A 66,028-nucleotide genomic window follows, 5' to 3' on the forward strand; every position below is an offset into this window, starting at 1 on the left:
AAGGAAATTGTCTTCATGTTTTTGTAGGTTCAGATTTAGTGCAGCACAATATTTAGTACTGAGTCTCCAGTGCTGGAAGCCCCCTAAATGTTTCAGTGGAGCATGGGCAATTTGGTCAAGGGTTGATTTTTTTACCTAAGATTAAAAAAACTTGCTTTAAATTAGGGGGTAGACTATAAAGGCACAGTTAAGACTAGAAAAATTAAGTAGTTGTTACATGAAGTTAAAATGGCTTCTGGAGTAGGAACAAAGCACAGTGTCCTTGAGCAGAAGGCTGCCTGTTCAACTGTTCTGTCCCTGATGCAGGAAAACTCAGAACTGCCCAGAAGGGTTCTCTGCTATACATTTTTCAAATGGGGGGCTTGTTACTACTGGTGTCATAAGAAAGGTTTCTTCATTTTGGTATTTGCAAATTAGCAGTGACTGAGCTGATGCAGAAGAAACTGGTGACATCTGTGCTATTCCCTCCAACGGGTGAATAATTCATAATTCCATATGCCATGCATTTGAGCAGGCATCAGAGCACCTTATGGGGTAGTTCTCAGTACAGACAAGAAATCGTTAAATTGGAGCTAACAGAAATTAATGTTCTTTGGCTGTAAGAAGAAAAAACTGTATTTTTCCTGCTTTCATATGAATTTACACAAAGATAAAGCATAAGCTTACTCCTTAGTCACAGACTGAGCATTTCATCGCATCTACTCCAGAACTAACTAAGGACTTCTGAATTAGTTTTCTCTCATATGTCTTGTTTTCAATTATAGTTTCACTTATCAGTGTCAAATGAGTTGGTTGTAGACATTGCACTGATAAGACACTGATAAGGAGCAAAATAAGTCAGGAAAATTGAAGAAAGTTTAAGACATTTTACTTTTTTTAAAAATAAAACCAAGAACAATTATTGTAAAATAATACAGTTTATATTATGATTTTTATTTCTGAAGCTTGTAGCGATATGATAGTTCAACACACATGAAAGAAACAGAAAAGCAAACACAGATAAGCTGACATTTAGCAAATGATGACCATATTGATTATCATGACTGAAGTGCCATAAAATTTAGGAAACCTGATGCACTGCAGCCACTTGACGTGCAAAGCCTTTGCCCTGAGCTCTGCACATTCAGGTCGTGCTGCACTAAATATGCCCCAGAAAAGCTGCAGACTCCAAAGATGCATTATACCTCAGTGACACATTCTGACCTGGTGTTGCACATGTTGTCAAACAAATCTACTGTACAGTTAGAAAATGGGACAGGCATAAAGAAAAAAATGGTGTATGCTAATTAAAAAGCTTCTACACATCAGCTCTAAAGTGACCCATCAAAACTGGGTATTTTCCAAGCACCCCTTAATTCAGGATGTGTATTTCAATTCCTGCGTGTCTCCACAACAAGGGAAGGCAGGAAATTCCTGATGCCATAGTCAGACGAGCAAGCTTTCGCTTGGTAGGTCAGTTCCAGCCAGACCTACCATATTTTGCCACAAAATAACATTAAGTATCAAGAGCAGAAAATCTGTATCAGTAGTGGAAAGATTTTAGCTTAGAATACCCAGTATTTTCCTAATTTGTAAATAACTGGTTCTCTCTGAAGCTAATTCCTCCATTTTGATACATCATGTGGTAGATGAACATGCCAGAAGCACTTAACCAGTCAAAAACACGGGGGTTTTTTTGTTTTAAAAGAATACATATCAAGTAATGTGAAATAGTCTTTGGTAGCATTTAAAACCCAAGCATATAATACCTGCAAAATCACATTTCAGATGTACATCTCTTTGCTGCAGGGTTTTTTCTTACTGCAAAATCTTTTTCTTCTAGTAAACTTCTGGTTAGTAAAAAATCCTATGAAATGTTCCATACTCTGGGGGGGGGGTGGGGGGGGTGGGGGGGTGAGGGTGATCCTTAGAGTTGTGTGGTATCCCCATAGATCTGAAATTCTTTGACTATATTTTCCATGGATCATCTTCTCACACAAATATAGGAATAGTCTTTAGTTTGTGTAAAATAAGAAGCACTTGATTTTCTGGCATAGAATGGCATGGTTGCTTGTTTCAACTGTCTTTAGGGCCTAGAAAACAAAAAGTAGATATTCTATTGTTCATCATTACTTAAATGTAATGTTCTTTTTTCCTCCCTCTCTTTGTCTTTCCTAACACCTCTTTATTTCTTTTCTTAGTACCTATTTTGGTTTCTCCTAGTGCACAGTATCTGTTCAATTTTCTGGGGCTTTCTTATTCCTTCAGAGTTTGTAAAATCTGTTTAGATGTGCGTGGCACCAAAAAATACGGTAGAGATCACTTCCCAATGTTCACATGTTATCCACTACTTCTGGAACTTAGTCCTGTAGTGCTTCCTAGTGAATTTTACCTCTGTGCACCAGAGTAATCCCAGCCCCAAGCACCTGATATTATAACAGCACATGCACACTATCTGGGAAATTCTTCTGAAGCACATGAGAGCATGCAGGCCCCACACCACACAGGCAGCTCTTGCTGGGTCTGTCTGAGGCCCTGTGTAACAGGAAAATAGCTTGTTTTATCAAAATAGAAACCTTAGAAATTTCCCGAGCGATTCCTGTGACCCTGCTCAGAAGAAGATGCTTGTCAAAAAAGCCTGATGAGCAGTTTACTTACGAGTACCTGCCTGACATCTTCCTTGCAACAGCAATTATTATTCCTGCAAGGATTCCAACTGCAACAATGATTCCAATAATTATTCCAACCAGTGCAGTTGTTCCCAGACCACCTGAAAGAAGAAATTTGGAATGTTAGCATGTATCTCATGGAGACCATTGATAAGAGGCTACTGATAGACCTGATGCTGTTCTGCTGCATCCCACTCCTTGGGGAAATTTCTTACTATCTTGTGAATTCTGAAGTAGGTTTGGATGTTCAGCAGCCTGCAAACATGCCTTTGGCTGAAGGGCTCCGTATGGATGTTGGTATGGAGACAGCAATCAGGTGAACCAGGGAAGGCAGTTCAGGGAGCAGGCTGTGCCTCCTCCTGAACTTTTACTTAATGGCATGGGTACAGGAAGGGCTGCTGGAAGGGGAGTTGCCTGGCAGTTATGTTCCCCCTTGTCATGATAAGCAAATCTTCTGTTTAATACCTTCATCAGTTTTCTCTGGTTCCCCACTCCGTTCACCTGTAAAGCCAGAGAGACAATAATTACTCGCTCTGCTTTGTAACAGTGTTACATTCCAATTTGTAAGGCTATATCCAAGGAAAACTTTTATTGACTCTGTCACAATGGTTTGAAGTTGTTCTTTTGATAGGAAGTGAGCAAATGAAGTTTGAGAGAGTATTTGAGATTTCCAGATATTGTTTAGTAGATGGCAGTAGAACTTTGATATATGAAAACAGAAATGAAAGGGTTTTTTACCATTGACACTTTCTGTGTTAACTTCATAAGCAGTAGAATTTTCACTTTCCCCCTCCAGGACAAAGGCACTTTCCGTGGTCTTCAGGTGTCCAATCTGCAAGAGATTTGTTACATTGTGTAGTCTTGTGGGCAGTTACAAGAAGTGGGGGGAAAAGAGGGAAAAGAAAACCTGAGTACATTCAGTCTTCATGTATAAAGTAGCATTTAAATTTCTTAGTCTGTCAGGTGTGGATGCTTTTTTAGCTGTCACTGCTCAAGTTTGACATGTGTACAGCAACCAAAACAAACCAAGATAAGCTGATTTGTCTTCCCAGCTAGAGGCTTTCTACATCAGATCTCTTGGTAGGACTGCAAAAGGTGTAGGAGGCCGCAGAATTTTGCAGACCTGCCTTTTTTCATCGGTTTTTTAAAAGTAGTTTGTGAGTTTAGTTTCAGTGAAACTGCTTGGGAGATACTGAATTGGAAGAGGTGGGAGGTGGCAGGGAATAAGCAGGTAGCATAAAGGATCTTTTATTTAGCATATATACTCACCACTGTTGGAAATTCTTCAAATTCTGTGTCATTTCTGTCTCTGAAATCAATTGTTGCACTTTCTTCTCCTTCTAGAACTGAGCTTGCTAAATAAAATTTTAGAAAATGAGTCAGGATTTTACTTGGTAGTCACATGTTCTGGCTCCTCTGACAAATAAACTTTGTTAAACATGACCTCTGTGTAGTGTTCTCTCTCTCTGTCCCTGCCCACCTGGGAATGGGACATTTTTTTTTAATAAGTCTGAATTTTGTTATACTCTTGTCCAAAGCAGTAGGACAAAAAGCTTAAATACCCATCACTTAACTCTGGCACAACCTTGAAACATACTGGTTATTAACATTTTGTCCAAGAAATTATTTCCTTTTTTATTAAGAAAAGATTCCCCAAAGTGGATGTGATTATTCCAGATTTCAAGCTAAACATTAGCTTAAGTATTGGGATAGATTACTTCAAGCATCTTCCATTTTCTAAAATAATAAAAGCTTTCTCACATCTTTCAGCTCAGCCCCAGCTGCAACCTTTATTTCTAGAGCTGCCACCAATGCTTATGGGTGCAGCTATAGTTTGGAAATATTCCTACACAAAGTAGTCCTGAGGCTTTCCTAAAGTTGCAAACCTTAGTTGCCATCATTTGAATTTTTAGATAACAATGTAAGGCTTTTTTTTTTTTTTTTTTTTCTTTAATTCTAGACTCCTAGTTCATCTGTGCTCTTTGATAAAGTGGATCTTTAGATTTTTGCCCACACAGTGCTGTTAATTTACAAATACAGCAAGAATTCCTCAGTAGGGAAATGAGCTGGAACAAGGCAGAACAGGAGATATATGGCTGTGTGGAGATAACTGGCAGTACCAAGAATGTGCTGAAAACGTAAGTATTATTTAATTCAATTTCTTACTGATTCATAAACCTGTGACAGGCAGAGTGTGATGTTAATGTGGTGTGAGATCTCCTGGGAGTTTGTAATTCCTGGTGATTACAAAGCCAGGTGAGGCTGCTTGTCCTGCTGCTGCCTGGGGCATAAAGGTTCCGCTAATTCCAGAGACTAGTGCTGAAACTGAAGCAAAGAGCTGATAGTAGGTGTTGTTCTGAGCAAGTACTTAAGGCAAAAAAAGCACTAAAAACTTCTGAAAAAATCTTTCCTGGATTCAAGTTTTGCATGTAACTTCTATTTGTCAAAGCTATTTGCAGGAGTTCTTTTAAAAAATGAAAATTACTGTACCATTTGAATATCTTATGTATGAGAAATATTCACAACCTCTTTGTTTTATTAAATTGTAACACTGTTTCTACTAATTACACTTTTTATTTAGTGACCTAAAAACATTCTCATCTCCTCTGCATATGAAGTTAGGCAATTTCTAAATTGTTAGTTTGGTTCCAAATACTTTTTATGAAAAACTTTACTGCTCCTAAATGCACCCCACTTGTTTTATATATGATATAGAGACAAGTAAACAGCTTTTGTTCTGTGACTGAAATCAGAAAGGATGGGCATTTTGCTTGATATCAGTCAAAAATGAAAAAAAAGGATAGAATCTCTTTAGATCAGCTGTGCAGATATCATTTGGAAATTGTTTTTCTTTAGTCAGGAGTTCCATTTAACTTTTGTTCATTTTTACCTGCTCCTTTTAATACAAAAATGTTATTTAAAATAAAAATGCCAATATTTAATTTTAAAATTGGTAAAAATATGTACTGGCAGCTTAAAGGAAATTTTTCATACAGAAGATGAATGATTTGGCATTGAGAAAAAAAATCTGGTTTTGCTCTAAACTCTCATTTGAATTCTACTGGAAACTTGCAAATATTTTTCCTTTGTTCCCAAAACTGTTTTCTGAACCAAAATAGAAAATTTTTATCCATCCCCACCAATGTAAGACTGAGAGCTTTGTCCCTTTGCCAAGAGACCAAACACTGAACTAAACTTAGATTTCTAATTCCATGTTTACTGAAGTAAATAGAATTTTGTATTTCTGTATCCTTCTAAGCCTGAATACAGATACAGTTTCTATTTAGGAGCCAAAATGATCTACTCGTAGTACTTTAGGCAGTAGCAGATGAAGAAACTATATTCATGTTGTGCCAACACGAGGCCAAATATAGTGGCTAATTAAGCCAGTCAGTCTCCCAGAAATCACCTTATAATCCATGGAAAGACTAGAACAGGGTAAATCAGAGTTCCAAGTTAGATGGTAAAAGTAATGGTTTGGTCATTTTCGATTGAAATACTCCAGGTATTGTTGAAGTAGCATAAAGGGGCTGACTTTTTTGTTGTATATTTAGACACTTTCTAAATGTTAGTGTGATTTAAGATATAGCACTACTTTATAATCCTTTTTTTTGCTTATAAAATAATATCTTAAAAATACAATATTGTGGTGTACAATCATGGCTATGTAAATGTTAAGGGTGAACAAAGAAATAGCAATAGAACTCAGCAGCGCAAATGTGTATGAATCAGTTTACCTTGTAATCCCAGTCAGAACCGAAGAAACATCCCTTATTCACTAGTTGAAAATAAACACAGATGGAGAAAACCAATTACTAGAGGAAAATCCACCAGTAGAAGGTGAAATAAATTTTGTATGTTAACAACAAGCAGCTTATTGGGAGAAGCTGCTTATACTCCTGGCATGGCAGTGGCTTTTAGCCCTGAAAAGTTGCCTGATAGTGAAGGCAGGAAAGGAAAGTGTGTCACACAGCAAAGGTGTAAAGAATTAGTGAATGTCACAAAGAAAAATAAAATAAATATTCTTCTGTGTGTGATACTTGTTGCAGATCCTTAGCCATGAGTGGCATGTAGAAAACCTATTTCAGTGCCTTTGCCCTCACAGTACCGTGATTGACAAAAGGAGGTGGCCCAGATTAATCTTGCCTAATTTTAGGTTCTTAATAAAGGCGCCTAAATAAAGTGTCTGCTTGCTCTTATCTTCTTTTATAGTCTGTAGGGAAAAATAAATACCTCTAGAAGATAATTCAGCACACCTGAGATTTGGGTCATCCTTGGTAGCACTGCCTTTCCTTAACTGCAAAGGGAAACTGGAATACATAGGCTCCCCTATGAACTGCCCAAAGCTCAGACTGACCTGATTTCTGTCAGTCTGAAGGTCTTGCCCGAGCCCTGTTCAAGCTGAGGTTCTGTATCTGATGCAGAATACTCCCTGGACTCTGTTTCCAGGTTCACTTTGGACAGACAGTGGAGGTGGCTGGGTGGCGGTTAAACAGACACTACTAAATTATTACCCAGAGAAAGACTGGGAGGCAATTTATTATCAGTGTTTCACATTTGTAGGAAGGAATACTGGATATTAGACAGCTCTTCATCAGAGAAAGTCATAATGAAGTTAAATATTGAAATTAAATTGGGAGACATTATTGGACTTTAAGCTTCTTTCGCTGTACCCAGTACAAGGCTCTGCACGACTGACATCAAAGGGAATATAAATGGGATTTAAGGGGTGTGTGCTTGTGTCATTTCTTGGTTTCATCTGATGTGGGCCAAATGTAGCAAAAGTCAGGGTTAAGTGGTGCTTCTGCATGTGTTCTTAATCTTATCTTAGAGGAGGCTGTAAATAAAAACATTGCCTCACTGTGCTGGGGCTGTCTCCAAGGAGCTTCCTCTGTTTGCAGCTATACGTTGCTGCAGATGTGAATTAATCATTGCATCCCGTCCTGCCAACGTTCCAGCTGGGAGCCTTTCAGTTCAAAGTCCCAGCTGCTCTCAGGCTGCAGCTTCTCACACCAGGACAAAATTCGATGTCTTTAAAAGTTTAATACCACTTTGAAAACCTCCCATGCTTAAGCATCCCATGACCCCCTTAGGGGAAGCTGAGCTCACTACTTCCATGCACAGAGTGACAGTTTACTAGAGAAACCTCTTAGGGCTGCTTTCAAAGCACAGTGGTTGTATTGGAAAGGAGAGGGAGTTGTAAAACTGTTGTTCATTAGCATTCTTTCAGGTATCTCCAAAACCAACAAAGATACTTCTGAAGATGAAAAATGTTGTAGGATGTTGTTTCTTTCCTCGCATAAACCTGAATAAACCCAAACACTAGTGGGTAAAGGGAGTTGTAAGCCTGTATTTTAGCTTAGTCCTTGAAATAGGAAGCCTGCAAAATAGAATGTTTCCATTTCTGATAAGAGACCAGGAGATAAAAATGGCAAACCTTACAGGATTCCCTCTAGCAAGAACTGCAATAATCCTTTGCTCATTGCCCTCTGCTTCTACTTGGGGGAAAAAAAAAAGAAAAAAGAAAAAAAAAAAAAGAAAACCAGCTTCAGTTATTTATAACAGCTAAATATATTAGCTAGCAGAGAGTTTAGCAGGATGGGTCACTTGGGACATATCACTTTTCTGTTGGAGATGTAACTGAGCAAACATCTGGAGCTGACTGATGGTTTTCAGTATCTGCTTCCGGAATTGTTACAGACCAAGTGGTGTTGTTTGAAGGATTGTGTATGGATGTGTGTGTTGGCCATCCTGTTTTGACTGCATTTTATTCAGCATTTATGTCCTGATACAGGAATTCCCTTTCTGAGGAAGTATTCTTCACTCAGAGACCTTAATTTGATTGTGAGCAAACTTAGCCTTAGTCAGTATCTCATTATTGGAATTAGTTCGGTTGTAGTTCAGTGAAAACTTCTATTCATGGTGGCGGAGGTTTAACAAAAATGTGTGGTTTGCAAGGGATCTTCCTTTTAAATACAGCAGCTCTGTAAATTTCAGAAGCAATTTTGTCTGTTTTTTGGCTTCACCCTCAATTAAAGTGTATTCCAGAGTCATGTCCAAAACCTACAACATTAGCTTAATTTTGTCGGAAAATAGTTTTCCATTATTTTTACACTTTTGGATATTTTTTTAAAAGTATACAGGTGTCTCTTTTGTTGTGAAATTTTCAACACTGCCAAATCCAGTCCACAAATTTTTTTGTACTTTGAAAATGCAAGGGTTTGAAGAAAATAATACAGTGGATTCTGGGGTCTGAATTTTGCAATTTGAATCTTTGTACAGTTAAAATTTTCAGACTTTAGAAAAGCAGGGAAGTTTGTTAATGAGAACTGAAATTCTCATTTGTACCTCGGGCTCCTGCAAAATCATATCTGCAGTATCCAGAGAGCTCTGTGCCCTTGGCCTGTTTTGGGCCACAACACTGGCATTTTCTTTCTCTGCTAATTCTTTCTGGAAGCTGGAGTAATCTGTCATGCCATTAAAAATCCCCTGGTGTGTATTTAAGGGCCTAGACTGTTGTTCAGGAGAAAGTATGTACTGTCTAAATCCTGAAGTGCTTTCTGCAGTTCCTTTAGACAAAGAGTGACAGCTTTGCTTTATACAACGAAGGAAGCTGGATGACAGAATACCAGAAATTTTGGAAAGTATCTGCCAGTTGGAAAATGGTCGTGAAGCACAAGGAAGGATTTAGCTCAGCCTTATTTAGAGTATGACTGACATTGTTCAGGTATTCCATGTAGCTTGTGATGACAGTGCTTTGCTGATTTGTCAAAAACATTTCCTTTAGTCACCACACCCTGCTACAGATGGGTTTTATTGCTGGGCTGGCTTAGCCAAAGGAACAAAGCCAGAGTTTAAATCGACAGTGCCAAGTGGCAAAGAACCACTCGGCTGCTCCTCAAGTAAATCACATGTCTTCTGAACGTTACGATATTCTACTGACAGAAAATGTACTTTAACTGGGCAGCAACTGCTCTTAAGTGCTTGGTGTGTGTCATGACCCCCAGCCAGAGTCACGAAACAAAGCCAGGAGAGGAAAAGCTGGAAACTTCCTAAGCTTTGTCTTATGCACGGTAAAATCAGCCACAGAGCTGTGGGCATTAAGAAGGAAATTACAAACTCCATTACAAGATATTCCTTTAAAATATTCCTTGCAGAACTAGAGATGAGTATTCCGAATGTATGCTTTTAATAATGTTGCTGTGTCAACCTCTGCTTTCTTGTCTACTAAGTACACTTACCCCAGACTTGCTATCCCATGCATGTGGGATAAAATGACTTTTTAACTGAGATTTGCTGCCCCGTGACCCTGTTTCCCTGTTTGCAGTTTTACTAACAGTCTAATTGTTTCCTCTGAGCAGTGAGGGCTGGAACAAAAAGGTTGGACTTGTGATCAAGGTGTAAATGTCTCTTGTATCTTGCTGTAAGTGGCAGAATCACAGAACCATCTTTCACTGCATGGCTGACTAGGAAGGAGAGTTGCAGCCAAGACAAGGAGAAAAGTACAAAACTTGGTGTAAGGGATCAGTAAATTGGACAGATGTGCAGTAGAAAGCAGACATCTGCATACAAGTACTGGGATAGGTAAATGCAACCGAAAGGAATTAAGAAACAACCTCTAATACAGTAATAAACTAGTCTTTTCCCTAAATGACTTCCTTCCCTGAACTCTGAGACTACAGCCATGTGCCCTTTCACAGTTGCCTTGTTGTAGATTACTAACCCTTTGTATCTGCCAGCAGAACCCTTTGCAGGTTCCTCAACTCATTTGTTTGAAATACTCATGTCAGACACTGAGCTGGAAATTCTTAGGTGTTAATTCTGTTCACACAGTGATTTTTGGCTGCCTACTTTATGTTGCCATGCAGCAGGCAAGTTCCCTTCAAATGTGTTTAGTCTGACTTTTATATTCCACTGACAATAGGCTAGCTAATGTTTGGATGGGCTTCATAGTCATAAAACCATTGAAATATGGGTTTGGAGTTAAGTGTGTCCCCATTACAGATTTAGTAGTGTCTCAAGCTCTCCTAACAGAGTACATGCCTGGAAATGGTGATGGTGTCACAGCTGAATTGCGCCTTCACAAAGGATTATTCTGATGCAGTTTGTACTGGATGTTGTAGTGTTTGTAATCAACAACTACAAGGATGGAAAAAACATTAGGAAGTCATAAAGCAACATGAGAATGTGCTCAGCATCAGCTTCTATGTCCTTTGAGAGTTTTTGGACAAGCTTCTGAGATGGAGAGTTGGAAATCAATAGTACATTTGTCCCTTATTTTTCCTCATTTGTTTCTCTTTAGCACATCCTAGCATACCTATACTCCCAATCCCACATCTTTTTCTGAAATGCTGTTTAAAAAAATTGTACACTGCAGAGCTCTGAGCTTTGCTGTGAGATTAATCCCCATGGAGGGGATGGGCTGTGCACACACAAATCAGAGAGGCCCTTTGAGAAGATCTGGGAGGCTGCGAGTGGTAGGATCTGGCAGCGTTTGGGTTCCATCCTGTAGTCCCTGACCACATCCAGACAAAAAGCAAACAAACCAACAAAATAAACGTGCCACTGAGCCAGCCCATGTGCCCAAGCCGGGCCAGCAGCAGCAGCGGGCATTTCTGTGGTCCACGTGTGACTCACCTCAAGTGACACATGGAGAAACACCTCACGGTCCTGTCAGAGCCTCACAGCCTGAAAACCTTCCTGCACTGCCTCATTATCTACCAAAATGCTCTCCAGGTTCTTTGCTGCTTTCTTTTTTTTGTTGTTGTTGCTTTTTTTTTTCAGATGATTTACAAGTCCGCAATCTGAGGTAAATGCATGAATTGAGTGGAAACTGATGAATTGCAGGAGCTGAGAATCTGGCCTCTCTGTTTCCAGTTTTAGTGTGCAGCCTGAGTTAATGAAAGGTCCTCTTGTAAGCCCTTAAATATCCCTATTTTCTTTGTTTATGAAGTTACAGATTCAAAAACTAACTGTTGGGATACAGGTGTGCAAACCTCTCTGCTTGCCCAGCCAAGAAGAAAGTGAATTTTATTTGTTCTCTGCTGGTCTTCTGCACAGACACTGCCAAACACAGTTACACTAACTTGCAGACCTACTAACTGAGATTCAGCAAGATGATTTTCTCCTTTCTGTGATAATTGTTTTGGGTATTGGACATGTAGAGTTATATTCATACCATGAAGAGGCATATATGGGACATGTGTAAGAGTACTCATCATTCTTCATGCAGGATGAAAGGTTGTGTGGTGTTTATTTAGTAGAAAACTGGTTCCCTTTTGAGTCAAATGTGACTGTTCCATCTGCTTGTAGATTTTTTTTACAACCAGCAGTTACAGAATCTGATTTTCAAAAGACTTTAGAGTTGTCTGATTTTATTGTTTAGTTTTGCCACTGAAATAGTGACAGAGTTTGGGTAAATCAGGACTCTTTTGAAACAATCTTTTCTCGTGATTTTGTCAATTCTCTTTATTATGGTTTTGAAAAACAGAAAACTTTTTTCTTTCATAGCTGACTGTAAACATCAACTTCCTTTCTTAACATATAGACACTTTTTATCTGAATTATCCTGTCCGGTTTTTTACTTTCAGTCCAAACCGAATGTAATGTGACCTAGTATAAACCTGACTTGCATAAGGAGATATAATCTAATATTTGCCTCTAGGTAAGATCAGGCACATGGACAGTTGATACAGCTCAAGTGGCATGTGGTATCTTGTTAAACAATCATGTTAATTTTTGTTCATGTTATGTGACAGCCAACAAAGTAATCTCCTTCCATTCAATGATACAGCACCATGGGAAAGGTTTGGAATCAGGAAATGCATTGCCTCTGCAAAGCACTGGTTTGTATGCTTGTTCAGGCCAACTTCCATCTCAACTCTTTTGGTCTGATTCTGTGTGTGAAGATTTGCCTAAGTTTTGACATGCTGAACAAGATCAGCAGGGCAAAAATGTATCTGCTAATCATACAAAAATAAAAATAAAACCAATAATAATAATAATAGTAGTAGTAATAATAATAATAATCCTTTCAAAAATTGGAAGTATGCTTCCTGATGGAAACAAAGCTGCTTTTCTTGATTTGGTCTCAATCCATAAACTGGAGTGCCCAACCATAAGAAAAGGGTAGCTGCAGGTTTCTTTATGGACTTTTCCAGGTTAAGAGGTATCAGAAGGAGACCTTTTTCCTCTAAAACCTTCAGGCCACACTGTGTTCCCCAGAGGTTTGGGTATCTGGATAAACCCACTCCACCAAGTGCTGTACAAGTCAAGCCTTCTCCCATCTCCCTGTCAGCCAGCAGAGATTGCTGAAGGTGGCATTGTCATTTCATGTCTGTTCTAACTTGTAATTGCTGATGGTTATCAGTAAACAGCAGCGATACACACTAAATACTCCAGACTGACTTATTTTATATCTGGAGTCCGTTTTCCTGATGTATCCTTTGGAAGTTGTCCTAAATGACTGGCTCCGTGTGAAGAAAAAGTCATAAACCCTAAACAGACACAGAAAGCCTTAATATTGTAAACCACATTCTTGATGCAGCTCTGGAGTTCAGTGCAAACTGTACAGGTAATAAAGCAGAGGTAGGATTTTGCAAGCAGGAAATCTATTTTTTATGGCTAGTAGGGTTTCAGCCTGATCATTGCTGGACTCCTCTCAGAGTTGAGAGCATATACACTTAAGAACTCCCCAAAAGCCTGAAGATGAAGTCTTTCTACCTGTAATTCTGGTATCTTAGATTGCTTAAGGTAATTCTATAAAATAATGATGGTTTTGCCTCATTTCTGATGTCTTTAAACTTTGGTACATTTAATATTGATGCTTTTTAAGAATAAGGTGGCTGGGTGAGCCTAGAAAACAACTTTTGTGATTTGCCTAGTATCTGTTGATTTTAGTTTTTCTGTGAAATTTTGAAGCATAACTCCAAACTTTCAGCCTCATATTCTGACATACAGAACACTGTTAGAAGTTTCAAGTCAATGTCCACGCATAGTGTATATCCACATAGCTGCATTCTTTCCAGCAGGATGATACTGATTGTTATCAGGCCAAAATCAGGTAGGTTTTTTTTTGTTTGGGTCCCCATATCTAAGCCTGATGAGTAGATCTATGCTTTGGAAGACCAGTGGGCTGAGTTTTAAGTCACTGTATTCAGAGCACTGGTACTTGAAACTGCTACGCTGCTACTTGGAACACATTCCATGGCAATGGCAGCTGTAAACCACATTGCCTCATGGCCAATTCATTCACCATGAGTCAAATACTGCTCAGAAAGACTGAGTTTCAAAGTGGCATTCCTGGAATCAAGTAATGGCCAGGGTAATTCTGATTTACTGTTAACAAATCAGACTCTCCTCCTTTAGCTGTAAAAGGACTTAAACTTCTATTTTACCTAAAAGTGTATATTGGATCTTTCTTATAAAATTAAAAATAAATAACTTTCCAGATTAAACTTTTTGGTACATAACACTTCTCAAATCTGTCTTTGGCAATAATTGCCCCTGGTTTAGTTTCCCTCATTGTCTATATTGCTTATGGCTAAGTTAGGCTTAGCAAAGCCTGGCATAAGGCTCAAATTGGGAGCGTCTGTAATGCCTCTAAGCACAGAAGTTAAACTCCTGACTGAAAAGATTTCCAAGTTACTTTCATAGAGTTATACCCCTAAGTGTCAGTTAAACTAAATTATTGCTTGCAGAGTCCGCTGTGTGTGTTCCAGTGAGACTGAAGCCATTTCCAAGGGCTGTGGAGGGAGTGCCTTCCCTGCCTGCCCATATCCCTCTCCCTCCCTTACAGACACACAGAAAATTCTTTCCTAATACAGTCTAACTCAGCCCATCAAAAACTTTTACTGTGTTTCTTTCCAGATCACAGCTGTAGTCAATGCCCAGTTGCAGCTTAAGAATTTCAAAAGAAGTTTTACAAACAGGACAGAGTAGCTATGTAGCCTATGAGAGAGCACAGAAACTGTTAAATTACAGGAAATGACTGGAAATAATTGTAACCAAACTTTCTCCTTACCTTCTTGAGCAAGTGCTACAAAAGACACGCTCCCGAGGACGAAGATGAAGAATGGAACTTTAACAAACATCTTTGATCTGCTTACAGAGTCACTTTCCAATCCTGAAACCAGACGGATCCAAATTCTGATTAATTTTTTTAGAGGTAGTGGAGAATTGAGATGATAAAAAGAAATCACTGCAAAAAATACTTTGGTATTCCAAATATTCCTTTAGCTGCTCTAGTGAAAAGAGCAAAGTTTTCTCAGATGATAACTGAACAGTTAAAGAAAACTGAGTGGAGTCAGAATTATTTTCTTTAGCCAAGGGGTGGGAGCAGCCTAAGGTGGTCCTCAACGAGCAGCCAGGCCCGCCCTCCCCACGCTGTTTGGTCAGGACCAAAATTATGATCTCAGCTCAGGTTTAAAGTTACAGGAGCTGTTGTAGCTTTCAGAAGACTTTTATTTAGCAAAGGGGGAAAAGGAATTTAGGCAAAGCGAGTTGTTCCCTCCCTTCTGCAAACTGCCTTTAAAAAATCGTTAAGAAACAACACTAAGGACAGTTTTCTTGTTATTTCCAGCAGTGAACTGAAGGCTTTTTTATTTCAAAGTGAGCCCCCATTTTTACCTAAGCAAGTATGGTACTGAATGTGCATTTAGGGATACTGAAATAGTTCTAAGGACAGGCTATTTAATTCTTCAGTAAATACTGTCTGAATTTTCCTGTGTCTCTCAGCTTGTGTCCTCAAGTGACATCCTGGCTGTGCTCAACTGCTTCTCTCTGCCTACAGGCTCACTGGCCTTGGAGAGCTGATACCACCCTTCAGAGAGAGGATTTTTCCTTTTCAAGTGCAATATTAGGAGTGCAGCCCCTATGATGTTCAAGACTCAATACTTTTTCCTTGTCTGTTTCTGGGCACCAGCTTTGCAGAGCAGGAGTGTGAGGTTGGATACCACCATGTGTAAGAGACACTTCTGCTCACCAAGAATGGTTGTGAGACACGAACTGGGGCTGAGCAGGACTTGGGGAGCAATGGCTTATATCAATCCTTTTCTGAATCTTGCCTCATCTTGGGCAAGCGATAATCTACTGATTTACATCTATTTAAGAGTGTAGTGAGTTTTAACCAGGGCTCATGTATGAACTAAGTGTCCCAGTGACAGAGCTGAGTGAGGGAATGTGGAACCTTCTCCCTCAGCTTCTGCAGTGCCAGGACATCAGGCTCCAGCACAGCAGCAGCATAGATTTACTTCCTTTCTGCCCACAGTTGTAGAATAACCTCTGCCAGAGGAGCGGAGCAGACTTGTGGCAGAGGTTTTGTCTTTTTCTAAATATACACACACACACAACCCCCCCCACAACCAAACAAAAAAAGAAACCCCTAAACCAGGGCTGGATTGTTTTGCTCAGGGAATGTGAGTCAGAGCGGTCATTAAAGACCCCACAACACTTGGTGGTACAAAGGCCCAAAGCAAGTCTAAACATAAGCAGTGATGTAAAAAGGGCTGCAGGTGGGTAATGCAGCACCTCCACAGGGATTTTCTTTCCTTCTGGAAGTGATAGGTGCCAAAGGAATTTGTTAGCTATCAATTATGGTGCTATAATTGTGTCCTTTGTGATGAAAAGGAATGTAGGATGAGAACAGTTGGTGCCAATGCAAAGAAACAACAGGCAGTGTTGGCTGATGGTCTTCAGGGAAACAGCAAAATAAATATTGCCATGTACTAACTTTCAGCATCTTAAAATCTGGGATTAATTATTTCTTCATAACTCTGCTTGAAATTTATTTAAAAGAATGTTTGTTTATTGGGGAAACGTTCCTCATAGGAAACTGAAGCTTGCTAGGGGTGTATGGCAGTTTTAATGGAACTTATTTTGAAAGATTGAAACAAATACTTTTTTACCTTATCAGGATGGAATGTTTGGAATTCCGTATGTATCTTCAGAACAAAAAATTAATGCAGTACAGTATGAAAGACAAACCGGAACAGACAGTGACTTTTAAATGTTAACAAATTCTCAACAGGAGCAAAAAGGGGTTTTTAGAATTTCATTCAATTTTCAAAAGTATTCAGAAGACCTTTTACTTCTATGATTATTCATATAAACAAATTTGTGTCATGTTTAGGAATAAGTCTTTCTAAAGGAGAAGCTTTTTGCTGAACTAAATAAATTCTCCCTTTAAACTGTGCTATATTCTGGGTATAGTGTTGAGGCACTTGAGCTTCCAGGAACTGGAGATATCCAGGTTCCAGTGGCTACTCCAACACTTTTTAACACTTTTATTATTCTTCCCAATATGGAATAGTTTCTTCTATACCAGCATATTTCTCCTGCTCAAGCCTGTTCCTGAAAGGAAAACTCCTTAGAGAAATTTTTTGAACTATGAAGAACTTAATAAAATCAGCTTCTGTCACGGTATCATGGTGTAACAAAGGGCAAGAAATGTGCCCACAGATGCAAAATAAGTTAGAGCAAAAGCTAGAAATGTTTTAGTAATTGTCATCTTGGGATGGAATTGTTCCTGAAGGACAGCAGGGGCAGGAACTTGCCTTCATGGGGACACCATGTTGCTGCGTAAGGAGATTAAGGCTGGGAGATACTGCTGAGCCCTCTGATTGAAAACATCAACAAAATTCTTTCAGAGGAGCCAATATACCCTTGGGAGAGGGGCTGGATCCAGGGAGATGAGGGAGCAGTTTTCCCTGAACTGTATCAAATTAGGGGGGTTTAATGAAACGGTGGTTCACTGGTTTGTAATTCTGTTAAGCCAATAGGTTCTGCGACCACAAAGGAGTTATTCACAGGTTCTGATTTAACAATTCATCTGCATTTAAAGTGGCACTTAGTCCTGTGCCTGTGTCAGAACAGGAGTGAGCACATAGCTGTGTGTCTGTGCTGCCTGACAGTGGATCTGCACACGTGCTCGAATGCTGTCATGAAATGTGTGTTAGGTCTACGCAGGGATGTTGTAACTTGGTCTGGGTGTGTTATGGCAATTCCCACAAATTGCCAGGATATGAGTGCATGGGTCACTCTTTCTTTTTTTTTTCCAGGCAGGTCTGTGTTTTTAATCCCCGTGGTTTAGGGGAGGAGGTGGAAAGGGTCTTGAGTACACACAGCACTAATGTTTTCATTTCATAATCCGTTCTTTCCGTCTCATTGTATCAGTGGTTTGCAGAGTCTTGTGAGAGGCTTAGACTGCCTCTGGTTCAGTGAGAGCAAGGAATGAACCAGAGCTGGGGGAGTAGAGAAGTGGTGACTGTATCCTGCAACGCGTTCTGCCTCACGGGCAAAGCTGTGTGGGAGGATGTTTTCCCCTGACTCAGTCAGTGTTGCTGTATGAACCCAGAGGTTGAACTCAATCAGAGATTTCCCCCATCATAAAAGGGCTTTGACTTCATGTAAATAACCCGTAAGATGGGAACATGATCATCCACACTCGGTTTAATGTCCACCATGTAGACCAAAGTTACACACAAGGATGAATTCTCTCTAAACACACACTAGGAAGGGCACACAAATGTCTCGTCTCTCTACAGAGGAATATCCCAGTTACCCCTCTACAGTCCCACAAATCTCACAAGCAGGCAGGGGTTGTAGCATGGGGACACATTTGAATGTCCTGGCTTCTGCATGACTTATTACAGAATTTTTCATGAATGTGCAGCTCCATGTGCTGCTAAAATTCTATTTCCGTGGAACCATCTCATCCATCATCACCAGACAAGTGAAATCCTAGCTTACAACATCTCCAATCCATAGAAAGTAAACTCATATTTTCCATTCCTACTCTTTCAGTAAAAACACTTGAAAAGTGTAAATTAAGCATTCCATTTGATGACATCCTTTACAAATGTGCTCTGTAACTCAAAAAAATACTGTCTCTTTCTGTAGCCAAATTTCCTGTTTCTGTACCCTGGGGGCAGCTGTGGGCCCTGCAATATTTGGTCAGAAGCATAAAAGCTGTTTTCTGCAATCTTTATTAATTTTCAAGCCATTTCCTGTTTTCCTTTTGCAGCCAAACCCACCCCTTTTGGCAGGTACTGAAATACAGAAACACCCAATTCAGTCTGAAGAAAAGCTCAATTACTTGAAAGAGGAGGACTCCCCAGATGATAGCTCCAATTATTGTTATCTGCTTTCCATAAGGCAACTTTGCTTTCCTGTGAGGTGATCTTCCAGCAGGTTGTGCTGTGTGGGATTGCAGACGGCTTTTGCAGAACTACAGATCCTTGCCTTCAGGAATGGCTTTTACCTTCTCTTGTTCCCAAATTGTTAGACATCAAATCCTGTCACTGATTTGTGCAGTTCTTAAAGCTGTGTCACTTGGTCGTAGCTTTTGGGTTTGAGTCACTGTGGGTTTAGTTTCTGATTTCTGGAATGCAAGAGATGAGAACACCTAGTAGCCTCTAGCTGCTAAAATGGCAATCCTGACATTTTTCATTGGGCAGGTGTCAGGGAATGGGAGAACTGGAAGGTGCTGCTTTCACCCTGTCTGTGTTTCAGGCAGCCTTTCCTGACTGACAGGGAGACCACTTGTGAAGTCAGACTTGTTAATAAAAGAACAAAATGTAAAATGTGTCCTATAGGAAGGGATTGGCCTCAGTATTGACAAACTCAAATATGCGTATTGTGCAGCTTTTTTAAGATAAGCAGCTGTAAATCAAAGCCTGTTCCTTGACCATCTGTGCTCCTGACAGTATAATAAATGCACAGAGCTGTGAGCAGCCCAAGCTGTCAGATGTGGAGAAGAGAGATTGTGAATGAGAAAATTGCAACAATGCTTGAGGTTGGAGTCCTTAAGCTAGAATAGTAATGATATTTGTCAGTCAGTTTTAGAGATGGGGCTGCATTTTCAGCTGATATAAATAAGTTTCACCAAAATCAATATATACCAGTGTTCACAAACCAGCCCTCCAATCTATGGGGCATAAAGGCAACCAGAAATATTTTAGGATCTGAGAAATGGGCAACACTGAGTCTGTGCCTCCAGGCTGTACAGGAGGCTGATGGAAAGAGAGAAATTCTGAGGCAGCTAGGTGCCATCCTAGCCAGGAAATATAGATGTATTTAATTGACTCTCAGAATAAATGTCTTTGAAGAGAAAGAAGCAAGTCTCCACACTTTAAATAGCTTCATTTGAGATTTATGGGCAGATGTTCTTCGTACAAGTTGCTGTTCTCCATGATGGCATTTTAGTCAGTCCTGAAAAGAACCAATTATGATGTGCTGGGAGAGGGAAAGGGCACAGAGGGCTGCACAGTAGTTTTATGTAGAGCAAGTTGATCTATGTAAAACGTCAAGATTTCTGTATGATATTTCAAAGTCTGTCATCTGATGTTGACGTTTCGAAGTTGAAAGCGGATTTTGCTCATATTTTAAGGTTTTTCATTAGAAGCAGATGAATTTGGGCTGTTTAACACAAAAACCTGAATTATATTTTTTATTTAAGGTAACACCATTGCCCACCTGAAGCAAAACACAGGTGTCAGGGGAGTAGGAGGCATTAGGTAGATAGTCTGCAGTGCCTTTCTTGAGAGGGTATGAGTGCTGGTTGTTTATAAGGACCGTGGAGCAGAGCTTTCAGCTGCTTCCTCAATGAGGCTCTCTCCAGGTACAGAGAAATTCTCAGGGGACACAGTTCTGGAAACATGAGTTTCATGGAGCTCAACAGGTTAAGAGCTGATTGTAGGGAGTGGACATGTTCCTCAGGACACCCTGGAGCTGGGATTTCTGTCAGTGAGTACTTTACCCAGAAAAAGTCTTCTCAAAGTCTGCCAGCAGCTGTCTCTACGTGACATACAATGGAGTGACTCAGAGTTAAATATGGAATGCCCACTCTTTACTACTTTTAAACCTGTCACTGACCACCATGTATTTAACAAAAAATTATAAGGTTGATGCAGGTTTTCTTAGGTCAGGAGTGTTTTTTAACTAGAACAGTTATATAAGGAAAGCAACACAGCAATGGAGCCAGAAGGGAGAAAAACACACAGACTGTGTACTCCGTCTCATTTATTGCAGAATGGTCCTATGAGTTTGCTAATATTTTCAGAGGCTTTCACTGCTTTGATAGTGAGCTTATACAGATAAAGCAAATGCCTGTCAGTATGAATTTACATGCCCTAATTTCTTTAAATACACATTGTGATAGTGTGCTGGAAATTCAGCAAGAGATGTTGAAATCCTGACAAGGGGACTGAGATCACACCTGCTGGGAATTTCAGCAGAACCTGGGACGGTCCCTGGACTATTTGAAGCCATGCCGTGTCCTAACAGCCAGCCAGGAGCTGTCTGGGCACCTTCAAGGTGTGGCAGGACTTGCCTGGCTTTACAGGGAGAGGGCCTAAGGCACACACTGCATAAGGGCACAGCTAGTTCTTCATTAAATGACTAATTGTCTCTTTGAATGAACTCGTGAGTCCTTGAGAAGAAATGAAATGCACATGGATGAATAAATGACAAATACTACCGGCATGAAGTTCCATGAAAAAACTCCCATTTCAACTCTGATTTTAGGGAGGAATCACGTATAAAACAATGTGATTTCTTTCCATTTCTGTGTACAAAGCATGTTCTCAAGAATAAGCAGCTTCCTGGAGGAAGTGCACAAATGAACAAAGGCCGGTGGAAAGAATAGTTGTGTTTCAAATGGCGGAGGGAAGGGAGAGACAGAAAAGCAGGTCCATGTGGGGATGGAGACGCAGGAATGTGGGGAAGGAGCAAATGCAGAGTGGTGTTTTCCAGTGGCCCTTCCTGACTGTAACTAGGATTTATCTGCAAACTGTAAGTGAATAAACAAAATTCCACAGTACCTGCGGCCACGAGAGGGAGTAAGATGTTCACAGGTCCTGGCTGGGATGAAATTCCCTCAGTGCAGGGCTGGATTCCACCGCTTCCCTAATCCCAGTGAGGAATTTGAGCCGAGAAATATGCTCCAGACAAGTAAGGTTTGAGCTGCAATTTTTTTGCCACATCTTCAAGCAGCAGCATTGTTTTCCACCCCAGCTACGTGTCCAGATGGGGATGGAAATGCATGGTTTGGTAAGAGAAACAAGGCAGAGTGATCTCAGCAGAGAAACCAGGAGCTGTCTCAAGCGACATTGTGACCCCAACTCACCTTCTGACTGGCAACCACATCAACAGGGAGCAGCAATCCGGGGAATTTTATTAAGGAGCAAAGCACACCACTGAAAATGAATCCGAGCATTGAAATCAGGGCAGAGATCATGGATGTTTCAGCAATTTTGCAAAGTCTGGATTCATTCACATATTATTGCACTGACGTGTCGCTGAATCATGTACTGCAATCTCTTAAAATGAAATTCTATACCAGTGAGTTTTACAAAGGGTCTCAGCTGCCACTGCAAATGCTTTGTCTAGGAGAAATACTAGACTAAGAGCATGGCTTTACAAACATTTCTGCCAAATGTTTATAATATTGCACTGTTTTCCTGAAAAATAAAGTGAATAAGTGTCATAGCAAGGGGAACAAGAATAACAGAGGACACCAAAAAATTTAATGAATTTTCATCATGGTTAAAACAATGACCAGATTCAGAGTTTGATTTTTCTCTGGACTGCACTATAAGTCATTTATGTCTGGATAAAATGAAATGATGACTTGAGAATGGGTAGTGCCAGTCTGTGAGCAGAAAGTGGACCTCGAGGAATACGATTAAAAGGAGTTCACAAAGACAGACTTTATCTTTGCATCACTCAAACCACTGCCTGGGATCACTTTGTGTGACAGCAGCTTGTCAGTCCGGGGAGACAAGGCAAGGCAGTTTAAATGCAGGATTTTCCTATCTAAGGGGTAAATTAATTCATGCTTTAAATTAGGGAATGAACGTTTTATGCTTTGCTCTGTATTTGCAAGATCTGTCTTGCATAAACTAATCCTGGGACACAAAGGAGAAGGAGATAGCTTCACTCTTGGAGGCCTGCTCAGCACTTTAATAGCCCCAAGCCATCTACACACGTCTTCAGATCAAGGCACTATTGTGTTGTTAAAAAATAAATATTTAAAAGCCAGGGCCTTTTAACATGGAAATGCTGAAAGCTTTTGCAGTGAATATCATTTAACTTTAAAGCTCCACCCTGTTGCTGCTTCGAGTTATTTCCATATGAAATGGTGGGGAAACTGAGGTGCTGAGCACTCTGGTGACTTTCCCAACCTTATACAGTAGATAGGAGTGGAAATAAGTATTGCAGATTCTCTCTTCAGTGCCAACACTGTCTCTATTCTGTAAATCAATTCATTAAATATAAGCAGTGAATTAAGAGGGTTTTTCTTTATTGGAATGTTAATAATATCTTGCTTTCACTGCAGGAAACTGAATTAGAGGACCGTGATTCATGGATTTGTAGGCGTAGGCAGCTGTACACCAAGTACAAAGGGTATTAACAATTTTAATCGCCTGCGAGCACTACAGATAATTCAGCATCTTTCATAGCAAACAAGATCACTCCTAAAATGAGGGACTTAGATCTAAATATCTTGTATAATGGCCCATAAGTCTGAGAGCAGTTTTACTCCTTCCCCTGTTTAACAAAGGGGAAACCGAGTCCCCCAGGTATTACACTCTAAGTGTAAGTTAAACTCTGGCTTTGAGTGGATTTTTTTAACCTCAGAATGTGTATCCACGGAGTTTGATTTGTACTTCATTAATGTATAGAACATTTATGTTGCATAAAGCTATGTGCACATAAGTCTTCCCAAGAGCTCACCAGAAATTCTTAGCTCACTGGTGCCCCTGCCTCCTCCTGCATTGGCCCCTGTCACTGCAGGGAATAATGATGTGCCACAGGACCAGAGAGGGCTTTGAAAAGGAACAATAAGATGTCTGGTCTGAGTGATACCCGGTGCCACCTTATCGGTGACAATATTGCAGTAAACTGGATTTTCTGAAAAGTGACAAGTCTAAAACTAAAAATCATTAGGGCTTTCTTGAATATTTGCATTAACTAATCCTTTATTGGACGAATTTTTTTTAGCATCACAAGTGACTGATTCATCTTACTCAAAAACCGGACATTAAACACTTCTTATTGGGACAATTTTTAACTCTGTTCCTCTGACCATCCCATGGAATAGCATGTAATACCTGATGGGGATAGTAGCCAGAGGAAAGTTGCTCTTCTGGATAATAGGTGACTTCTTATGTCATTTTGGTGAAAGGAAAGGTCCTACCTTTAGGGACCCAAGAATAACAGTACAACTAAAAGTAATTTTTAATTTTATTTTTTTACTGAATGTATTTGTTAGACATTTTTGGTTTTTCTATTTTTAGTCTGCAGCCATTCCACAATCCCTAAAAACATCTTTTTGCTTGTAGCACTGCCTGAGAAAATGGAGAGTGCATTCCACATGTTACCACGTGGACGATATTTTTACCATATTCCTTTTTTGTGCCATTAACTTCCTGAAAAATTTACAAGAGCCTGAAGCAAACTTACTTTTTCTTCTATGTTCCCTTCAAATTTGAGATTTAAGAGACTTCACTTATTCCTTTCTTGTGAGATGGATTTTTTTTTGATGCTACTAAAGAAAAAAAGAAAATTATGTAGGACCATCTCAGGTTGTGATGCCTGAGAACAACAATGCACAGTGCCCATCAACTTCACTAACATTCCCCAGGGAGGAAATTCTGTCTTTTGCCTTCTTTTGGTGATACTCAGCTTTAGTATCTTTGAAATGAGGCAGACCCCAGAACGGTAGGAGACAGTATAAGCAGACATATGAAGGAGTTTATCCAGACATTAACTACAGCCATAAAACAGGCACAGGGCACTGTGGGACAGCTCCTGGGTGCTAAGGCACCTCTACCTCCCCATACCAAGGGTCCTGCTGAAGTTCCAGTATTTAAACTACTATGTGTCACTGTAGTACCACCACACAGGCTGAAAAATCCTCTGTGAGAGCACCTCGCACCACTCCAAGTGGGACTACAATAAAATTCAGGAGGTTATTTTTATATCACCAAGTACCAGAGAAGTCCCCCCAGTCTGTTGCCAGTGAGGTGAGTGGTTTCTGAGGCAATTATGAAAGCTACTCATGGTAATAATTAGCATTAGTTACCAACATGTTTGTGAAAAGCAGCTCCAGAGGCAGCATGGTGGGGCTCCACACAGCTCCTTCAGGCATTGCTGCTCTCGCTGATGAGATTCCACCTGACATCTCACCCAGCTTATTAACAGGGCGAGTGAGATGTCAGAAGGCATCAAGTCAAAGTCTGCTGCATTCCCCGAGGGACACTCAACTTCTGCACAGCCAGAGAAACTTTTAAGAGGATAGAAAGATCTTTTTAGAGTGAAGATAAGTGAACAACCAGGATCATCTGCCGTGAACAGGACTGTGGATGCCTCAGTTATATATATGGTAACTATAACGAGTTTTTGTCATCTTGAAGACCTTTTTTTTGCATACAGTAAAGTGCAGGGGGCGTTTTCAACATTTACTTTATACTTCAAAGGTAGAAACAAGTCCTTTGCACCAGGGGATTTCATCCCATTGGTTCAAGGATCTCTGTCATCGTTTCCTTTGGGCTTGTTCTTCATGTAGTATAAAAGAACATGGGAGTTCTTGACTTTAGAGTGGGAATTTGATTTATTTCATATAGGATTAAAAAGGATGACAGATCTGCCCACAGAAAGGGCTCTGAAGTTCAAGTGCAAGGGCCCATGGCCACATACACACAAATACATGTTTGCACACTCTCATCCTGTCACTTTACTTCCATTTGAATAGGGTGCCAAATCTCGTGTTCCTCATCTTGCCTCAAGTCCTAATCTACTGTTGGTTGTCCCTTTGTATTCCTGAGTGATCTATGGTTCCAGTGCAAAGATGGATGCATTTTTGTGCAGTAATTATTTTGCAGAAATCCAGTTGTCCAGAATTAACCTGTAAAGTATGGAGATGTGCACTTTTGGGAATGGTGCACATAGTTTAATGAGTGTGAGATGCACTTTAAAGGGCAGTTTTCAATCCTATTTCGAAAGTAGTCTGATCTTTTAAGAACTTAATTATATTTTTCATTAAGTATTTTTATGGTAAAGAGCAACAGAGAAGGGTGAAATTATTATTTCCATTATTTCTGCCTCTCAGCTGATGCTTGGAATTCTCACTGACACAAACATGCTTTCTCTGTATTTAAATCCATGGAGTTTAGGCAGCACCAATCAATAAGGGAGAAGGGAAGGAAGTACTAATGACTGTCTTGGGCTTATTTTCTCTGCATTACAAAAAAGATTTAGAAGATCCAGCCTGTTTTTCAACTCCTGTTATGAATGGCTTATACCACATACAAGTTAAATAAATACAGCCACAGCAGACATTTCACAGAATGTCTTTGTGAAATTCCCTTATTAAAGCAGACTGAGGAGTCACTAAAAGACCTTGACCTCCAATTAAATCCATGCCTTTGTAAATAGGACTTTTCTTGCTGGGTGTATGTTTGGTGTTAATTTGCATAAAATCCTCTCAAGTGCACCATCCACTTTGGTCTAAAATTTAGCCCATCAATGTTACAGTGTTAATTAAAAAAATAATTTGAGCTCCTTTTTGGTTTGTTTTGCAGTTCTTTTAGTTGTTGAGGGGTTTGTTTGGGGGTTTTTTGGGTTTTGCAGTTTTTTACAGTCTCTGGTGTATCATACAGACCTCATGATCTGGAGCGGCTTTATACTCACACAATGTTCATGTGGCATTTTTATAAACATTATTTGTCAACTGCTTTAATTGCTGTAAATCCATTTGCTGTTCCTTAGAACAGAGCGAACTCCCCTAGAAAGGTTTTCTAGGTGGCACAGAAGACAAATTAAAACTACACACTTCCTCCTGAAAGAATACAAACTTGGTTTGCAGACGTTTCAAAATAATTTCTGTTCTTCCTTCCTAACAGCAAAGGAGAACTTGCCTCCTTTCCACTGGGACTTTCTCCTTTGTGATGCTCTGCCCTATGCTCAGCTTCTGAGTGCTCTGGTGGGTGTTCAGCAGTTGTTCCCTCCAGAAGGGCTGGAGAGAAGGATCAGGAGGAAGGCAATTCCCGAGGGTTATGAGTTTCTTGTCTTTTGAAGCAAATAGACCATGTTTATGATGGCAATCATGGGTTAAATATCCAGTCTATTAAACTTTGCATCAGAGCTGGGTTAAGTTTTGTGGTGTCTTGAGGTGTTGAGAATTTGCTCAAACTTCCTTCTCTCTTCAGCTTCACTGCTTGAAAAAGGTGCAGGTTGAAACAAGTTTCAGATATGAGCATTGTGTTCAGCTCCAGCTGCTGCTTTAAAGCCACTGACTTTCATAAATTTTCCTCAACAAATCCTGTGTTGGATTTCTTATGTAAATTTTATTATAGACATTCTTGAGCTTTTAGAAAATCTTGGATCTCTGATGTCCATGAGGTTTTTCAGATCTTGACAGACCCACTGGTAAATCTGACCAAATGAATATGACCTCAGAGGTCTTTTCCAACCTAGATTATTCTGTGATTCTGTGATTTGAGAGGAATCCTGATGTCACCTTTCCTTTCATTACATACATTAGTAGCAGTGGGTAAATGTGAGCATATCTCTGTCAGCATCTTCGGAGGACTTTTAGTTGCCTTTAATTTGCTTAAAGCTCTGGTAATTGTGGACCAGTGCATGAACTATACAGAGGGCAAGCAGCTGGATACAAACTCATTTCTGAGGGAAAAAGGAAATATAATTCACACTCTTCCATCTCTCGTGACTGCATTTAGTGACTGTAAATGCTCTGCGATAAGGGAGTGACCACGTCTGTGTAAGCCACACTGTCTGGGGCAGATGATGGAAGTCTTTTGATGGGTTTAGGCTGGTCTCGTTTGGCTGCTGAACTGCAGTGTCTAAAGTTTTCAGATTCAATCATTGCTGCTGCTATGTTGATTAATTTTGATGTAATTTCCCTCCCAGTGGCACAGCAACAGCAGCAGGAGCAGAGAAGGACTGGGCAGGTGTAACACAAAGCTTCAGCTCACAGTTTCTATCATCTCATAAATTTTAAGACTTTTGCTTTTTTGGTTCTTTTTATATGTAAGATCAGAGGGGAAACAGCCCAGAGTTACTCCTAGGCTGCATTCATAAAACTGCCCAGTCAGAGCAGGCGAAATTTTTTCTCAAAATTAAAAAAAAACAACACTAAAGACAAAATGGCAAAGACATGAATAAAAATGGGATTTCTGTTCAGAGATGCTGCTTAGCAATTGGTTTCAGAGCTTGCTGAATTGATTAACAATGCTGTTGGTCACTCAGGCTCAAGCAGTGGTGCCCAGGACACCTTGTGATGTCTGATAATGAGGAAAACCCTTTGTCATCATTCTGTGCACCTGGTACTGCAGCCTGGCCATGACATGAGCCTTAACTCAATGAAGCATAAGCCTGGAATAATAACTTCCTTCATGGAAAAATATGCTCAATTAGCTGCTCAAAAATGTGCATGAGGATGGACAGTTTTCAGTCTGAGTCTCTTGTAAGGAAGGATTTACTGGCTGAGATCCGAATCCTTCACGTGTGTCTGCACGGTCATTGCTCTTTCTTTTCAACTCCTTTACTCAAATTATTTGGGGAAGTTTTGAGAACTTTTAAGGGGAGTGCTGGAAGTTTCCAAGGGAAAGATGGAAACTCTGTCAGAAGCAAATGTTTCTCCTCTTAGTTTCTTACTGCTTGACATGATACAGTACTGTATCACTGCGAGCACACTCAGGATCCAGGACCAGTGTGGCTTGTCACTGCCTTTTATTTTCAAGGTTTCCCCTGGTAATATCCTGAATAAAAGATTAAAAAATGGAAATCCACATCATTGTTTTTAGTCCAAAGCCTGCCTACTGTCATGCTTATCCAACTTCTGCTACTGGGAGGTGTGGAGAGAAATTGGTTTTCCTTCTTTGTTCTCCACAGAAGGATTTGAAACAAAATCCTCTACAGTTAGAACTGGAACTGGAATTGTTACCCTGATTTACCAGCATGTTGTTCAAACCCATCCTGTCCTATTAGGGGAGCCTGGAAGGCAGAATCACAGATAAATCAGCTGACAGCCGAAATTCAATCAATGTGGGATCCCACCTGCGTGGAAGAAGAATATTTGGGTTTTTTGTTGGATATCAATTTCTAATTGGGAAGTTTGTGCTTTTTCAAACCTGTATGAACTTAAATCTAGTACTGGAAGTACAAAAAAAAAGGTGGAATAGCTGTGGGCCTTTGCTTGGGAGTACTGAAGAAGCGCAGATTATAAAAAACCTTTATTTCTGAGACTACTCACTGGAGCAATTTTGACTTTTACCACAGTGTCAGTTGAAGCACATAAGAGCACCACCTGATTTTTGTATTTTATTTTCTTATACAGTCTGATTGGGGTTTCTTTAATAGAAAGAGGAAGAAGGGAACCTGACAGGCAAACTGTAGAAATATGGTAAAACTTGCTAACAGTTCACCAGAAGAGAGCAGAGCAGCTGTGGCTGCCCAGTGTCCGAGGGCACAAGAGGGTGCTGTGTACTCAGCACATCACAGCCAAACCCCCAGGTTACTGTCACTGACTGATGCAAATACACGATTTTAAAAAGTAAAGCTTTAATATTTTTTAGATAGAAAGCTTTGCCTTCTTCCTGCCAGTCAAAACTGCACAAAATGTTTGGCAAGTGAATGAAGCTTCAAAAAGATTCAAGAGAATTTCTGTGCTGTGAGGGAAACAGCTGAGAAACAGAAATAAGCAGAAGCTAAAAAAGACAAAATTAGACAGGAAATGTTACACAGAGAAAGATGGGTCAGGAAGAAAGTCTGTGACATCAAAGACAGCATAGAAAGGCATCAGCCCATGGCAGGCACTGCAGCTGGGCTTGTGCAGCAGAGGATCAGAGCTGTCACACATCGGCAGAGAAATTCTGTTTCCCTGGGTGCTGTGGGAGCAGGGCTGATGCTTCACAAACCTGTGGGATACCTATCCCAAAATATCCAGAGCCTGATAGTAATCCCTCATCTCCTGCCAACCCTTTCACAAAGATCTCAGCCGGGAGAGCTCCACATGCTCTGTGCAGACATTGCCAACTGCAAACGAGTGTGCAGAATACGCTGTGAGGGCGTGGCTGCGTACAGGGGTAGCAGGTAAGGGATACAGGTGAGCAGCTGAGCAAAAGGAAGGTCTGTTCTGTACAGAAAGGAGTGGTAGTTTTAGCAAGGGCTGGTGGAATTCTTAGGGAAGCTGAGTCCTCTTCCTACCCCTGCCACTAACATGTTCTTGGAACTTTCACAAATTATGCCTTATTGTCTGTAGTCTCCCATCTGTGAAGGCTGAGGCATCTTGGAAATGAAAATGTCACATCCTGATTCTGTGCACTTGATAGAAAAAGAGGAGTCTGCAGAGGAGGAACCACAGAGACCCTTAAATCCTGTGAACAAATACCTGCTCTTAATAGAAAGCTGAATCTCTCAGTATAAAATTACATTGCTAAAGATATCAAATCAGTTCTATTTTCCTGTGTTAGAAACATCTTTATCTCTGACCTAAAGCCTTAGTTAAGTTAGGGGCAGAAAACCAGTAGATTGCAGCAGGAGCAATTGTTTGTAGGATACAGCCTTAAGAGTTTAAAAAGCATCAGTTCTGCATGAGAAATACCAGTTGCAGTTACTTGTTGATGCCAGTTCAATGAATCCTGACCACAAGAGTTATTTTGCATGTTTGGGTTTTTCTAATTGGAGGTAGCCTGTCAACTGCCACTTCCTCTGTAATTTAAAGGTAAATATTTTAAATAATCACCTCAGGAATTTATTTGGGCTTTGCCCTGGTGATTTATAGAGGCAGCTGTGCCCATTTCTTTCTGGGTGGTGTTTTCAAAGTAATTTAAGACATGAAAGGCACCTGGAGCAGGATGTGACTTTATGGGAGAGGTCTAGAGGCTGTCTCAAGGTGGTTTAGCTAAAAGACCTATGAATTAGAAACAAGGTGTGTTGCAAAATGTGAGAGAGGTGCTCAAAGGTATAAACTTTGGCATGTTCTTTTCCCAAGAGCAGTGCAGAGAAATGCTGAGGTTGGAAGGGACTTCTGGATATCAGCTTGTCCAGTCCCCTGCTCAAGCAGCATCAGAGCAAGTTTGCCCAGTGCTGTCCCCAGTTGGGTTTTGTGGTGATATTCAACCTTTCTGGGAAGCCTGGCCACCCTCAGAGTAAGAGAAGTGTTTCCTTGTGTTCAGATGGTTTTCAATCTGTGCCCATCTCATCTTTTTCTGTCAGTGGTGCTATTGAGAAGAGTGTGGCTCCCTCTTTGTTCCCTCCCAGCAGTTCAGTGTTTCTAGGTATGTACTAAAGGGGAGGTGAGTGACACTACTTTCACTGTTTGAGTTCAGGCACAGGCATCTTGGAAGAAAGGCTGTCTTAGAAGGAAATTTTTGTCCCCTGTTCTGGATGAAAGATACTCTGAATTCAGTTATGAAATACGACCTTAAATCAAGATTTCTGGCCTCTCTCTGATCTAAGAATGAGCTTGCCAAAGGTGTTTGTGCTCTTCTCATCAGGATACACACACCCAAACACCATCTGTCTCTAGAAAAATCTTCCATCACAGCCCATAGGTGTGACCCCAGTTCTCCAGTCCCATTGTCTGCTTACACACCCGGCACAAAGAGGGAGGGATGGAGTTAAAAGTTAAGTGTGTAGCTGGCTGAGGACTTGCCTTTGCAGGTGTGGGTTTGAGGATGTCAGGAAAACACAGATGCCTTGTTGCAAAATCATTTCTGCTGTCCCACAGGAGACAGGCAGATTGACTGTCAAATATTTCAACCCCCTTAAAATGAAGAAAACCGGTTCAGTTTTAACCAGCTAAAGATTTGATCCACATTTTGCACTTTTATGTGGCCCAACAGACATTACTGGTGCTGTAGTAGAAAGTAGGTTTTTGGGTCATTAAAACAGGAAGGAAAAGCCCCTCATTTTGGAGACTATATTCCTTGTTGCTGCTGTAGGTTATTCTTCTTGGTTAAAAGATACTGAGTCATATTTAGACAGTGTGAACAAGCTTGCTCTAACAGCTGAAGAATCCAGAAACAGCACAAAGCAGTGTTCCTTGTCTTTGGGCTCCCTGCTTCTCCTCCCTGTTTTACAAATAAAAGGGAAAACTGTCCTTAGCAGGCATGCAGGACACTGCTTGACACTCGCTTGCATTTCCATAGCTGTTGGTCACCTTGATGGAGGGTCCTGCTAAGAAACACACTAAGTGATCCCATCAGGGATTTTTACCTGAAGGGCTTTTTAAGCAGAAGCTGTTGCTGTCAGAGTCACAGGATCAGGTGTGATTTCCCCTTTGCTGGAATATACAGCAAATATTCAAACAGGCTCTGGGCTTTTTTTAGCTCACAAAAGCAAGGGAGTCCTTTGAAAGATCCTCCTTGTACCCAATCATCTCTTTCCTCACCCTGTACAGCATCATAATATTCTGACAGTGTAAATCCTCACATTTGCCTCCCTCCCTCTCTCCTCCCTCTCCCTCCAGACTGCTGCTATCGGATCTGTGATGATACGTGATCTCCTGGATACAATCACACACACACACACAAGTACCAGGCACTCCTGCTCAGCTGAGCAAAATGTCTTTCTCCTAGAAGTGGTGCTCATCACAGCCTTCAGATCCTTGACGATGTTGCCATGCTTTCCTTCCTGCCTCCTGCCTTTTGCTGGCTTTGCCTGCCTGCTTTTCCTGCCCGGGGGTCATCTTTGCCCTGCTGTCTGTAGCTGTATGGACTACCACACCATAGACTGCCGGGATCAAGGACTCCCAAGTGTTCCTAATCCCTTTCCATTGGATGTACGGAAACTTCTTATAGCTGATAACAACATTCAGGCGATACCAGCTGACTTCTTTATATTTTATGGAGATCTAGTCTATTTGGACTTCAGGAATAACTCCCTCACCTCTTTAGAAGAGGGCACTTTTAGCAGTTCTACCAAACTGGTGTATTTAGACTTAAGCTACAATAATTTAACACAGCTAGATGCTGGGATATTCAAATCAGCAGAGAAACTGATAAAATTGAGCCTTGGAAACAATAACCTGGTGGATGTGGATGAGGCTGCTTTTGAGAACCTGGACCAGCTCCAAGTGTTAGAATTGAATGACAATAATTTACAGAGCCTAAACGTGGCAGCCCTGGAAGCGCTGCCCTCCCTGCGGACCATCCGCTTGGAGGGCAACCCTTGGGTCTGTGACTGTGACTTTGCCAATCTTTTCAGCTGGATACAGGACAATGCATCCAAGCTCCAGAAAGGTAAAGCTCTGTGGCTCTCAGTGCAGTCTTTGTGTCTGTGTGTGGCTGGGAGAGCAGGAGGGTTCCTGCTCCCATTGTCTGTGTGCTGCCTGCAGTATGCTCAGGCTGTAATTGCATGCTTTCAACAAACAAGCCCATTAAATCCATGTTGGCTCCTTTTAGCAGCAGGTCCTCCTCCCAGTTAAGAAATAAAATTTAAAAATTAACCCCTAATAATTTTGATTTACAGACTAAACTTACATAGGCAATGAAAGAGCCTTTTCAAATTCATTCAGCCCAGAGCTGGTTCTCTTCCAGACTTCATTTTCTCTCTGGTAAATATGTTTTCTACAGTAAGCCCTTTCAGCAGCTAAATATTCTGTGCCAGCTCCTTAGGAAAACTGATTTTCCTCTCATTTTGCTGCTCAGTTATAAAGCTGCTATAAAGGAGTTAAAGCCCCATTTTGTGCAAATGTGATTTTCAGCCCATTCCTGGAAGTATTCTGTTGTGATGCGCTGTGTTTCAAACACTTCAGTATCTCGATTTTGGCTCTTTTCATTAAAATAGCACTGCTTCCAACATGAGAAATAAATTGAAGCGGCTTTGGAACCCCCCAAAATGTAAGACATATAAGCCTGGTATTTGAGCCAGTAATTTTGAGAAAGGCACAGGGGGGCAAAATAAAAGTGTTAAGACTGCCATGTCTAGGGAATCCAGATTCTTGCTCCACATGTCCCACCAGACCCCAAAGCCTCTCTTAATCCAGCTTTAGCAGGAGATCATCTCACAGTTCATGTCTCCCAACAAGCACCAGGGCATAAAGTCCTGCCACTGAGCAGCACCAGCTGCTCCCAAAGGCAGATTGCTGGGAGCAGGGAAACTTTGGGAGGGCCCCAGAGGGGACACCTTCCACTGTCCCAGGGTGCTCCAAGCCCCATCCAACCTGGCCTTGGACACTTCCAGGGATGGGGCAGCCACAGCTTCTCTGGACACCCTGTGCCAGGGCCTCCCCACCCTCACAGGGAAGGATTTTTTCTTCATATCCAATCTAAACCTACTCCCTGTCAGTTTGAAGCTGTTCTCCTGTGTCCTGTCACTCTAGGTTCAGACACTGCAGTCAGTTATTCATGTTCTTCCCATGCTTGTGACCTTGGGTAGCATTTTTCTAATACACTCATCTATGTTGCCCTGAATATTCTTAGCTGTAAGTGAGGTGTTTTAAGGAAGAAGTTATTTGAGGGAAAAGTGTTGGGTTTTTTCCTCTCTGTCTCAGTGAAATTTTGATCTTAATTCTTTCTAAACCAAACTGGGCCTATTATCCCACCTTTCCTGATGCCTTAGCTAAAGTTTGCTCAGTTTGAATCAAGTATTTGCCTGTTTCTAATGCTGAACATCAGTTCACACAGCAATTCACTTTCCCCAGGCTTTTACTGAACTTCCAGGTTGTTCCCCTTGATCCTGACTAAGTCTGTTCAGTCTGAGTCTGTCCTACCTCTTTCTCTGCTGCACCCTTGGTGTTTTAAAGTGTATCTAAACTCATGTCTGGAAATCTCAAGTGACCGAGCTTTCCCATAGCACTGCCAGAGTTTCCCAGTGTCTTCCAAGTTCAGAGATGCTTTCCCACAGAGTTTTCTCTCATCCATAGTTGTGTTTTGGCCAAATAGCTGAACAATTACTATCTTATCCAGATCTTCCAAACTTTAACTAAGACTTGATTTGGGAAGACAAAGAGGGAAGGAGCAAATATTCAAGTAGTTTATCTGATCAGAGCTGTCCTGCAAGGATTTGGATTTGTTCCCTGGAACGAATCCCCTGCTCTCTTTGCACCCAGCCATGCCAGTGAGAGATGTGCATGGATGCAGAAAAGCACCAGGGCTTCTTGTGAGATGCTGCCCCAAAAACAGTCACTGTCTCCTTTAATAAAGCACCAAAACATTCTTCACGAAGGTGAGTGCAAAACTAACCCCAAAAAGGAAAGACCGTCCCAATGACTTTTTGAAATACATGGCCACAGCTGCGTGCCTTGCAAAACAACTTTTGGAAAGTCAGAGTTAAACTATTAGAATTATGATTTGATTGCATTTTACACCCAGTTTCCAGTTTTTAATGATGTCACAACATGATACCCATTAGGAACTGATTAAATTAGTGTTACTTGTCTGGTTATACTTATCGAAGGCCATGCTTCCCTAGCCTTTCCTGGGAAGAGTGGGAAGGGCAACTCACTAAACGCTGAGCATTCAGGCTCCCTGGCTCCTCCTGATAGTGCTGTAAGGCTGGAGACGAAGGATTCTTGCAGCAAACACACCAGGAAAAGTAGGGCAGCAGGCTTTCTGTCTGGAAATACAGGAGGAAAGATAGGGATGCATTTCCAGAGCCCAAGAAAAGATCTTGGCTGCTTCTGCTTTGGAATTCTGCAGCAGCTCAAGGGTTTGTGTTGCATGGCCTGTACACATGGCCAGGAGAAGGATGTTTGCAGACAGATTTAGGGTCTGGGCATTCATTTAGATTCCTCACTTTGAATGACACCTAAAGTAGTTGAATGTTCCCGTCTGAGGGAAGTTCCTCAGTAACTGAACCATTCACTAAGCCCAGCCACTGCTCCACCTCTCACTGCAGCACTGCAGGGAACTCGTCAGCCCAAGTTGCCCTTGGCTTTTGCAAAAGAAATACCAAGTGGATTTAAAAAGGGGAGTTTTGTCACTGTGAACTGAAATCTCAAGAATTGATCCTGAAGCTCTGTCCCTCTGTAATTAAGGTCTCTGGAGGACTCAGTGATCTAACAAAAGCCATACTTCAACTCATTAGTTTAGCAGGAGCCAGGTCCATTTTCCTCCTGGCATGATACCAGAAATAGCTTGTAAAGTTCTAACTTCTGCTGACCTGCCTGCCCAGCTGGCTGGAAAGGCTCTGCCTAGCTGAGCTGCTTCTGCTCATCCAATTGTCGCTTCACACAAACAGCTGGGATTTCAATAATTTTACAGATTTCAGCATTTATTCATCTCACCTAAATTTTAAGTAAAGGCTTAATTGGCTTTAGTTGAATACCCTTACCAGATGATACCCTCATCCTGGCAGATTTGCAGGCAGACATTAAAAAACTGCACTAAAAGTTTTGTGATTGAACCTAGCACTTTAAAACAGCAAACACTTTTTCTTACCATAAAGAGATATTAAAACCAGCATTTTCATCATACTGCAAAACAAAACTACAATTTTCCCCTCTGACTTGGTTAGTAATTGATTAAAAACAAATTAGTGAGAGTAGTGCAAAGTAGGCAAAGGAACTGTGAAGAACAGTGGGATGGTGGTAAGTGGAAAAAATAGAAGAGTTCTTTTTCCTGGAGAAGACAAAGTGTTTGCTGTGGGTCACAATGGTTAAGTACAACACTTGAAAGATTTTCTGTAGAAGGATGTTTGGTTATGTAGGCATTTGTTCCATCTGAATGGCACATGGTGGCAAATGATACATATTAAAGCCTTCCCATCAGGAGGAGTATGGCTATCAAGAATATGGGATTATCTTTTTGGAAATAGAAAAGTTGCTGTAAGATCTTTATCCCTACAAAGGGAGCTATGAAAACTTTCATGGAAGGTTTTACTCCATGGGGCCATGAAAACTCATAGAACAAAAAAATACCTTGAAAGAACCAATGCCTAAGTTGGTCTACAAAAATACACTCAGCGATTTCTCGTATTGGCCAGGCTTCCTTCTGCTTTCAGAGTTTGTTGTTCCTCGCATTTATCTTGGCTAAAAATGCACTTTTCTTTTTTTGCCTCATCTCTTAACCTAGTTCTTTTAGTAATACTATTTGAAACTCAGTGCTCAGCCAGCCAAAGACTGTCACTGGTGCAAATGACTACAGAACAGATTCCATTTCAGTGTTTAAATACAAAGGGCTTTGATGGAATAATTTTTTGCTGAAACATCTTGTTTAAAATTAGTGCAAAAGACATTTCTTGAATCTCTCTGAGGTTCCCATCAGGATGAAGGGACTGGATTCAGATAAATGCCTGTAACAAAGCAATACAAGTAATCTCCAATGGCCACATTGAAGGGTTTTGTTGACATCTCTGTTGCTGATTTTTATTTTCTGTGTACATGCTTTGGGCAGCTGGGCCTGTGACCTTGTTTGCTAATGACTAATGCATTTTTAACATCACTTTTAATTAGAGCTTAAGTATTCCTTGGAGTGTGACTGTAGTGTCTCCTTTCTGTCATCTTGCCCTCGTTTTGCTTTTCACTTCTTTTCTTCCCTTTATCTTTGGGAAGTTGTATACAGTTTCTGGGATTATTTAAATTATTTGTTTCATTATTTAAGTTCCCCATTACCCATTGCAAGAATTAAAAATTTTGCTGCTCTCTACAAAAACAGTATTAGAAAGACTTTTAGCAAAGGTTTAGACTGAGCATTTTTATGGATAGCCTGTGTACATTTGTATTTCCAGGAAGATTTAAAAACTCATTCAGAAGTGGCCAGAGACAGAATTCCGAATAGATTTGGGCTGTGATAAATAAAATAGATATTCTGAATGTCTGAAATTGAAGTAGCCAAAGTTGAGGTGAGGATTGGTGCTCAGGGCTCATTTGGTCAACTGTTGCTCCTCTTTGGAAAGTTGTGGGCAGTGGCTACACATTTTTAAGATACTCCAAGAGGGTTTTAGTGTCAGTACTGACACAGATGCTGTTTAGCTACTTGAAATGCTTCTGTAGTTTTCAAGACCTCTTCAGTATGGATGGACAGGTAAATTCTGGAAAAGGGGCATATTTCCAGGTAAAGCCTCTCAGTGAAAAAGAGCAGGGCAGAAGGATGGCAGTGAGAGGAGGCAGGAAAAAAACCAAGAGCAGGTGACAGTGAGGCTGTAAGCAGGAAACTCAGACTGAATTCAGTCCTAAAAGAGAGATTCAGAAGTGAATCAGTGTAGTGAGAATCATAAAATATAATCATTTAGGTTGGAAAAGATCCCCAAGGTCATTGAATCCAACCTGTGACCGATCCCCACCTTGTCCCCAGCCCAGCGCACTGAGTGCTATGTCCAGTCCTTCCTTGGACACCTCCAGGAATGGGGACTCCAACACCTCCCTGGGCATCTCCTTCCAGTGCCTGACCACTCTTTCCATGAAGAAATTCCTGCTGATGTCCAACCTGAGCCTCCCCTGCCACAGCTTGGGGCTGTTTACTCTTGTCCTGTCCCCTGGGAGCAGAGCCTGACCCCTCCCTTGGCTGCTCCCTCCTGTCAGGGAGTTGTGCAGAGCCAAAAGGTCCCCCCAGAGCCTCCTTTTCTCCAGTTGAGCCCCCCCTCGGCTCCCTCAGCTGCCCCTCACAGGAGTTGCCCTCTAAACCCTTCTAGACCCAGAAGAATGGAATGATTTTTCTAAGCCTGTTAAGAAATTTCATTCCATGAGGTAACCATCTCTTGCTTCTTGGCTCTTTCTGTGATCCCATTCCAATCTGAGATCTATTGCATAACTTATTCTATAAATTAAACAATCTCTCCTTTCACTAGTCCAGGCCTTTACTGGGTTTACAGAAAATATTAAATATTGTCTTTAAAACAAAGCATCATAATGACACGAGAGGACAGGTTTTGTTTAACATTTGAACCAACAGCCAGAGAAGAAACGGAGCGTTTTACAAGTCCTCTTGACTTATCAGTCTTTATTAGCACTTATTTGTTCATCTGCTGTGGAGAGAAGGCTCCTTAGCTTCATATACCAATATAGAACCTGAGCGAGCTGCAGCTAGAAAGGACAGGCTGTTCTGTCCATTGCAACCATCAGCTCTCCCCCAGTATCATGCACATGCTTCCACATCACCAGGACAGAACAGAAGATCTGAAGGAATTAAAAGCCCTAAGACATTTCACACATTCAGCAGCTTTTATCCCGCTCAAGCAGAAGCTCCTCACAGAAATTGTATTCCTTAACAAGCGCATCAAATCTGTTTCTATATATACATATATAAATATATAATTTGATCTCCCAGACATTTTCAGTAAAATGATCTGACTGCCACTGGCTTTTCACTCTGTTTCTTCCATCCTAAGGTTATTTGGAGTACTTCCATCTTTCACAGATTTAAAGATGTGAGGACAACATTTGCAGATGTGAATACCTGATGTTGAACTTTATATTTAGGCATTGAGACAAACTGCTAAGTACCCTCTGAAGTTGTTCTGCAAATCTTTAGGACACTTGGCCCTAAAAGTTTTATTTAAGGACCTAAATCTAGGCTTCAAGTTTTTTAAGCCTTACTGTTCTGATTGCTCGAGGCTATTTTCAATGAAATCTCATCTCACTTCAGAGGCAGTGCCTCTCTCACTGCTTATTAATACATTTAATACATTTGTGACAGTGTTTAAGGAGACTAAGGCAAACCATAGCTGGGAGCAAAATACCACACAAGAAACAACATGCCACATTTAAACATTTCAAATCTGTGTCAACTACATTCACCAACATGAGGAAACAGCTAAATTCCACCCAAAAGGGCAAATACCAAATTCACTCTAAAAAAAGGCCTATTGTAGTGCTCTTACATGTACTGTATCCATAGTAATGAACATGTGTGCATGTAGCCCATTTAAACATTTATGGTTTCAGATATTTCTGTGGATGTATTTCCTATACATCCTAGTGCACGTTCCAGTGTGTGTTTGCATTATCTCATCCTGCTGCCTATTGCTGAACAGTAGGAAACTACTTCTCCTGGTACCTGCTTTTTGTGAACTCCAAAAGACCCCAACAGACTTGAGGCTTCTTTTTCTTCTTTTTGTTTTTCTCCTGTTTTCTTGTTTTGTTTTGTTTTGTAATTCAGCATCCAAAATTATAGATCTCTGTCTGCTAACAGACAGACCATAACACTGAAGTGATAATGAATTCCAGAAGTTCTCCAATAAGAGATGTATTTAGCAGAGGGATTAGAAATAAGCAGAGACAGAAAGGCACAAGGAGTCCTTCAAAACAAAGTCAAGTGGACCTGGGGAAAGTGATGCCTCTTGATGCTTGTCTTTAGCTAGGGGAGTATAAACCAAAGCTCACAGAGCAGTAGGGCATCAGTCAATACATCCAGGGAAAACCCACTGCACAGCCAGGAGCAGGCAATGTCAGTGCACTCAGTGGTTTAAAAATTCCTCATCACAAGAACCTGTGAGAAACGTGGTTGGATTATGGCTACAAAGTCCCAGCAGGGTTCAGATGAAACAGGGCCTCTGGGCTTTTGTGGGGTTTTTGAGATGGTGAGATCCATCCAGTTATAACTTTGGGGCATTACAGCATTGTTGGTCTGTTTTCAGTAATTTACAAGGAAATTATTCATTATTTGCACGCAGACTGTTTTTGGGCTGCTTCCATTTTTAGGAGGTTCAGTTTTACAGGATTTAAAGGATTTCAGCCTGGGCATAGTCCTGTACAGAAACAAACTCAGAGTGGTTTTTAGGATCTAGCAGCCCAATTGCCTGTGATTTATTGGAAGGGTTTAAGTGCTGTACTTGGTGGAGTTGTACTCCTCTAATATAAGGCGTTCAAAGTCATATTGTTCTGAAACCTATTTGAGAATTTAATTCTTTTTAAAAACCCACCTTCCCTTTTAGCATTGTGGTTCTGGAATTCCAGCATTTTCACACTTCCCATGTTACTTAGACAATCTCTTCCTCAGGGTATAGACCTGTATTTTCATCCTTTTTTTTTTCCAGTGTTGAGACAAGCCCGTGTAGAATCCAGCACCTGTCCCTTGCCTGGCACTTCAAAGCAATCAGTACCAGTGCAATACATCTGCTCCTTCTGATGACATAGCAGAAGGATACAGGGTGTGTGACATTGTCCTTTGGACAGCTGGAGTCATTACAGATAATGGGATGGCCCTGACCAAAATAACCCAAGCTGTGTATTTATAGCACACTCCCACTTGTTATTTCATTTACAATTTTGTTTGGTATGAAGAAGCAACTCCTTGAATAGGTTGTGGGCGCAATGAGGTAGATATATATAACTGTCATCAAAGGCTCTCTTGCTGCAGCCAAGCACTAAATAGCAAGCTGCTTTGAGATGCCCTTGACAACAACCAGGCTGGTCTTTTAAAAGAATAAATTCTACAGAATAAATAAATAAATAATTGAAAAATACAGAACCCCCCGAAAAAACAATAAAAGCTATTACCATTCAAGTAAAAGTGTGTGAAAGCAGAGCTGAAGGGAAATGGCATCTCCTGTCCTCCAGAGGTTGTGTGTGGGGACAGGGATTTGCTTGAGCCAGTCTAGATGCAACAGAATCACACAGAGGAAAAAGTCTACACTCTATAATTAATACTGATCACTTTCTAGAAGTCATTTGTTATTTCATTGTTCATTCAGAGGGTGTATAATGCCCTGGAATTACTTCCTGCCCAAGCAAAGAGCAAAGATGGATCTATTCGTGGACACCAATGCAACAGGACAGGTGGGGTACAGACCATCAATTCTCTGCACTGTCATGTCGTAAGAACAACCTGCTTGTAAATAATGTAAAGCCAAGGCCATGTTTCTATGGAGGGAAGCAGATGAAATGGGTTTGTCCATTTGCCATCTTTAGCAGATGTGTGTGACCTGCAGGTGATGATATTTTCAGGTGAACAGTTGGAAGCTCTGGTGCAACAACCACTGCATCAGCTTTGGGAGGAGAAATTCCTTGTGCCACCAGAGATAGAACTGCTGGTCTTACTGCTGTTCCAACTGAACAGTCTGTTCCAAATTCTCTTTGGAATCCAAAGAAAAGCTTCTGTTTGGCTGTATTGGGTTTTTCAACAGTGTCACGACCGAGCGAAAAGAAACATCCACCCAACAGGACGGAATGATCAGCGTTCCTTTCCTTCAGTCACTGCCACGTGCTTCCACCGAGCTCTGCAGTCTTCCCAGGCTGCTTCCAGCACAGCTTTAGGAGACTGCCCTGTGAGTGGATAGCAGAGTTCAGCTCACTCCTGTCTTTTGGAAAAGGTGGTGCACACACAGCGCAGCTGAAGGTACAGCTGGGAGCAAGCGAGGCCCCTGCACTGGCCCCTGGTCTGTGGTGCTGTATTTCCTCTACTAGCATCTGTTATTCCCAACAACTAAGAATTCTCTAAAAACTTGAGGCCACACAAGCCTGTTGGCTTGTCACAGAATAAAGCAAGTAGCAAATTCCCATTTAATCTATTTGGTTTGAGAGCATGACCTAGATTCCAGTACCCATGGCTACATGGAGAGGAGCGTCTTTATTTCCCCTTATTGTATAATGAGTCTCAAAATCCTTACAGTACACTGATTCTCATAACAAGAAATACCCTCTAAGTGCCTTGGTGTGTTGCAGATCCTCTGCTGTTTGCATTCTGTGTGTTGTGATGTAAAGTGAAAGCATCAGGGAAATAGGAATAGAGCTCACAGGCTCAGCTTTGATCCATGGCAGAACTGCTGTTGGGAAGGAAGGAGCGAGCTCCTCTCCATGTCTGGGATCCTGGGCAAATGCTGCCATGGTAAGTTAGCTCTAAAGCCAAGGGCTGCAGTATGTAGAACTGCTCAAGACAAGAGTTTTCTTTTGGAGTCTTCTTTGCTCTCTTTTTTGTTCAATATATTCTTTTTCTACTTCCTTCCTTATGAAGCTCAGATCTGATATTCCATCCTATCACTCCAGCACAGAGGTATTTTAAATGCTGGCAGTTGAGAATTTCTTTTGCAGTTGGATAGAAATTTTAAAAAGTAGAGTTGCTTATGGTCACCTGTGCCCTCTTTCTTTTGAGGAGCTTGACTCAGCTGCTCTGAAAACAGCAATTCTCAGGAGGTCTCAGCCTCTGTTAGAGTGATTTCTTTTACAGAAACACAGTTGTACAGAAACTTTTGTGCTTGCTACAAGTGAAATGGAATTTGTGTCAGTGCCGTATTCACTTGGTGCAGGTTTTCCTGCCAAAATGCTGCAGTGATGTTTTCCTATTAGCAAGGATTTCCTCTTCAAATGAATTTGCAATATGTTACACTCATGCAACTGCTTTGATTACTGTCAGGATTATATTTATTTACTGAAAATATCTTTGCTTTTTAAAATCTGATGAAAAAGACACAGGTCTTGAAATTCCAGCCTATGGCTTTTGCCTCCTCCCTCATTTCTCATGGTTTTGAACACAGAAGGATATCCATCTGTCCCCCATTTTGCTTACTCTGATTGATGCCTAGAGCTGCTACTTCCAAGTCCTACTGAAATGAAAATATGACTTGGTGGCCAGCTCTCAGTTCTTTCAGTAGGCAGGTTTGCAGAAGGAGCTCAGTCAGAGGCCGCAGAGGACAGGTTTGTACCTCCTCAGCCTCTGCGTGCCCAAGTGCTCTGGGGTATCAGCTCGTGCACAAGACGTGATACAAATATTGCAGGGTCAGATTTCCAGAAGTCTCAGAGGATGTTTGAAACCATGTAGCTGCTTTCCCTTCCAGGTCAGTTCTGATGACAGAAGGTTTCACAGATCTCCAGAGGCAGCTGTGCTTGTTCACCATCTGCTGTGCACTCCGGGCTCAGGAAAACCAGCACGGCTTTGGGCAGCAGATTGCCTGCAGGAACCAGTGAGCCTTGGGCAGGCTGACTGCTGACACTGCTGGGGCAGCTCTCAGGATCTTCTCAGTCAGAAAAGCATGAGAAAGAGGAAGGCAACAGAACTTTAGGCAAACACAACAGATACAGGACAGGTTTTAGGGATCAAAATTTAATACAAAACTCATTACAAGGTCAAGTAGGTCAGGGTGATAATTGGTTCCACTCCTTCTCAAATCAATACAACAGCTGGGCTGGGCTGGATCCAGACAATCAGTCAGGGCAGCACCATTAACTCGAGGAGCCCAGGTTTAATAGTAAAACATCGCATGCCACAGCTATCCAGCCACAGGAAAAACGGGATTCACAGTTGCAGAGGGAATCTTACTCCTTGTTTAAAGTGAAATCATGGTCCTATGGCAGAGCTGTAGGATGGAAATGCCATGAGCTCTGTGTGCACACAGCAAGGCAGAGCCCACACCAGGGAGAACATCCAGGGATCATCAGTAGAGTGAAAGTGGATCAAGTAATTCAGCAGCAGTTCTCATATCATTAACACACAATTCTTACATTTCCCCTTTACATTCATGTCCTTAATAGTGAGACAAAAGCTGCCTTGCCAGCAGCTCTACAGACTTAATTCACTTAGTATTGGTTCCATTCTAGCCCTGGTAAAACCCTCTATTGATGCTCCCCCGTGGTGAATGAAGAGGCAGCTGGGCATATGCAGTGAACCGTGTGCTTTTACCATCCAGCATCCAACTGTATTCTCACCAGTTCATAAATCTGGGGGTTTTTGCTTTCACTACAAAGAACCCAGCTCTAGGCGTTCTCCAGTAATGCAGGGGGGAACAATATCTGTCAGTTTGCATGGCATCAGGACAGCCAGAGAGAAAAGGTGGAAACAGGTCACAGGCAAACAAGCATCCATTAAGCCCAAACTGTTGTTTGACCAGAAAAAAAAAAAAAAATTCCGTAGTTTTGGAACGACATTGAAAGTAATGTAGAAGGGTGTGGAAGGAACTTCAGTATCCCTCTTACCCTGTTTTGGAGTCAGAGTTTGTGTTCAGATGGAGTAGTGGGAGTTGCTTTCAGGTCTCCAGGTTTAGATGCATCCAGGGTTCAACACTGACTTTTTTAAATCTTCCAAATCATGGCCCTAGATCACACCTGATCCCTGGAAGACTGAAGGTAAAATAACTTAATTTCCAGGATCTGCTCAAAGGGGTTATGTAAAGGCTTCTGGATAGTGACAAGTGTTGTTCCATTTTTCCCTGAATATTGTACAATTTTCTAAACCTGGAATTAACCCTAAAACATTTCTTCAGCCATTCAATCTCTGACCCAGATCAACAGAAGAATTCATCAATATTCTGCTGATTTGTTTCCCTTTCCACTTCCTTGCAGGTCTCCATGAAATCCAGTGTTCCCTGCCTGTGGAGAACAGAAGGATCTTTCTGAATGAGTTATCTGAGGTCAGCTTTAGTGAATGCAAATTCAGTTTGTCATTGACAGATCTTTTTATCATCATCTTCTCTGGAGTCGCCGTGTCCATCGCTGCAATTCTCTCCAGCTTCTTCCTGGCCACCCTGGTGCACTGCTTCCAAAGGTGTGCTCCCAGCAAGGACGACGATGATGATGAAGACGACAGTGAGGACTGAACTTAGTTGATATCCTTAAGTTTTCTTGGTTTATCAGTTACCAGATCATCAGGCAAAGTCTATGAGGAAAACAAATAGAGTAAAAGCTTTAAATGTGACATAAAGTCACAATGTGTAAGGATCCCTTCTAGCCACTGATGGTCACAGGCAGGAATGGCAGATCTGAGACTGTCACCTCTGCTTGCACATGTACCCTGGTGCAATCAGACCAGGTTGATTTCCATGGTCCTTAATCAAACACTGCATTTAAACTTGAAGATTGAAGGAAAAAGGAGGGAAAAGCCATAAAAAGCTCCAGTGTTTTAAAAGATGAGTTTCCAGATTGTCTTGATGAGATGCAGATTCTTATAAGTGCTTGAAGCTTGTTCTAAATACACTTTGAAAAGGACTGGATGAATGGAGATGTTTCAGCTGGAAAATACAGAAGCAATTTAAAATAGTGTCCTTCCTAGATCTAAGTACTGGGAGATTTTATTAAAACTCACATAAATTTGTAAGTAGCAAAATGCAATTAAAATGATTCCTAGAATTATAGAAAGCGTGAGAAGAAGGTTGGCATTTTCCCCCTACAAAAGTTCTCCCAAAGCATTCATCCTGCATTTAATGACAGCAATTGCAGGCACCATTCAGCAAAAAAAAAAAAAAAAAAAAAATTCTGTAAGTGAATATGATTCTGGGTCTGAGTCATCCACTGCAGATGCCTGGCAAGTCTTTAAGTCTTTGGTCATGGCACAGATCCTAAATATAACATCCTTTTGCATTTTTAGATGCAGAGAAGTAAAGGATTTCCCTCCCCATAATGCTCAGCACCAGTAACTGTTGCAGCATCCAGTCCATTTAGCTATTTTAAAGCACTAAGGGCTATATTCTGCTCCTGGTTATACTGGAATAACCCGACTGAGATGAACACCATGATCCAAATTGGCAACTGTATAAACAAGAGTGAAATCTGGCCCAACATATTTCTGACTGTATTTTAGATTTGTCAAAACTTGAGCTCTTCTATATGACAGTAGATATTTTTGTTAAAATTTAAAAAGACATTTATTACAAGAGATTTTTGGAATAGTGCTGGACAGCTTTTTAGGATAAGTATATTTTTAAAATATTTGTAATGGAAATATTTTTTTAAAGCTCTGTGTATTTAAATTATTATCTAGACTAGCTGTGAGGGCTTAAAGTCATGAACAACACAGTAATAAGCAAGCTAAGGACTGTATGCTATTATAAATAGAGCTGATAAAAAGTAGCATTTGTTTAACTACTGTAAATGCTATTATTTCTTTTAAAAAGCACTCTTTGGTTAAAATACTGCCTTGCTCAGTAGGAGGGAATCACCCTGGGTGATCAGGGGTGACAGGGTCCAGCAGACACGTTCCATCAGCACTCCTGGTGATCCCCACCCAACAGAGATCAGCTGGAAGACCTCCAGCAAACCACTGTCTGTCCGTGCCTCAGTCCCAGTACCTATAACGTGACCACCACACCGTTTATCCCTTTCAAGTGCTTTGGGGTTGCAGGGGGAGGGCTCTGCCCCGGGGCTGTTCCTCAGGATCAGCCCTGTCCGGCTGTCCCGGGGTGCAGTCGGGCTGGGCTGAGCCCGGGCCAGTCAGGCTGCAGTGGCAGCTCTGGAGTTGCTCCCTTGGCTGACAGGGCTTGCACTGGGTCTGCACCACGCTGAGGTCACAACCAGGAGGAGAGTGTTTATTTCTGCTCGCTGGACAGCTTATTCAATGCACTTATTGCTTCCATTGTTAGGATTATTACTTCAGAAAACACACTGAGACAGAGTTAAGTAGGACAGTGAGAGGCTGTTGTGTATCAATACTGTCTTATTCTATTCCGATTCCTTCAAGAAAAATGAAATTACATGATTTTCACTGTGTAGTGCCATGATTATAAACAACACAAATATATTTATTATTTCAACCTGGGGGTTGATGTTTATTTGTATGTGGGAATGAAAAAGGACAAAAACTCTGCCTGATTCACCTTTTATAAGGGAGGTTTTGTGGGGTGGTTGGAAACACATGTGGCCCAGTGCAGTTCCTGAGGCACTTCCCTTTCCCACAAATATGGATTCATTATCAACAGTTTTATATTTAGAGGTGTGCAAATTGTTCAGTCATGGAATAGGAAACTGGGTCACACTTATTATGGACTCAAAACTTGCAACCCTCTAGCAAAATGATCTGTCCTACCAAACTTCCCAGGGAGTCACCAGAGGATGTTTCAGCAAACATCTGCCCTGCCCCTGGTAATGAATTCATGGCTTTGTGCCACTGTCCTGGAAGGCTTGGTAATTTTGCAGAGGTCACATATCAAACCCAACTATTTTGACTGGGTTTTGCCCTCACTTGCAGGTTCACCCTACTGCGGTGCCTCAGAAGGAAGATGTAGATCTGTTTATAGTTTGTAACTTTTTATTCAACCCAACACAAAGCCCTGAAAGCCCTGGTTCTCTCTGGAATTTAGCAGCCTCAGAACAGCGAGGAGCACACCAAGCTGACACCCACATAGCACAGCACAAGCTGGAGAGCGAGGCTTGGGAAAGCTTTATATTGGGAAGCTGCTATTCTGGATACTGCATCACACCGAAGTGATTTTGCAATGTAGGGGTTTTTCTGGATCAGAAACTTTAATGATATTCCAAAATTCTATTTTTCCCTATAAGTAATGTAAATTTCAGAACTATTGAACACCTCCAGTTAGTAATATTGATTCATTGTCAGCACCAACAGTTGCCAACTATTAATACTGATTTTTCATAATTCTAATTGCTAGTAAGTGAGACAGAACTTGGATTTAGTTCTAACTGGGATTTTTCTAATTTTACGGAATCTTGAGAGCAAACCACTCTCCTGTTGGAATATTGCCAGAGCTAGTGATTGCCATAATGATCCCCTGCAAAAATTGAAAGCCAATTTCATCATCACTAGAGAGTGGCCTGTGGGCTGCATTACTATTGCAGTTCTAGCTGCACAAAGGTATAACACAGAGCTAATACCCTCTCCAGGTTTTTGGACATGAGGAGTGTTCCTGTGCAGGGATGTTTCTGTGGCTGGGATGTAGTGAGCCTGCACTCCCTGCTCGGGCTGCAGTGACCCACATTAGGATCAGAGAAGTTACCGTGGTGCCAAGTTAGAGCTGAATTTAGCTTCCCTTTGCTCCAGCAGCACTGCCTGTAGGTGATTAGAAACGTACTGCGCAAAGCCCTTCATTTACAATTTCCCTTCTAAAATAGCTTCACTTTCGTGCTGCTCTCTTTCACTGTCAGAACCGAGCAGACATTTTACCTGCTTCAAGGGGAAGGAAAGATGCTCTGTGTGACCCAAATAAAGTGTTGCAGGCTCCAGGAGCCAGGAAGCAGCTGCCACACTGCCTGCAGATATGTCTCCTTGATGAAATGCTGGAGCTTGGTATGTGTGAGGATCCAAAAACTGTGCAAAAAAACAAATCTGCATGATGTCATTGAGACAGTCCGACTTTTAGAAGTGTGCACATGGGTTTTAAAAAACCGTAATCCACAAAACATTAAAATAAAGATCACCTGAAGCAACTGTCCAAACGCAGCATTTCATCCCCAGTGAGCCACCATCGTTCTGAGGCAGCTCCTGCTCTGGCTCTTGCTCAGACATGGACATTAATGGGTCAGGTTTTACAGAGGCATAAAATGCACTGGGATACCTCAAAGGGTGGAAGCTCCTTCCTCTGGAAGCTTCTACAGAGGACCACACTGCTTACCTACCTCAGATAAGGAGTTGAGAGTGACCCATTATACACTGACAGTTAAAATTCAGCTTGGCATACTGAAAAATGACAAAAACTGGGCTTGTCTTTCAGCTGTGGGAAGAGCTGTGTGCACTCACCTGTGCAGGCAGAGAAGGTGTGTGACAACACTGGAGCTTGCTGTAACTGTCCCCCCAGTAGAGCCCCAGAGGAGGAGCAGCAGCTGGGGGGACCTGAGCTGGGCCCTGTCCTTCATCCCCAACCAAGGTCCCTCTGTGCTGGCTGCAGACCCAGGGCAGCAGCTCTGTGCAGGACCTTCCACTGACCCAGCACTTGCTGCCAACCTGCTCCGTGAGTAAATCACTTTATTTCCAGGGCTGGCACATCCAAGTTCAGCTCACATCTCCCAAAATAAAGGAGCAGGGCTTTCATAGTGTCCAAATCCAACCATGCCTCTGAGAGGACAATGTTCAATCACCTGTGGTTTAACCTGTTTCACTGACCTCCCATGGCACTGGGATGCTTGACTGTGGAGGAAAGCCCTTGTAATTCATCATGGTGAAGGTGATGTTGGAATGCTGAATCCTTGTGTAGTCTTTCCAAGAAGAAACCAGAAATAATACACCAGGAAATTAAATTTCTTGCAGAGTAAGATCTGCCAAGGGTTCTGAGAGCCAGGCAGCCTGTGACACACACGAGCCACCAGAACCATTTATTATTTCATGTCCTCCCTGTCACCATTGTAGCAATAGAGCCTTGACATAGAACTGTAGAAAACTATGGAGGAACCACAAATATTATTAATGACACCTGATGCTTTGTCACAAAAATACCTGGTTTTGTAATCAGATTTGTGCTCTCACATTGACATCATCTTCCCTTTTATGTCTTGGTTTCTGTATCTTCATATCACAACTGTATCTGAAACAACAGAGTCCCAGTTTGGTGCTTCCTCTAAGCAGTGCAGCAACACAAATCACCATAGCAACAATCAAACCAGGAAAACCACAGGTCCAACTATTTATCCAAGCACCCAGCTACCATTGTAAAGAGTTAGTAGGAAAAAAAACCTACTGAATTTTGAGCTGACAAGAGAGAGCAACAGCAGCCCCTCTGTCACAGAGCAGGACTTGAATTATGCTGTGTCTCCCCAGTTCCCAGCAGCTCTCACACCCCACCCAGAGCTCCCTGACGCCATGTGGAGTTGTGTAACTCTGGATCAACAGCACATAATGTGCTTTTTTGGGGCTTGTCAAAAACCCTACCAGTAAATACTTCAGAGCAGGCTTCTACTGTTTATTTTGTGGCATGTAAAAGCTTGCAGGGAGGTGGGCAGCAAGTAAGGAGTGAACCAGCTTGGGCCAGAGTTGTTCAGCAGAGCCAAGTTTGCTTTGAAGCTGCTTTGTTTTCATCTCAGAGCTGCTTTTTTACCAGTTTCTGTGAGCAGTGGTGAGCTCTGAAAGTCACACCCAGGTACGTGGTACTACCGAGAAACTCCCTGGGCTGATTCTGCCCTCTGATTATTACCCATGGTTGATACTCTGGGCTGGCAGTGATGAGATTGAAAAAAAGAGCACCAAAGCAATTAAAAGGGACTTAAGGGCACTGGGTTGAGTGGGGCTCTGCTCAGTCCCTTCGGTGGCAGAGACAAGTGATGAAAGGAACAGGAGAGCCCACATCATCAACAAGTGGCTCAAGGCTTGCCATCGGAAGAATTTTAGGTTCTTTGATCACAGGGCATCTTTTACGGCACCTGGCCTGCTGGAGCCAGACGGGCTCCATCTCTCTGTTAAGGGCAAAAGGATTTTAGCCCATGAATTGGTGGGACTCATTGAGAGGGCTTTAAACTAGATTTGAAGGGGGAAGAGGATGCAACCAGGCTCTCCAGAAGCAAGCCCAGGGCTGGTGAGCCAGAGTCAGGGTGAAGTCAGCAGCCCAGCTGAAGTGCATGTACACTAACGCACGCAGCACGGGTAACAAACGAGGAGCTGGAGGCCGTGGTACAGCAGCAGAGCTGTGCCGTAGTCGCCATCGCGGAAATGTGGTGGGATGGCTCGCGTGACCGGAGTGCTGCAGGGGATGGCTACAAGCTCTTCAGGAGAGACAGGAGAGGGAGAAGAGGTGGAGAGGTGGCCCTTTATATTAGGGAGGCTTTTGATGCCATGGAAATTGAAACTAATGACGATGAAGTTGAATGCCTCTGGGTAAGGACTAAGGGGAAGGCCAACAAGGCTGACGTCCTGCTGGGAGTCTGTTATTGACCACCCAACCAGGAAGAAGAGGTGGACAACTTATTCTACAAGCAGCTGGAGGACGTTTCAGGATCACCAGCCCTTATTCTTGTAGGTGACTTTAACCTACCTGACATCTGCTGGGAACTTAACACAGCAGAGAGGAGGCAGTCCAGGAGGTTCTTAGAGTGTGTGGAGGACAACTTCTTGTCACAGGTGGTGAGTGAGCCCCTCAGGGGAGGGACTGTGCCAGATCTGCTGTTTGCAAACAGAGAAGGGCTGGTGGGAGATGCGGTGGTTGGAGGCCGTCTGGGGCAGAGTGATCATGAAATTACCGAGTTTTCAATATTTGGTGAAACAAGGAGGGGCATCAATAAAACTTTCACACTGGACTTCCAGAGGGCAGACTTTGGCCTATTCAGGAGACTTGTTTGAAGAATTCTTTGGGAAGCAGCCCTTGAAAACAAAGGAGTCCAGCAAAGGTGGGCAAAACAGAGATCTTGAGGGCACAGGAACGGACTGTCCCTGTGTGCCAAAAGATGAGTCAACGAGGCAAATGTCCAGCCTGCATGGGCAAGGAGCTGATGAAGGAACTGAGGAATAAAAAGAGGATGTATCATCTTTGGAAGGAGGGTCAGGTATCTCAGGAAGTATTTAAGGGGGTTGTTAGGGCACATAGGAAAAAAATTAGAGAGGCCAAAGCTCAGTTAGAACTTAATTTGGCAACTTTTGTGAAGGATAATAAAAAAGTTTTTACAAATATATTAATGGCAGAAGGAAGGGTAAGAACAACCTCGGTTCTCTACTGGATGCAGGAGGGAATTTAGTGACTGCAGATGGGGAGAAGGCGGAGGTGTTCAATGCCTTCTTTGCCTTGGTCTTTAGTGGAAAGACGGTTTGTCCTCAGGACAACTGTCCTCCTGGGCTGGTAGATGGTGTCAGGGAGCAGGATGGTCCCCTGTCATCCAGAAGGAAGCAGTCAGAGAACTGCTGAGCCGGTTGGATGTTCATAAATCTATGGGACCGGATGGGATCCATGCCAGGGTGATGAGGGAGCTGGCAGATGAGCTTGTGAAGCCGCTCTCCATCATTTACCAACAGTCCTGGCTCACTGGTGAGGTTCCAGCTGACTGGAAGCTGGCCAATGTGACAGCAGGGAGTCACACAAGAAGGGTAGGAAGGAGGATCTTGGGAATTACAGGCCAGTCAGTCTGACCTCGGTACCTGACAAGATAATGGGACAGTTTATTTTGAGTGCCATCACACAGCACCTACAGGATGGCCAGGGGATCAGACCCAGCCAGTGTGGGTTTAGGAGAGGTAGGTCGTGTTTGACCAACCTGATCTCCTTTTATGACCAGGTGACCCACCTGGTAGATGCAGGAAGGGCTGTGGATGTTGTCTGTTTGGACTTCAGCAAGGCCTTTGACACTATCTCCCACAGTGAACTGGAAAAGCTGCAGCCCATGGCTTGGACAGGAGCACTCTTTTCTGGGCCAAGAACTGGCTGCATGGCTGGGCCCGGAGAGTGCTGGTGAACGGTGCTGCATCCAGCTGGCGGCCAGTCACCAGTGGTGTCCCTCAGGGGTCTGTGCTGGAGCCAGTTCTGTTCAATATTTTACTGACGACATGGATGAGGGTATTGAGTCTACCATCAGTAAATTTGCAGATGACACCAAGCTGGGAGCATGTGTCCATCTGCTGTAAGGTAGGAGGGCTCTACAGAGAGACCTGGAACAGTTGGATGGATGGGCAGAGTCCAATAAGATGAAGTTTAATAAGTCCAAGGGCTGAGTTCTGCATTTTGGCCACAATAACCCCCTGCAACGTTATAGGCTGGGGGCAGAGTGGCTGGACAGTGGCCAGGCAGAAAGGGACCTGGGGGTACTGGTTGACAGCCGACAGAACACAAGCCAGCTGTGCCCTGGTGGCCAGGAAGGCCAACGGCACCTGGCCTGGATCAGGAATAGCGTGGCCAGCAGGACCAGGGAAGTAATTCTTCCCCTGTACTCAGCACTGGTGAGGCCACACCTTGAGTGCTGTGTCCAGTTCTGGGCCCCTTGGTTCAGGAAGGACGTTGAGATGCTCAAACGTGTCCAGAGGAGGAAGACAAGGCTGGTGAAGGGCTTGGAACACAAGCCCTGTGAGGAACGGCTGAGGGAGCTGGGGTTGTTGAGCCTGGAGAAAAGAGGACTCAGAGGTGACCTTATCACTCTCTGCAACTCCCTGAAAGGTGGTTGTAGTCAGGTTGGGGGATTGGTCTCTTTTTCCAGGCAACCACTGACAAGAGGACACAGCCTTACACTGCCAAGGGAAATTTAGGCTGTTACAAAAAGGTTTTTTACTGAAAGAGTGATAAAGTTCTGGAATCATCTGCCCAGGGAGGTGGTGGAGTCACGGTCCATGGATGTGGTTCAAAGATTGGATACGGCACTCAGTGCTGCAGCAACCAGTGAGCCTGTGGTACAAAAGACAAAGAGAGACCACTGGTGAGACAGTCCCTAGTACCAAAGATTCCTCGCTAGGTTAGGGTGAACAGAAGAGGCTTCCCCCAGAATGCTCTGCCCTGCTATGTTAATGTACCCCAGTTCTGCTTCCCTGGTTGGCCCATTGGCCTCTCCGCCCCTTGTTACTTTATATGTTCCTGCCCTAGAAGGTTCTCCACTCCAGGTTCCTCCCATTGGCCCTCACCCCATTGCCACTCCCTCAGAGCTTCCTATTGGCTCCCATACCCTAGTCCCGCCTGTGTACCGCCCCCATGCCCTCAGATCATTGGTCCCTGATGCTCCCTCTTCTCCCATATAAAACCCTGGACCCTCCATTCCTCTTTGTCTTCGTCCCTGGAACCCTTCATGAGTGTGGCTGCATTAAACTCCTCCCATGGAACTCCATACAAGGACCCTTCCTGGTTCTTTATCATTGACCCATATGGAGCTATCCGTGCGTGTGTGCGTGCACGTGTGTGTGGTGGTCCTGCCAAGTGGCTTCGCTTTGGAGACGCCTTTAGGAAGGTTGCAGCACCTCGTGCTCCAGCACCGACCAGCCACAGTGGACGGTATGGGAAAAGTGCCATGGCTTAGTTGAGGTGGTGTTAGAGCATGGGTTGGACTCAGTGATCTTGAAGGTCTCTTCCAACCTGGTGATTCAGTGATTCTCTGATTCTGTATTGTCTATTTCCAGCAGAAATTCATGTCAAGTGAATTTTCAAAGTTTAGTGCTCCCAACCAAAGCACCATTTGCCTGTTCAAAAGCTTTCATTTGAACATGAAATGTGAGATGTCACTTAGAAGGTTGTACAAAAATCTCTTATCAGCTCAGAAATTGTTAAGTCAAAAAAGTCCATCCAGACAATAGTGCTGGCAGGTTCTGCTTCAACCCTTCCAGAGTGTGAGGTCATTCTTCCAAGCTGACTTACTATCACTGGAATATCAGTGATTAGGTTTGGACTCCTCCTTTTTCTTCTCCTGGTCATACTTCTCACCAACTGGCATCACTCCTTAGCCTCTGAAAATCTGGCTTCAAATGTGAATTTGGATCAAGGGAGGAAATGACCAGAACATGACCTTGAGGTCACTTTGGTCAGTTCGGCAAATGCATCAAGATGCCCTTTTTATGTCTATGAACTGTACACATGAAGATGGGAAAACACTTCTCTGAGCTCCAAAGATTCCATATAAGCACAGCATTTGATGGCTTTAAAAACACAGGGGCAACCAGAAGGATGAGAGAGATGCATGGTAGATATCATTAAAAAGGAAAATGAGGCATAATTAGATTGACTTGTATTTTCACAGAAGAACATTATTTTTCGGTTCCTTTGTTGAGTACTTAACCTTAATTTCCATGTGGTGATGATAAAATCTACAGATTGGCAGGGGACTGTGGAGTATTAGCTATTGTGAGTTTAGACTTGCAGTATCCTAACCAATAACCTGCAACATCTGCCTGTCCAAAATAATTCAGTTGTCTTATGACTGTATTATTTAAAAACAAAACAAAACAACCACTAAAACAAGCAAACAAAAAACCCCAAAACCAAACCCCCCTAGTTTGCATCTTTACCAGAAAAAGGAGTGTTCTGTGAGTAGTTTCACTGGTTTCTTCCTATGGCAATTCCTAAATGTCATTATATTTACTGACCTCGGGAGTTTGGTAAAAAGTGACAGGAGAGAGTTATAGAAAAACTTACCTGGTATTTCTTTCCAACTTGAGGTAGGAAATTCTCAAAGTCTAATTCTAAATTATGTTTCCGAGAGTGGTATCATGTTGCGAGTGCAAATTGTTCTCATCTTAAAAAAAACACATCATCTTTAAAACAAAAATTTGAAGAAAAAGATGCTTTAGGGATTTTTCAGTCCAGAATGGCTTTTTTTAACAATCAAATTAAAATAAACCCCACAATGTAGGGTTTTAAATGAAAGCAGAAAGTGTTCGAACCATAAATTCATTAATATTACACTGTATGGCAGGGAAGTGACTACAGACCTAATATTTAATTTATATTACTCCTTGAGGGAACGGAAGTCATTAGGCTGAGAAGTTGGTATTGTTTTTGAGGAAAGTATCCCATGCAGGCTGATTCCTTCAGGTTTGGGGTATGGGATGCAGATTATCCACCACAGAGCACTGAGGGGTTTCTGAGACTGTGAGTGCATCAAAGTAGGCAACTGCTTTCTGTTTGACCTGAGTGTGTTGTGACAAAAGAAGTTGCAGTTGGCTTCAATCCTGATTTCAGTGTTAAGTGATTTTGGATCCCATCCAGTAGAATGGTGCAGCTCCATCCTCTTCACTGCTATGATACCCTGGTTTACCTGGTGAGGAAACTGCCTGGGCGCTGGGAACTCTGCAGTCATGGGGGTGGGGACATTTATTCTCCACATTCTCATACAGAAAGAAGGAAAATAACTCTTGTGTGGGCCCTTTGTCCTGGTGATCTGAGTGCATGGGAGTTACCTGGGTTTGTGGTGTCTGCACTTGGGGGGTGAATCCTAATATTATTTAGGGTGATAGGCAGCATTATTTGGAGATTGCAGAGGCCATACCGCTTTTCCAGCTGTGTTCTGGATCCAGGGCTCTGCTCTGTGAAAGAATCTGAACCACTCCCCAAAACTCGACTGCAGCCCTTGTGCTGAAGTCACGCAGAAGGTGTCACTGTCTGGTAATCACTGTCCATCGCTGGCCTAGTTTGCTGATGGATTTATAATGAACATCTTTAACCTCAGCCTAGCCCAGCCATCTGCTCTGGGAAGCAAGCTGGCACTTCAAAGCCATTTTCTGCTTCAAGGTGTCTCCTTGTAGTCTTACAAAACAAACAGTGAGTCATCTCCTCCCACCAGGCTACAGCAGGATTGTAACCCAGCTCTGTGAGGAAAGTCCCTCATGCTGCTGGCTCCAGAGCTGTGTGTGACTGAGCACAGGCACCAAACTTGAGCATTTTTGCTTCCCAGCTGAATCATAGAGGGATGCCACACAGATCTCTGGAGGGATGTGAAAAGGGTGAAGACTCTGGCCCATACCTACAGGCAACAGGGAAAACCCAGCACTCATCCAACCTCCCCGTTGCAGTTCCTGATGAAATTCTCTCCCGATGAAATTCTCTCCCTGCCTTTTCTGTGTCTCCATCATGATCATAAATTCCTGAGACTTCATTCTTAAACTTTCATGGCAACTGTCCATTTTTCTATTTAACAGGATGGCTCAGAAAGTGTCAGTAAGGGCACTCACTTCATTAATGGAAATCGTTTTTGGGTTATGAAATTGCTCTCCACCTGCCTTCTGTTAGCAAAAAGGAGTCTTCGTCAAGTCTGCCTTCTATTGCAGCACTAGAAAATTAGGGACATCCAATCTTAAATGGAAAAGTTTAAGAAGCTTTGTCTCATAAAGTGACGTCTAAGACTTGTCTGTCTTTTATTCCATGTTCTTTACTAGATGATCCCCCTTGCTGCCACCTTCAAACCAAGCGATTTAAAATGGATCGGATATTAAAGCTTTAAGATCGGGTTTTTAAATAAATGAAATGCTATCAGAACTGTAATAGCAACAGCTGCTGTGTCTGCCAGCTGGACTGTAGATTAATCACTCCATCAAATCCCACTTCCCACAGTCCTGCACTTGTTTCTCTGCCTTCTGCCCTCTCACCAAATCCCCAGCACAGACCCGATAGAGGGATGCTCCCCGTGGGTCACAGCCGGCTCTGCCGGAGCCGTGCAGGGAGGGATCTCTCCCTCTGGGCTGCCAGCACAGCACGGGCCCTGCACTGAGCCTGCCTTGCCTGGAACATGCTTCCTGAAGGCCCAAAAGCAGGAAGGAACAAGAGCTCAGGCTTTAACCTCTGTAGAAGCTTTTGTCTCCTGCCTGCAGCCGCGAGTAGGAAGGAGCTGTCTCTGTCCTTCCCAGCTCCCCAGCGGGTCTGTGGGAGCCTGGTTTTGTAGGTGCTGGGAAAGGACTCGGAAGGCAGAGATCCTGTCTGCTGAGCTGCTGCTTGTCTTCAGAAAAAAGGAACTTCTGTATCACTATAGATTGAATATGAACTATGTCAAATGTAGTTCATGAATGATGTCACCTTGCAGAAGAAGAACTTGTCCCCTGCTCACTCTTCATTCAGCACTATGGTTCAAAGCACTGCCAGATACCAGCCAGTTCATCAGTGAAACAAATTATTTCCAACTGAGTCATCTCAGAAGACAACTTGTGGTTTCAAAATGTCACATTTCTCTCTGACCTTAGCTTTACGTAAAGTTTACCAAAAGAGTTCAATACGATTTCCTTTTACATGAAATTGAATTTTTTGGCTGACCGAGGTTTATGTGTCTCTCTTTTGGTTAAAAGAGCCACTAGAAGAAAATTATTTTTAGTGAAACTGACAAGACCATTTCTCTGATCTGTGCATCAGCTGCCCAATGAAGAATTGATGATTTATTTAGGTCTGTGCTCTCACTGCCAGCAGTGCAGGTAACACAGTGAGCAGCCACGGATATGGCAGTTAACCTCTCTATTGTGTGTTTAACCATCTGTAAAATGGATATGATACTACTTACCTGCCTGACACAGCTGGACAGAGGCTTAATTTTTAATCAAGCTCTGTTAAAACACTTTGAGCTCATTGTATAAAATATGCACCAAGAAGCAAAATAGTTTTATTAGGGTATTAAGGCTTTTATAGCTTATATTATGTTCCAAGAGTCATACACAGTGAACTATACCAGTGTTCTAGAAATAACATAAAAAAGGAAAGAAAGTATCAAGAAGCAAAAGAGATGTACTGGGATGGACTTTGTGACAGTCTAGGTTTCCTTCGTCCGTATTAATTATACATGTGGAGTAACTTGTTAATGCATTTCTAAAGACATGTTGACACAGGCTCAGCCCTCTCTCCTGACCACAGGCTTTTGAATTAATTTAACCAGGAGTAGAAGAACTGGACAATGTAGTTGAAGGCATTTCTATAGCAACCAAAGTGGACCAGAGGGAACACAACAGATTTCCTGGGTCTGAGAGAGGCAGTAATGAAACACCTGTGTGGGAGCTGGGTATGAATAATTTCTGTACAGGGCCCTGGCATTACATTTCAGGCTGATTGTCCATAGAATATGACCAGGTATTATTCTCCATGTTATTTCTCCACCCCCTATGCCCTCCAACACTTACAAAAATAGTGATAACAAACCTAAATTTTACTAATAAAGTCCTTAAGTCCTTCAGAAGTTAAGTTAATGCTAAAATATAACTGTTTATATTTAACAGCCAATGGAAATGGAAACCAACAATTAATTATATTTCAACAGATTGCCTAATAAATGCTACAGTATTTAAACCTTCCCTAATATTTTTAAGCAAATTTGACACTCTGTGTGCAGGAACAACCCCCCCAAAATTACTAGTAATTACCTGTAATTACTGTTCATTTCTGCAGCAGCGGAGGGGCAGTGTCTGACGTGCAGTTCTGCTCTGGGAAGTGACTGCAACTGTAGTTTTAGGAGGTTTCCTTATCACAGAATCATGGAGTGATTTGGGTTGGGAGGGACCTTACAGCTCATCTCATCCCACCCCCTTCCACTATCCCAGGTTGCTCCGAGCCCCATCCAGCCTGGCCTTGGACATTTCCAGGGCAATAGGGTGGCTTCCTCTCTGTGCCATCTCAGAACCTCAAACCACACCTGTGCTCTTTCCAAAACAAGGGGGAACAGCCTGGAACTTCCAGGGACTGAACTGTGATGATTTTTCAGTCTGTAAATAAATAAGGTAATAAAAATCACACACCACAATGTGCTGTGAAGCTATTCCAGGAGATACAATCATTAGCTCACAATATCTTTATTGTCTCTTTTTCAGACTCACTTAGGAAATTAAAACTTTTCAGATAAAAGCCTGGAGAGGTTTAAATTAAACAAAAAGTGTTACTCATTACTGGACAAGACATCCACACTGTCAAAACTATGACATTAATTTGATCATTTTAAATTGCTGATTCATTCACAGGGAAGTCCCCCCCGAAGCATCGGTGTCTCGGACAATTTAAAAAATCAATTCTTAAAACAACCAAAAGACTTAAGCAAACACTTGCTAAAGTAAGGACACATTCTGAGTGTGCAGCTGGAGACATCCTGAGGAACGGGACATGGATGTGCTGAGCACTGCTGCCTGGAAAATGCTGAAAACTGGAGGCACCCAAACACCTTCAGTATGTTTAAAGATCCTAAATCCTAAGTTTAGCATTACGTCTTGACCTGAAGGCCAAATCTCATGTACAATATGAGTTCCTGTGGAGAAAAGTTTTTAAAAACATAACCAGAGACATTATAGCCATTACCAATATAATGGCTTTGGATTGTGGATTTTTCCTCTTCCTCTCCCTCCCCCATGCTGTGCAGAAATATCTTGAGCTGCTATGAGGATTAAAGCTTTATCCATCAAGATATATCCTCTTCAGGCCCAATGCATCTAATCCAGACCCCAAGCAATCCTGCAGTTTTAAGCTGGTACTTTATGCTTATTGCTAGAATTTAAGGAATGACCAGACTAATATTTTTTCTCTCTTTAATCAATAAAAATTGACTTCTGGACAATCTTTGAGATCAATCACATCAGTAAGGGACACTTGTCACTGTAAAAATTCACTCATGTTCCCATCATTCAAGTTGCTTTGCTCAATCTAAGCTACAAGATGTTTCTTTTTTAACCTGATTGGCACAACCACGGGAATGACTGAAAGGTTTGCTGAATGTGTGACTTTACAGGAGAAAGCTTTGAGAAGAGCACAGTTTCAGCTGTGTGAGTACAGGTGAGAACCCCTTTTAAACGATGTTACCCACTGCTTCTTTAAATAAAGGTCTGCTTGGGAATTCCAAATCTCTGATACTTTTAACAGGAAAAGATTGGGAAACTACTTACAAAAACATTTGTGAAACAGCAAAAAGCAAGGATGGAAATATATTTAAAAAACCTGAATATTCAGTCAAGATCTGCTAACAGCCTGTGGGCATTGGGAAAAATGCCTTTCTTGTGGTGTTGGAAATCAGTAGTTGCCACATTCTGTAGAATGAGAGACAACGGGAGCAGATTTTCAGAGATCTCAGGCAAACTGGAAAAAAAATGCAACTACTTTACCCAGCCAACAGTACCGATGTATAAGGAGGTACCCACCCCACAGACAGGAGCTCTCTGCTCCCCTCTTCAGCCAGAGGCTGTACTGGACTTTAAGGAGTTAATGTTCTCTTCCTCTTCCCTTTTTTTCTCTCTTCCTCTCTCGCTGACTGGCTCCAGCACTGGCTCTCATCTGAAGGGCACAGATACTTGGTGAGGTTCACATGATACCACTGACAGCAGCATGAGAAGCCTATTTCTGACAGTGTGGCAAATTACTATTATGAAATCCCAGTACATTTGATTGCAGAGTGACTTTCAGAGGGGATCACACTCAGCAAGGTTACGAAGGGCTCAGTGTTTACTGCAGTAATGCTGACTTACTGGAAAAGAATATCAAGAGCTCTTTAAATAAAAAAGCTTGGGAGATTCCCAATTCAGAAAACATTTGGCTGAGTATATCCAACCAGGCATTATGTTTCTCTAAAATGAAAGGGAAAAAATGATCAGCAGGGATTCTTAGGTTGGTTTTTTTTCCTCTTTGATGAATGACTCAGTGAAATGTGTTTGCTAGAGGTTCACTCAAAAGGGATCATGAACTTGAGGTTGTCCTTCCCCTCCAGCAAATCTCCCTTCAGAAGGTTCCAGGTGCTCTGACTCTCCTGAGCTGCCTCCCTGTTCCAGCCAAAGGTCAGGATCTCTCTACAGTGCCCAGGTTAAAACAACAACAAGATTCAAACAAAAAATCAAGACAAAAGCAGAAGTGGGAGGAGAAATCAGCAGCCTCTGGGCTCAGAAAGTCTGGAATTTGCCAATAAAAGAAGCGTATCTGCAAAACAGAAAATAGCACTGACCCACCCTCTGAATTATCATCAGCACCCAAGGGAGTGTTACGACATGGAGATAAACTGTCCCTGCCCCAAATACCTTCCTTTTAAACTTGCTTGTGGGACGACTCAAGCAGCAAAATCAAAAAGAGCAGGCATAAACAGCCCCCAGTTAACAGCAGGAATTTTATCACATCTGCGGGCAGCAAGGTATTTTCACAGTGAAATTAGTCCTTATTCCATTATCTACTAAATAAATATGATTATTACTTCGTTTTTCTAGACTTTGATAATAAAAGTATTGGTTTTGATAACACAGGTAGAGCTCTGATTCGTTCTCTTGATTTTATTAATTATAATACCAGTAGCTGCCTTTGCTCGGGCAAACACTGCAGATAAAATTAGGTGTGTGGCAAATTCAGATTTCTCTCTTTCTCTTCCTCCCTTCTTCCTCCCTAATTGAGAAACAACTTCAATATTGGTTGGAAAACATCTGCTTGCTGTAAGTGTGGGTACAAAATCCAAAAGCCCCTGAAGTTTAGGCAGAAGCCCTTTGGTTTGTATGAGGTTTTTGAACAGCAAAGAAGTAAAAAAGCCCCCAAACACCTGCAATTTCCTCATCCTAGCACATTTTTAATTCAGGGCAGAACATGTCAATCAGTAGATCAATATAAAAAAGATTCCCTTTCCTAATTATCTCAATTTTCTTGGCCAAGTAGAGCATTCACATGATATTTATTTTGGGATACACACACAAAACAATCTCATCTACTGGCTGGAACGTGACTGTTCCAGTCTCCTTTGGGTACTTTTCCCAGATGAACTAGGGAACTGATCCCTTAGTTTAAGTGGAGACTTGCAGGTTTTTCTGTATTCTGCCTCCCCTGTGACATGAATATATTTGGGTGATAATGAAAACGGCTGCCACAAGTAGGTGGCCAGAGCCTGTCACAGTTTAAGCTGCCTGACCAAATGTCGGGGGGTGGATGTGGAGCATCCACAGCTGTCTTTCTATAAAGGCTACTTTTTCAAGGCACATGTTCCTGGAATTGGTTTCCCAGGTGGCAGAAGTGTTAAAATAACCTCTGCAAACACGGACTTTGCACTTTGCTCTAAGGCCCAAAGGCGATTGTCTCTGAAATCAAACTCCTGACGGCAGAAGCCTTGGTGTAAGTGAATTGATAGTTACTGCCTTTCCCTATCTGTGAAAGGGGAAGAAATGACAAATTGGGGATCTTTTTGCATCTCTAGCAGATTTGGATAAATGAGACTTTTACTTCTCTGGGGTGAGCTTTGGAGGGAGAGGTGCTGATGCTGAAGTGGGAAATGCTGCTCTGCTGGAGGGGAGCTGGCAGGGTGAGCACTGTTCCTATCTACAGCACCCAGACATGAGGCTGTGGGAGCTGTGAACCAGACTGGGGGCACAGAAACCCTCCGATTGCAGCTGCCCAGCCTGTAGCCCATGCTGCAAAACCCACCAAAAGGGTTGAACTCTGTGCTCTGTAGCAGGGAATTGACCCCTTGATTTAGTAAGTGGAGATTTGCAGGGGTTTTTTGTAAAAAACTCCTTTAAAGTCATGGTATTCCTAATGCTGAGCTCATATCAGTGACCTGTCTGTAGAGCCACCCTTGTCCCCCTCGCTGCCAGCACATGCTTTTGGGGATATTTAAAACATGGTTGGTATCTTTTGGTAAAACATCTCATGATTATTTACAGACAGGAGGAGAAGAGGGCACAGGGAGCATCCAGCTTTCAACCAGGGGTTGAAAGCTCTTCCTCTGAAACCAAAGGAAAAACACTGGGTGGTGCTACACAGAGATCTGCCACCAAAATCACTGCTGACAGGTCTTGGTTTCGAGGTAGGGATGGGAGAACTGGGCAGAGTGGGATTTAATCTATGTAGAAAAAGTGGGGTCATAGGGGAGACTGCTCCCCAAAACTTTGAAGCACAAGTGGAGAAGTGAATACAAGAAAAGAGGGACTTCTTGGGAATCATCATGGTCTAAAAATAGAATTATTTTTATCCGCAAGAGTTCCAGTTCTAAGAACTCTTGTGGTAACAGCCTGACCGTAAATCTTACACAGCCAGTTGAAAGATTTCCACTGTTTTCAATTTACTTTGGACCATATTGTATGTAATTCATCTCATGATGTAGAATTCCTAATTTTCCTCTGGAAATATAGTCCAGGTCCCTGCTCCGTTATAGATATTATGATGCCGTTTCCAGCAGAGTGTAAAGACAGTGACAAATGCTGGTTTCAGAGGAAATCTTTGCTCAGGTATTTCAGCTTAGTCATACCCTGGCTGATCCTAGAGTAAATCTGCATGTCAATATTTATCTTATATAGGCCATCTGCTGTACTCCTGACACAGGAATTCCAAAGGATATGGGAAAATAAAGAGAGATTTTCTGCAGAATTCTTAAAAAAAGGACAACAGTAATTATCAACAGTGGGTCTCCTTAAAATAGGCCTGGAAGTTTGCTATGACTCAATGTGTTTTAAGGAAAGAAAAACATTATTTTAACGATGAAGCCAGCAAATTCTACCCTTTAGATTCCACAGCAGTAATCTCTGTAAAACCCATGATTTAAAAGCTGTTATTTCTCGCCATCTGAAGCTAAATACACTTTTTTATTCTAACAAATCTGAATAAAATTAGAGCACTCTGCATAAATTCTCCCTGCCTCTGCGCCTGCTGTCTTAGCTCGAGGCAGAAGCAGATGCCTGCGATTTCTAAGACTGTCAAACCAGCACCATAAGCCAAAGTTACGTTCACCTTAAAAAACCACGAAATTTATTCCAGCTTGGTAACAAGCTGGTCTACTATTTCAGGGTTTTGGTGCCAGTGTTCTGCTTTTTAAAGGCCATCTAAAACCTCACAGGCATTTTTGACATTTTCCCATTAACAGGGTTGATATTTGGGGGATTGAGAGTGCTTTGTGTTCAAATTTAAACTTTTAACACCTAAGATCTGTCACTGGTTCACTGGAAGATGCTATTTTGATTTTCCTCATTATCAGTTCTTTTAAAAAAAGGAAAAAAAATAACACATTGCTCATTTAATATTAATTGGAACATATTTTTCCCTGTAGCAGTTTGCTGATTATGAATTTCAATGCCACAGAGATGGCATTGCAAATAGTGCCTATAAATAGAAAATAAGCATTTTCTGTGAAATGCCCAGCCAGAGCAAAGGCTCATTAATCAGGGAACAGGTACAGCCCAAGAGCCCAGCCTGACTGCTCATGGAAACACAGGATGACAGAGCTGTCTGAATGATCAACCACAGCACTTTGGTCTGTGTACAGGGAGAAAGTTTAGTCAAGTGTTTAAAATATGGAAATAAGAGTGAAAATGCCTGTGTTGTTTCTCCTGCTGACTGGCTGCAGGCACATCCCCTCCCTGTGATTCAATCACTGACAAAGGGCCACCTTCCACATGAAAACTGCAGGCAGCATTTCTCAGATATAGCAAAAACTGTAAAAAAATTGCATCATGGAGTGTGAAAGGTGAAAGTGGTCAGTGTGTAAATCACAGGGATTTGTGTGACAAATTGAACAGTTCATGTTAAAACCTGGCAGGTCATTTTGGGCTGGCTGCATCCATGGGTTGTCTTCAACATATCCTGTAGTGAGAGCATTGAGTATGGCCAGAAAAAAATTATTCACGGAGGAGAGAAAGTCCTCCTGCTCCCTTGTCTGTCAGCCACGGACCAGCGAACATTGGGTGGTGCTACACAGAGATCAGCCACCAAAATCTAATGAGGACAGCTCTTGGTTTCCAGGTTGAGACTGGCTAATTGGGCAGGGTGTGATTTAATCTGTAAAAAAAAGGGCTGCTTTTGTCCTGGTTGCATAAAATCAAGCCTAGTTTACTTTTGACCCTGCTTGGACCTCATTTCTACTCTTAATAAGAATAGTAACAATGGCACCTTTCACTCCCAGGGATTTCAGAACATTGGAAAAGCTGCATCCTCTGAGCAGGGATGTGGAAGGATTTGAAGGAACATGAAGAAATTCCTTCTCCTTAAGAGGGGGACTTATTTCCCTGACATCAGAGGGGGCTCTGGCCCACTGGGACCTTTGCAGAGCCTAAGCTGAGCCTTGGTGCCCAACCATGGTCAGGGGGATACCAGCCATGGGCCAGGGGCAGCTCCCCATCAGCACTGTCAGAGTCCAGGGATCAGGAGCACTAAACCAGATCCAATTCTGCCACCTGCTGCTCCCCTCCACGCCTACAGCGCCCGTATGGTCACTCGGGACCCAGCCCTGGTCTGCTCTAACCTGGCTGGGATTTTACTGAGGTTGTGTTACTGGGGTGGTTGTTGTATTTAAGCCTGAAAAAAAACCCCAAGAGTCTCAGTTAAGTGCTTTGCTTTCAACATTTGTATTAACAGCAGGAATGCAGACTGTCCCTGCAGCACGTAGTGATAAAGGTGATGAAGAACGTCCATGCCTGCCTTACAAAAACAAACCCTGGGATTGTGCTAAGTACATATTTTAGAGGAAAATTACTAATAATACAAAGGAGGGAGACTGGGCTGTTCAGTGAGAGAGAGCACTGACGTGGCTAAAG

At 42.1% G+C, this 66,028-nt stretch overlaps 2 protein-coding genes and 1 long non-coding RNA gene across 5 annotated transcripts; 1 reads left to right on the forward strand and 2 right to left on the reverse strand.

Annotated features, from left to right (window-relative positions):
- Positions 1–851: 851 nt before the first annotated feature.
- PDPN (podoplanin) lies at positions 852–15,011 on the reverse strand. 3 transcript variants are annotated; one of them, XM_048326657.1, is made up of 6 exons: positions 14,671–15,011; positions 3,918–4,003; positions 3,387–3,480; positions 3,114–3,149; positions 2,648–2,749; positions 852–2,072 (listed from the first exon to the last, which is right to left on the reverse strand). In XM_048326657.1, the coding sequence occupies exons 1-6, from the start codon at positions 14,738–14,740 to the stop codon at positions 2,056–2,058; spliced, it is 405 nt and encodes a 134-aa protein (XP_048182614.1). In that variant the 5' UTR covers positions 14,741–15,011; the 3' UTR covers positions 852–2,055. The 3 variants fall into 3 exon arrangements, with proteins under 3 accessions (XP_048182614.1, XP_048182613.1, XP_048182615.1); XM_048326656.1 differs by having other exon boundaries at positions 2,638–2,749; positions 14,671–15,009; XM_048326658.1 differs by having other exon boundaries at positions 2,644–2,749; positions 14,671–15,008.
- Positions 15,012–32,124: 17,113 nt separating this feature from the next.
- LRRC38 (leucine rich repeat containing 38) lies at positions 32,125–47,009 on the forward strand. Its single transcript, XM_048326494.1, has 2 exons — positions 32,125–32,914; positions 44,827–47,009. Exons 1-2 carry the CDS (start codon positions 32,164–32,166, stop codon positions 45,078–45,080), a joined length of 1,005 nt encoding a protein of 334 aa, XP_048182451.1. The 5' UTR covers positions 32,125–32,163; the 3' UTR covers positions 45,081–47,009.
- Positions 38,540–59,047, reverse strand: LOC125337144. The gene is made up of 2 exons (XR_007207984.1): positions 58,928–59,047; positions 38,540–45,139 (listed from the first exon to the last, which is right to left on the reverse strand). It is a non-coding gene; the product is annotated as an uncharacterized LOC125337144 (long non-coding RNA).
- Between the last annotated feature and the right edge of the window lie 6,981 nt (positions 59,048–66,028).

This window comes from Corvus hawaiiensis, chromosome 22 (genome assembly GCF_020740725.1).
Source record: "Corvus hawaiiensis isolate bCorHaw1 chromosome 22, bCorHaw1.pri.cur, whole genome shotgun sequence".
Lineage (NCBI taxonomy): Eukaryota > Metazoa > Chordata > Aves > Passeriformes > Corvidae > Corvus > Corvus hawaiiensis.

What these genes read in the sequence shown, in the direction of transcription:
- PDPN (XM_048326657.1), bottom strand. Translation starts at nt 14,740, where the DNA reads ATGTTTGTTAAAGTTCCATTCTTCATCTTCGTCCTCGGGAGCGTGTCT. An exon ending in TTGAAGAATTTCCAACAGTG is followed by an intron (nt 3,481 to 3,917) that starts GTGAGTATATAT and finishes AATCTCTTGCAG; the next exon opens with ATTGGACACCTGAAGACCAC. An exon ending in TAACACAGAAAGTGTCAATG is followed by an intron (nt 3,150 to 3,386) that starts GTAAAAAACCCT and finishes CTGGCTTTACAG; the next exon opens with GTGAACGGAGTGGGGAACCA.
- LRRC38 (XM_048326494.1), top strand. Translation starts at nt 32,164, where the DNA reads ATGATACGTGATCTCCTGGATACAATCACACACACACACACAAGTACC. An exon ending in TGCATCCAAGCTCCAGAAAG is followed by an intron (nt 32,915 to 44,826) that starts GTAAAGCTCTGT and finishes ACTTCCTTGCAG; the next exon opens with GTCTCCATGAAATCCAGTGT.